The 71,204-nt window shown below is 46.6% G+C and overlaps 2 protein-coding genes and 1 long non-coding RNA gene across 7 annotated transcripts in view; 2 read left to right on the top strand and 1 right to left on the bottom strand.

The window, feature by feature from the left end:
* LOC117867445 overlaps positions 1–11,003 on the top strand; it is a 12,929-nt gene extending 1,926 nt beyond the window's left edge. The window contains exons 3-4 of one of the 2 annotated variants that reach the window (XR_004643412.1): positions 1,658–1,845; positions 9,864–11,003. This is a non-coding gene — a long non-coding RNA (uncharacterized LOC117867445). Of the gene's footprint in view, positions 1–1,657; positions 1,846–6,769; positions 7,091–9,863 lie in introns of those variants that run through there. The other variant, XR_004643413.1, reaches the window with a different exon arrangement.
* Positions 11,004–35,344: 24,341 nt separating this feature from the next.
* NUFIP2 (nuclear FMR1 interacting protein 2) lies at positions 35,345–64,393 on the top strand. Its single transcript, XM_034752274.1, has 4 exons — positions 35,345–35,993; positions 42,938–44,653; positions 54,062–54,094; positions 54,853–64,393. Exons 1-4 carry the CDS (start codon positions 35,777–35,779, stop codon positions 54,903–54,905), a joined length of 2,019 nt encoding a protein of 672 aa, XP_034608165.1. The 5' UTR covers positions 35,345–35,776; the 3' UTR covers positions 54,906–64,393.
* A 2,619-nt stretch (positions 64,394–67,012) lies between these two features.
* CRYBA1 (crystallin beta A1) overlaps positions 67,013–71,204 on the bottom strand; it is a 33,663-nt gene continuing 29,471 nt past the window's right edge. For all 4 annotated transcript variants that reach the window (XM_034752552.1, XM_034752554.1, XM_034752551.1 and 1 more), the window contains 3 exons: positions 70,372–70,513; positions 68,236–68,378; positions 67,013–67,348 (listed from right to left, as the gene is read on the bottom strand). In XM_034752552.1, the coding sequence (XP_034608443.1) occupies positions 67,201–67,348; positions 68,236–68,378; positions 70,372–70,513 (433 nt within the window). In that variant the 3' untranslated portion in view covers positions 67,013–67,200. The remainder of the gene's footprint in view (positions 67,349–68,235; positions 68,379–70,371; positions 70,514–71,204) is intronic.

Here is a 71,204-nt window from a genome sequence, read left to right as displayed (position 1 = left end):
CATTACAAACTGTGACTTTCTATGGCAGCTGTTAAACCAAACATGAAATAAATGTACACTTAGTCCCCTTTTGTTGAAGCCCTGTTAGGCTATTTGCTTGTGCTACCCTTTCAGATGGTCCTATCAGGCCATGTTACATTGGTTTAGTTTAATTTGGTAATTTACTGATGCAAGCTAATCTGATCTAAGAAAGAGTTAAACCAGTTTGTTTGCCTACATTAAGGACTTGTGCTAGTTTAACTAGATCAATTTAAAATCAATTTAGTTACACTAGTGTAACTTTTCTAGTATAGTCAAGGCCATTGAGAACACACATCAGCACTGCACAATTGTTTAGGACAGGAAGTAGAGAAGAATACCGTGTTCCAGGGAAAGGGTAGCGGGAATTTATTCAAGACACATTATAATGACCTGAAGTGGGAATTTGGCCAGGATATTGGTGTTTTGTAGCAGTGCCATAGGTTCTTTAGTGACTTCAAACCATCGTGAGCTTGCTTTTATGTCTGAGCACAAAGACAGCACCTCCAGCAGTACATCACCCCCTAGTGAACCACAGTGGGGCACTGATTCAGAACTGACTCAGGAGAAATGGGGCCTACATTCTATAGTAATTGGTGTTCTATAAATACTTGTGGTAGATTAGAGAGGTAAAATTAAGATTAGATTGAGTGCTGGCTGCTAGAGGCACAGCACTGCAGACTGCTAAATCTAGCTCTTCCTTGGAGGCCTCCCATCCAGGTACTATCTCAGTCTGACCCTTTGTAACAAATTAAATCAATACCAATATTAAAATACATCCAAAAGCATGAATCAAAGAAACTTAGCTATTATAAATTGCTGTTATGACCTGCCACTTTCACTGATTGTTTTAAGGGAAATTATCAGCATAAAAAACAGCACGCAGAGCAAAGGGCATAAACAATTAGCCAATAAAGTGCTGCTTCAAATCCTGTCAGGGGACTGACATTTTAAACTTTATTCTCTTATTTACTGTATATTGATTAGAAACTAACTTTCACCGGTTCATTATCTGTTAATAAAAGCGTCCCTGGAGGTGGGCACTTTTGTTTGCTTAGCCATGACCAACTGTGAAATGCAAGAGAATCAGGAATTGTTTGGCTTTTACTAGCCCATGAAACCTGCCATCATTCCCCACAATTCAGTTGAGGCCCTAATTACGGGTTACAAGGTTATACAGGAAAAACATGTTCTGGAGGGAGGTAGTCCAAGTGAACTGGCTTGTCACCTCTTTTGTATCAACAAGAGCAAAATACGTGAGTATAACTGACATGCCACCTGTTTATTAGCTGGAATAAAGGTGTCATGTCAGACCGTATCCCTGTGTCAATCAGGTATGCGGTAATTCCAAGAAATGAAGTGACACTTGACCCCATTACACATATACTTCCTGCATTAGCCACACCAATAACACTACTTTCCCTTTCCCTTGTGCCTTTCGTCCAATGGGTTTGTCTCACACACAATAATTACAAAAATTAGTTAAGCTCTGTGAGAGGGGAAGGTGGTATTATCCATGTCACAAAGAGGAAAACTGAGGCACAGAGAGGGAAAATGGCTTACACAGAGTCACACAGTAAGTCAGTGTCAGAGGGATGAATTGAACCCAGGCTTCCTGTCTTCCTGTTCTAACCACTAGGTTTACTGAACATTACTAAACAAAACTGGGAAAGAGATGGACGGTATGACTCAACAGCTTTCCCTTCCAGAGTGACTGCTCTGTTCTTGTGTAACTGCGAATCAGCCAATGTGCCATTGTAGCCTGTGGCAGCCAGGATCAATCAGGATCTCAGCAGAGAAGTGTGTTGCTTTGAGAGCTCTTCCCAGGTATGTTTTCTGAAATATTTTCAAAATTTGCCAAACTAAATGTTGGTTCTTGCCAATTTTGTATTTTTCCCGTATGACACACACCCTGCTTTCAGAGTAGCAGCCGTGTTAGTCTGTATCCGCAAAAAGAAGAACAGGAGTACTTGTGGCACCTTAGAGACTAACAAATTTATTAGAGCATAAGCTTTCGTGGACTACAGCCACTCCTGCTTTGGGGGCTGCCATTAGTCCACTTCCCAGGCTGTGTCTGCACTACAAACTTTTGCTGAACCAAGTTACATTGCATAAAGTCACCGCGGTGTGGCTCCTTGTGTCAGCACTCTGTGTACTCACTAGGAGTGCGTGTGTCGATGCACAGGGCGGCGCACCATGAGCAGATACCCCAGTGTGCAACCTCCCACTATCTAGCGCACTGAATTTTGGGAAGATTTGGCAATGCATGGTGGGTCAGAAATGAGTCATGCAGGAGTGACGGGGAGCAAGGATCAACTTCCTAGCATGCAAGTGTCTACATCCCGTAATGTAGTCTACATCCCATAATTTTCACGCCTTTTTAAAAAAATCCCATGAACCCGGGTATCCCTCCTCGATGTTTGCCATCTCTGACAGAAGCATGGAGCTTGCACAGCTCTGCACTGTTGTCATAAGCACTGCAAGCGCAGGATGCACAATACTTCAGTATTTGCAGAGCCACAAGAAGAATCAAATCAGCAGAGAACGTGATGATTTCTTGGAGGACAGATTGCTGTGGAACCTAGGGAGAACCACAATGCAGGCTTGGGATGATGAGCAGTGGCTGCAGAACTTTCGGATGCACAAGGCCACATCCCTGGATCTGTGTGCTGAGGTTGCCCTAGTCTTCCAGTGCAGGGACAACAGCTGCACTCACAGTGGAGAAGTGAGTGGTGATTGCACTATGGAAACTTCCAACACCAGATTGCTACTGGTCAGTGGAAAATCATTTTGAAGTTGGAAAATCCATTGTGGGATCATGCAAGTGTGCAGGGCCATGAATTGTCTCCTGCTACACAGGACTGTGTGACTATTGGCAATGTGCAGGACATAGTGGATGAATTTGCAGTAATGGGGTTCCCGAACTGTGCTGGAGCAATAGACAGCACGCATATCCCTATTTTGGCACAAAACCACCATGCTACAGAGTACATCAACAGAAAAGCCTGCTTTCCTATGGTTATGCAAGTGCTGGTGGATCATCGACATCAGCGCTGGCTGCTCAGGGAAGGTGCATGATGCTTGCATCTTTAAGAACACAGGACTGTTCAGAAAGCTACAAGCAGGGACTTTCTTTCCCAACTAGCGGATCACCATTGGTGACAGGGCTGGCTCCAGGCACCAGCTGAGCAAGCTCGTGCTTGGGGCGGCAGATTCTACAGGGCAGCATTCCGCCCAATCCTAGGGTGTCACAGCCGCTTTTTTTGTTTTTGTTTTGTTCGCCGATCCGGCTGCCTTGAAGGGGGCGGAGGAGGGGAGCGCCCTGCTGGGAGTGGGCTGTGCGCTCCGTCTGCCCCAGCCGGTGCCAGGTCTGCAGCAAGCCCGGCAGGGCAGTCCGCGTCCTTCCCTCCCCGCCAACCGGAGCGGCACGGAGCCCTCCCGGCAGGCGGCGTGGCGGTCAGGGCCACGAGGCGAGCACCCCGCTGAAGCCTTGGCCGGCCCCCTTCTCACTCCCCCCGCTCCCTCCCACCCACTCCCTCTCCCCCCGCTAGCCAGGGCACCACTGCAGCGCAGGGAGTCCCCCTGCACCCGCGCTCTGGACGTCCTGCAGGGGTTTTTTTTCTTTCCCTGCTTTGCTGCGCCGGCCGCGCCACAGGTTTTTTTTTTTTTTTTTTGCTTTGCAGTTCTGGCTGCCCCGTTTTTTGTTTTTGCTTGGGGCGGCAAAAAAGCCAGAGCTGGCCCTGATTGGTGACGTTGAATTGCCAGTCATGATCGTGGGGGACCCAGCCTACCCCTTGCTCCCCTGGTTCATGAAGCCATACACGGGCCACCTCGACAGCATCAAGGAAAGATTCAACTCCTGGCTCAGCAGGTGCAGAATGACAGTTGAATGTGCCTTTGGTAGATTGAAGGGACACTGCCGTTATTTACTCACAAGATTGGATCTTAGTGAAAAAAATCTCAGTGGTTATGGCTGTCTGCTGGGTACTACATAATATCTGTGAAGCAAAAGGGGAAAAGTAGCTGAGGTTCCTTCCCCTGCATTGAGCTTTCCTGTGCTCAACTGCTGGGAAGGACTGGACAGCGGTGCAGTCCCAAACAGGTCCCGGCTCATGGCATAGCTGGATCCCCCAGTCACATGTCCCGCATCCTCCTCCTCTTCCACCTCCATGCTCTTTCTATTCATGCTAAGGCCTGTGACTCGGGCTTCTCACAGGTATCCACAGTGGTGTGCAGGGTGGTGGTGGGGTTTCCACCAAGTATGCCATGCACCTCTGTATAAAAGCAGCAGGTCTGCAGCTTGGCACCAGATTGACTGTTCACCTCCCTGGCCTTTTGATAGGGCTGACGCAGTTCCTTCCCTTTCACGCAGCACTGCTGGTGGCCCATCATACCCCTGCTCCTGCATCCCCCATGCAATTTGCTTGTAGATGTCCACATTTCTACAGCTGAGCCATATCTGTGCCTGCACAGCCTCTTCTCCCCACAGACCCAGGAGATCGAATATTTCCTGTCAACTCCAAGCCAGGGCACAGGAGCATGCAGCCCTCATAGTCAGCTGGGCAATTGCACACAACAGTGGAGAGCTGCTAGGTGTGCTTGCCAAGCTGGACAGTCAGGAAAAGGCATTTCAAAAATTGTCAGGGCTTTCAAAGGGAAGGGACCTTCCCGTCTCTGTTACCTTAAGCAGTGAAGTTCACAACTGTGACCAGAGCAGTCAGTGCCAGGCATTGTGGGACAGCAGATGGAGGACAGTCAGGGTCAACATAAGTAATGCAATATCTACACTCGCATTGTATCTACCACAGTCCATCAACTGTGGCTCAACACTGCTCAGGGAGGTGATGTTACTGTGTCACTGTAAGGGGGTGCTAACATCCGTGGGAGACAAATTTAAGTGTAGACATGTGCACAACGAGGTTGACGCAAGGCAGCTTCTGTTGACCTAACTTTGCAGTGTAGACCAGGCATTGGTGATATTTTGAACATCATCTACTACTCTCTCTATGGGAGAACCACAATGGGTTGTAGTTTCTCAGAGATGTCTCTGCCCATATAGATTACGATATAGGTGCTGATTGGATTTCTCCCTGAGGTGATTCTTAGGCCCTGATCTTGCAAGCTGACCCAGGCAGATGGACTCCTGCCCCTGTGTGGAGCCTTGCATGGGTCTGCTCTGGATCAGAATGCACAATCAGGGCCTTTGATTGAGCACTCTGTGGTTCAAGGACTATCATCAGGAAAAACACAACTCAAAAAACAGCAAACAATGTATTCCTGATTTTCTCTCTTACTTTATCCAACTTGGTCTCCATGCAAGTCCCTGGTAAACCTCTACATAGCATGACTTTCTCCACGTCACCCTCCATTGTGATCAGTCTATTTCATTGTATTTATTCTCTTACATGGAACCTATGAAAATAGCTGAGTAAAACATTCACCATTTTTAGATCCATTCAATGCTGACTCAATTAACCATCATGTCTATACAAAGAGTATGGAAGTGAGTTACTGTCCAGACACAGTCACTCCTCTAGCGGTGAGTTCAGTGTCTGTGGTCCCTTGACTGTCAGTAATCCCCTGCTCAGGGCTGTTTGGCCTCCCCACCCCACACTCTCACTGTATGTATACTGTTTTCCTGGGATCTCCATAAATGTCCTAGCTGGCAGTTGTATGTTAGGATGTGCCATGCTGGGATGCACCACTCATGCCATATCACAGCCCTTCACGATGTGTTATGACAGATACAGACCAACAGTATATGTCACCCTGAGATAAATTAGATCAGATGTTAGATCATAGTCACAGCTCAGAGTATCCCTGAATCCTCTTTGAAAAACAAAAGAAAACATTTTAGACTGGGAGCAATCATGGTGAGAGGCCATCCAAATCTGTGTCCATTCAGACCTGTGATCAGTGCTGAAGGGGCACTCGCTGAGCTGGGATGGATGGGGAGGGACATTGCTGGAGAGGCCTTTACCCTGCAGCAGGGCTGAGAAGAGATGGAGCAGATGGTAAGAAGCAGCACAGAAGAAGTGTTTGCCCTGCATCAGGGAACCAGGCAGATGAGCTGGCTGGATAGATGGGTGGACAGGAGCTGTTCTCCAGAGGCCTTTGGCTGAGAAGGGCCAAAGGTGACTAATGCAATGATCCTGAGAGGATATGTTACTCGCTATAGTTATCCGACCGCCATGAGGTTTTCTTTCCCTTATAAGACAAGTCAGTAAGACAGCTTGCGTTAGCTGAGAACTAGTGGGAACGGCTGCCGGGGTGTGGAAGTGAGCGTTAGGAGGAATACATGGGCACAGAAACATTTCCTTGGCAAGTTGAACAGAACATCATTGCAAGGAGACTAAAACAGCCACTGGCAGTAATTTCTCGGAGCGCCTCCTTAACTCCCCTCTCTTCTGTACAGAACTCTTCCTAGCCATCATTTACCCTGAACACCCAAGGACTGCGTTTACTGACTGGTAGTTTAGGTAATAAAGAGGAAAAGCCCCTTGTACCCTCACTAACCCCTGCATCTCTGTTTTCAATCCAGGTCAGCTTTTCTGCCCCCACTTTCACTCCCTGATCTGCCAGACTGGAGCTACAATGAACAGCTCTCCCCAACAGCCCAATCCGGATCTCCCATTTTAATTTAATTAATGCAATGTCACCTGGTTTGAAACATGCCTCTAGGAGCTGAATCTCACTATGCTCTAGATAAACAAGCACCGGTACTGAAAATATGGCCCTTGCTCCTCCACAGCCCTGCACAACAAATCTGTGACACCTTGCGCTCTGCTCTTAAACGAGACCCCAGACCAGGAGTTAGACTGCATACTGATCAACAAACCTGTTGCTAGCAACCCTGGCTACTGCAGCATGACTCACCCATCAGTGCCTGTCAGTGCTTGCTGTGACCTTGCTGAAGGCTCCACCACCCACAGATCTGAGATGGGCTGTAGTGGAATGCAGAGACCCCAGACAGAAATGAAGGACCCGGGGAGCTGAGACTGGGGGAATGTTCATCACCAACACCCCACTGAATGTAGCAACTCCGTGTCTTCACCAGATACTGCACTGGAAAGGACAGTGTCCCAGATGTTTTCAGAATCTCTTAGTACTAAACTTCCCTCCCCCTTGCCTCCTATCTATTTGAAAGCATTTGTGATTACTGAAGCAGCAATACGACAGGCTAGAGGAGAGAGCACCCAGGCAGGGCAGGACAAGCTATAGAGGTTTGAGACCCCTTATTGTATAGGTGCAAGGAAAAGGGTGTTGGTTCCTTCTTTTAATGTAGCCCTCACTGGCTGAGCAAATCTTTGCCACCAATGTTTTTCCTGTTTGGGCAGGGGAGGTTTCTGGGATATCAGCTGAAGGGTGTATGGGAGCATAAGTAAGGACAAACTATGAGGAAAGGAGGGTGAGTGAGCTTGTGGCACAGTATCTGTGCATCTCAGATCAATAGGGTGGTCATGAGCCATCAGGTGAGAGGCAATAAGCGCTATAAATGACGTGGTGTTCTCTTCAGCTACTGCCGTTGAGGCAAACGTGCACAATTTACACGTAGGAGCTCCAACATCTTCCCAGTGGCTCCTGTGGATCACTAGACAGCAGTGACATCCTCAGACTAAAGGGAGCTAGCTTTGGCATTTCACCCCCACTGCCCACCATGCCTTGTGAAGCCTAAACTGCACAGCAGGGACCATAACACGGCTCCCTTGCTACGTGCACAAAGGGGACGCCTAGGCTCTAAAAGCAAAAGGCTATCTTTCTCCCACAGAGACCAGCTGCCACGTGGAAAGGGAAGCACACATGGGGTCACAAGTGGCAACCAATGGCCCCTGAACTGAGCATTGCTCTTCAGAGGGCTGGAACAATTTGCATAGTGTGGGAGCTGAGAGCTATTGGACGAGATTGTAAACCCCATGTATAATGGAAACCGCTTCAAGCCAGGGGGTGCAGCAGCACCCCCAGTTCTAGCACCGCTGCTGCTCTTTACAGATCTGCATGTGTGTTCCCGTTTTCATCTAGATGGTGTCTATCTGTGCAGTGCTCACCGTGCCAGACTTGCAGCTTCATCCATAGGCAGCAACAGTCTATTCCCTAGTAGCCTCCCAATTGCAGCCCTCCTTCAAAGATGCTCACTTCCCATTGGCTCTGGATGGCCCACCAATAACAATCCTGGTGCCTGTCTCCCTGTCTCCAGGAGAACAGGAAGCTTGAGCCATGAGCACATGAATGCCTGAGCATGCAACCAAAACATTCAAACTGCAGCAGCCTCTTGTGGAGTGTTCACTTGGGAAGATACTTGTGTCTGGGGCATGGCAAGAAGAGCCGGCCCACTTTGCTGCACGGCTACATCTGGAGCACCAGGGACATCAGCTGGGGAAGTGCAACATAGTCTCACTAGATAAAGAAGCCAAGAACCATTCCAGATCTGACTGACTCCTGGTCACTTTTCTACCCTCTGGGGTGAAGCATAGCACATACTGCTGAGATCTGTTCTTCCTTTTCTGATTGCACCTTTCCCCTTAGGCATAGGGTACTATTCTTTTCACCCCTCCTACATTTCTTCTGGAGGTTGGGAGCATCACCTTCCTCAGTGGAGACCCTCATCCCAAAGGATTAATTCCAAGACTTAATGCCTTTTCCAGGCAGGGCACAGGGCTAGGAGCTCAGGTCAGAGGTTTAAAGAGCTGGGAAGTGCTCAAGGGATTTGTAATGGGGGTGATATGCAGCCTTTCACCTCTGTGTCACTGGCTCCAGTGAGCAAAAGCTGTCAGGCATTCAGTGGACCCTGTGTGAAAGGAATTGGTGATCTCAGTCCAGTTCCTAGCAGCCAGGTGTCTATGTAGATACAAAACACACCACAAACACTGACAACATATACTGGTCCCCTTGTGGGCATTCTTGGCAGACAAACCAAGAACTGCATGGTCTCTGGAGACTGACCTCCCTTCACCCCAAGAGGTAATCCCTCCAAGACGGGATTGAGGTACACTGGCATGATGTGGTGGTGGGGAGGAGGTGGAAGGCTCACCCTGTGGGCTGCCCACCTTTAACTGCACTGGGGATCTGCTGATTCACTCATTTAACTTGATTTAGCACATGACGTGTACTCACGTGACTTACATCCTGATCTCAGTGCCTGAGAAGGGTTTTCTTTCATACTGCTAAAGAATGCATGGGGGTTCCAATGCCCTCCTGCCCCAAGCTGGTGCCCCAGTGCTGCTATCCAGGCACAGCTGAAAATAGGCAGACATCTTTACTGTCTGTTTGAATATCCTGAGTCACAGATTACCAGCTGGAGTTTGTGCTGCAGTTTTTATTTCTTCCTGTACAACTGCACTCTCTAGAGGTGACACAGGAGAATGGCAAGAAAAGCGTATTCTGTGCACTTGTCTGAGTCTCCACAGTTGATGGGAGGCTTATTGTTATTATTACTGTCGGTGAGGCAAGCTGCATGTGCTTCGTTACTGTATGTGCTGATGTCTTTCCATGCAGACAATTGTCCATATTGGGAGATTCCTTCTGAAAAACGAGCTCCATTGTATTATCTAGTAAAATGCCTGCAATGTGGGAGTGGAAATCTGATGTCTTACATAACTGTTGAAGACAAGTGATAACCTGATTTCAGTAGTGCTTTAATAGTGGGACTCAGATAACCGGTGCAATGATGGGTGAAGCATAAGGACCTAGAGATAGATAGATAGATAGATAGATAGAGGGGGTGTCTGGGGATAGATAGACAGATAAGATTAGTGCTAGTAATGTTCTATGTCTGTCAAGCCCTGCTATGAGGAAATGCTGATGCTTTACATGAACTGACAGGTTACCTGTTCTCTCTCTTTTGTTAGACATTCTCACTACAGTGTTTATTATCCTGTCTATGTGAAATCCCAAAGCAAGGCTGCTGAAGTGCGGGATGGAAAAAATGCAACAAAGAATGCTCGACTATTCAGTCTTAGTCAAGTATTTTCACCATACAATGCTTAGTACTGGTGCTGTGCACAGCTCCCTGTGGAAAGAAAGGGCCACTGGATCCAAAGACTCCTGGTCCTGACACAATGTTACTGGTGATATATCAGTGTCTCCAGTGCATTCACTGTCCCTGGCAGACCCACCCCAGTTCTGGTCCATTCTGTTACAAAAAAAGATACATTAAAACAAAAATATTATCCTAGCCATCACATCGTCTGGTTGGCATTAAAACAACCAACCAACAAAATGTTCCTCCTAACCTGATCTGACAGTCCTGAACAAGATACGCTCCAATGGCTAATCGATTTCACTAGCATGAAGGCTGCGCCCTATGTAACATAGATCAGGCCTGCGGAAAAGGGAGACCAGCTAAAGCAACCTCTGCAGCAAGCTGAAACACCCAACAAAATACAGCATCACTCAAAATAAAGAAAATCCCAGATAAGGGAATGAATCTGCCTCTAACAGGTTGGCAGTATTTGCCTGAAACAGTCTACTGCTCCTACTAGAAGCAGGTACATGGGTCCTGGAGACTCCCTGAAGCAGGCGGCTTGTTGTCCCAGCCAGAGAGAAAGGAGATGGGAGTGGCTGTCTTAGAAACAAGATCTCTAGGACATGGGCTGAGCATTCCTGAGGGAGGACCCCGCTGACCAACCCAAGTCTGGGCAGAAAGTTTGAGCTGAACTTTGTTACCTTATTGTTGATATCTGTGTTTATTCAAACAAACCTCCAGGCAGAGGGAGTCTGGGCTCTACAGGGCATGTGGAGTGGTATTTGAGAGCAGGACAGGAACAACACCGGCTCACCTTCCCTGGCTACCAAGAGGGTGATTCAATAGAAAACAGACCCAGTAAAACTGAGCATATTAAACCTTCCCAAGCCCAAAACTAAGTGATACCTGGGAAGATACTGGATCAAATTATTAAACAATCAGCTTGTAAGCACCTAGAGGATAATAGGTTTATAAGAAATAGCCACAAATCAGACATCAGGAATAGTAACATACAAAAGCCAGTAGGAGAACACTTCAATCTCCCTGGACACTCAATAACAGATTTAAAAGTAGCCATCCTTCAACAAAAAAACTTCAAAAACAGACTTCAAAGAGAAACTGCTGAACTACAATTCATTTGCAAACTTAACTCTGTTCATTTGGGTTTGAATAGGGACTGGGAGTGGCTGGCTCACTACAAAAGCAATTTTCCCTCTCTTGGTATTGACACCTCCTCATCAGTTATTGAGAGTAGACCACATCCACCCTGACTAAATTGGCCTTCAACACTGGTTCTCCATTTGAAAGGTAACTCCCTTCTCTTCATGTGCCAATATCTATTTATGCCTGTATCTGTAATTTTCACTTCATGCATCTGAAGAAGTGAGGTTTTTACCCACGAAAGCTTATGCCCAAATAAATCTGTTAGTCTTTAAGGTGCCACCGGACTCCCCGTTTTTATGATATTAGGAAAATACTTTCTAACTCTTAGGGGGCACAGGCTTCCAAGGGAGGTTGTGGAATCCCCATCACTGGAGGTGTTTAAGGGCAGGTTGGACAAACATGGGTCAGGGCTGGTCTAGGTTTACTTGGTCCTGCCTCAGCACAGGGGGCTGGACTAGCTGACCTCCCGAGGTCCCTTCCAGCCTGATGTTGCTGATTCTAGAGTTCAGGAGGAAGGTGCTGCTAATGGAATGAGCACCTGGCATGGGATTAGGGCTTTGGTGAGGACCAGCTTCTATCCACACCAGGATTTTTTCCGGAAATTTGCTTTATACCCAAAGGGCCCCTCGAGCCCCAGCCCCGACCTAGTGCCTAATGCCCACTGACATCACCCCCAGAGCTGTGTCAGATGCTGTGTTGCTTAGATGGGCCATGTCACAGTGCTGTGTGGAGCAAGCATGACATGGTGCCAGGAGAGTTGGCGGTACAGATGGGCAGAGCACATGAACCATTCTGGACAGCTGACAGGGTCCTGTTACTCACAACTCGCCCAGGCAATGTACCAGTGATGCTGTGCCGGAGTTTCTGACGCACAACACCGTGGAAATGCCGCTTGTGAGAAGCATGGGGTAGGGGCAACAGCAAGCTTTCGCGGGAAAGTCCAGAGGGCGGGAGCTCTGCAGGAGCAATCAGGTCAGGACAACAGGAGTCTGACCCACAACCAGAGCTGGAACGACTCCCCTTCGGGGCCTGCTTCCTCATGGGGCTTTTAGTCTGAGCCCTGCAGCGTACTTCACGGGGGGACAGGAGTGGATCAACAACTCCACATTGCTCTTGGTTGAGTCCCACTTTGAAGGGAAAGTCTCAGCCTTGTGGGTCCATTCAGCTCTCCCCAGCTTCCCAACAAGCCCTGTGGGTCCCATCTCACTTTAGATTCAGGAATAGGGCAGCAAGAGTTGGCAAGCAAACCCCCCACTGCAGCTGTAAATAGGACTAGGGCTAGGGGTGTTTCCTGATCCTTAACACCCTCTGCAGGCTCCCCGGCTGCTGGGCTAGAGAATAGAAGATGCTCCTGGCCTGAGCAGCTGCAGTGAGAGGGGAAGAGTTTTCCATGCTTCTGCTCCCCTCTGGGGTCTTCATTCTGTCCCCCAGAAATCCTAGTGGAGGGGGGCAGGGGACAGTCACCTAAACAGCCTTGTAGGTACAAGGCCCCTAGTCACCTTGAAGCTGCAGGGAGGGGGCTACCTAACCCCATATAAAGTGGAGTGGCTATAGGGTCCCCTGAAAACAGCAAAGGCAAGATGGGGCCCTCCTGGGCTTTTTGGAGGGGCAGCTGTTTGGGGTGACCCACACTACATGCCTCACTCTTCCTCCCCTCCCATCTGACTCACTCACTCTCACTGATTCAGGGGGTTCCTTTGCTCCCCGTTCAGCCAGCTCATGTCCCCTATCCTCCTGGCTTCTGGTTCTGCTGAACACAGTTCCACTTGCTTCTCCTCTCCCCCCCGACTCCCCCTCGGATTGCTCATGCTCCACATTTGCTGCACAGCCCCACCAGGCTTACTCCTCCAGAGAGAACAAGAGTTCAGGCCAGCTGCCCCTCTGCCCGGCGCACTCCCTGCTGGATCTCCCAGGCACCAGAGCTCCGTCAGACCAGCGTGAGCCTATGTGCAAGGCTCCCCTCTCCGATCCTGCACAGAGTTCCATGTAACACCCTTCTCTCGGCATGCACTCACCCACCCCGAACACCCGCTGGCCTGAGGCTGTGCAAATCCCTGCCCAATGCCTTGCCCACTTGTAAGCGGGCCTGTGCCCCACAGGCTGGCAAGTCAGGTGCATGCTGGGGCCAGTGGATCCGCGACACCCTCTGCAATCCCAGAAGCGGCGCAGGCCAGAGGACAGCACGGCAGGAGCCTCGGACAGCTTCCGTCATTCCCAAGCAGCGTGGTGCTCACTCCTGAAATGCCCATAAACCAGATCCTGGTGTGGAGAGCCTGCAGCCCTGGGCAGGGCAGACAAGCCCAGGTACAAGGTCACAATCCAGCCTTGTTCACAACTCAGGTGCTCGTTGCACATGATGGTGCAGAGCCTATCAGCAGCCTGCAGCTTCCAGTACAGAGATGGGATCAAAATAGCGCCACGATTTTACAGCACAGCTAAGAATAGCTCGCAGGTCAGCCTCCTTCTGAAAGGTAGCCGGGACAGCGGCTGGAGCGTGCGCGTTGGCATGGTCAGAGGAGCCGGGTAAACCCAGGGGAAAGGTCTGCATGTTAACCAGCTAAGCGGGATTTAGAAACGAGAAATGCTGAACCATGGCAGAGAGAGACAGGGAGAGTGCAGCAGGAGAGAGGGACACAGAAGGGCAAGATGGGGGCAGACCAAGCCCCCTCCCGGTTTGTGGCAAGAGCTAAGATGGAGTGTTTTCACGGCAAGCCTTTTCCTCTTGGGATTTTATTTCTGTGATGCTTTGACGGGCAGCACTTTACAGGCTCCCCTCTAGGGCAGCGGCCAGCATCAGCGCGCGTGGGTGGGGCAGCATGCAGGCCATCTGCCAAGGTAAAGCCCTTCATTCCCAGACAGCAAACACATCAGCTCTGGCCCCACCCTCGGCATGGTGTGGGGCTCTGGGCGACAGCATAGAGGGTGCAAGACGGAGCCAATCACAGAGTGGGGGTTGAACATACTTCCCGTAGGGGTCACATTCAGAAGGAGAAACAGCCATTTTTCAAAAGTATCCTATTTCCTGGCTATTTCATGCATTTCTTTCCCCAAACTAGCCTGTGGAACTGGGCTCCTTCAGGAGGGCTCGCTCACCAAGCACCGCGTGGTCAGCCAAGGCGCTTTTCACTAAGGGCCATAACTGGGGCAAGTGCTAGTTACTTTCACTTGAACGGCTTGTGAAAGGCCCTTGCAGGACCTGCAAAGAGCCATCCGCAGCTACGGCCAATACAGAATGGCTCCTACACCCTGCAGAAGGAGGTGACCCCAGCTGATCACAGCTCCAACTGCCTTGACAAACAGCAAGGGGCTTCCAGCCACGAGCAGCCCCCTAGAGCTTCTGCTAGCTTGGACCAGGGGGAGGCAGCTTCTAGCTGAGACCGGCCCCATGCAGACCCTAGCAGCCTAGCCAGGGAGATGACTGCAGACAAGAACTGTTCAAGGGAGCTCTTATCAGCTTGGTCCAGGAGAGAATTCCTGACTGGTTCACCTTGGGGAGCTGCTGACTCGAGGCCATCTGGGTCCTGGTTTGGGTCTTGGCTGCGGTGATATGCAAGGACCAGCCCACACCCAAAGCAAGTCTGGGCCCTGGATGTCAAAGATTCTGCTAATGAGTTAATTAAGTCCAGGCTGAGGGCCTGAAATAAATGGGTCCAACTCCCATGGAAGCTGATGCTCACTTATGCCCTACTGCGCAGCTGATCAGTTCAAACTGGTTTTTATTGTTTTAATCTGGTTCAAACTCTCCAGGGCCCTTTGAGCTGGGATCCAGCCCACTGAGCTTTACCCCGGAGCACACTGACCTGGCCACCTTTCCAAGCCCCTAGAGACGGGCCTGTGTGATGGGGGTGCTGATGTCCACAGCTCTGGACATTCTTACCTCACGCTGATGCTGTGAGGTGGTGGGTCTGCTTGGTGCGTTGGTCCCCCTGCTTCCCCTGCTGGTGGCTGTGGTGCATGGGCTTCAGTCTGCTGGCTGGTTCTGCTGTCCCAGGACCATTCCTATTGCAAAAATTCTTGAGTTGTTGGCTCCTCTGGACCCCAGCTGAAGGTAGGTTTGTACCAGTGGGAGCTGGGTCTCACCAGGCTTCCTTACCCATGGTCTGAAAGGAAGCAGAAAAGGCTCAGGCTGGTGTGTGAGACCAGCTCCGTGAAACCAATGTGCTTTCCCAGTAGAGCGTCACAAGCCCCTGGGAATGCCTGCTCTGGCCTGCACAACAAACCGGTCTCAGATGCAGTGGTGGAACCATTTCAGGGGCCATCTCCTCTGCTAACAATCTGGAAACAGCAGAAAAGCACATTACGTAACTGGCCATGGCTGTAAATTGCAGCACACTAGACTGTCTCCTGCATTCTCTGCAGGATGCTGGCATTAAAGAAATCCCCTTGCTTTTGAGCTCAGGAAGGTGAAAGGTCTTCTCTGTGCATGGGGGAATACATTGCCAGGCTGCCTGAACTGGCAGGAGGGGCCCAGTCCTGGTAGGCCTCTCCCACATCCTCCAGAGTGGCACAAACATCCCAAATTTAGGTCAAGTAGGGAGGAAATGCCTTTTTGCCCCACAGGAAATGCACCGTGCTTATATGGAGGGTTGATTGCCTGTATGACCACCCAGCAGGGTGGAACCCCTGCTAAAGTACATGGCAGTGGGATCTATGCATACAGTCTGTGTGCAGGACATCGCATGCGTACGTACAAACTTACAAGCTATCGCAATGCCCAGGGAGCAACTGGTTGCTCCCCTTATTCATTGGAAGAAAAGATGTTTCCTGGGCCTGGTGTACCCTGGTGCAAGCGAAACCAATGTACACAGGCTTTTCCTGATGTCAGAGCGTCTGCGCACAATGTTGCACTGCTTGAGCTCTTCCATAGCATGTGCCCATGGCTCCAGCAGCTTTAACAGTCAAACATTTGCCCATTCATAGTTTGTGCTCCCTGAGGCTCAGTGTATCTTCTTTAAACCGAACAGCCCTAGTAAAAGGAGGACACTGGGAGGAAGCGCGCAGCCATGCCAACACTTCGTTTAATAACAAAGGCCACTTCTCAATGATACTGTGCTACTCACTGTGCATGTGGCAGGACTTGACAGTTTCTTGATCATCAGTTCCCCCATCCCTGCATAGTTCCACCCAGTCTCTGCAGAACTTTCACCTCCCACCAGCAACATAGAATCATAGGACTGAAAGAGACCTTGAGAGGTCTTCTAGTCCAGTCCCCTGCACTCAAGGCAGGACGAAGTATTATCTAGACCATCCCTGACAGGTGTTTGTCTAACCCGCTCTTAAAAATCCCCAATGTTGGAGATTCCACAACCTCCCTAGGCAATTTATTCCAGTGCTTAATCACCCTGACAGTTAGGAAGTTTTTCCTAATGTCCAACCTAAACCTCCCTTGCTGCAATTTAAGCCCATTGCTTCTTGTCTTGTCCTCAGAGGTTAACAAGAACAATTTTCCTCCCTCCTCCTTGTAACAACCTTTTATGTACTTGGAAACTGTTATCATGTCCCCTTCTCAGTCTTCTCTTTTCCAGAATAAACAAACCCAATTTTTTCAATCTTCCCTCATAGCTCATGTTTTCTAGACCTTTAATCATTTTTGTTACTCTTCTCTGGACTTTCTCCAAACACTATCAATGCAGGTGCAAATATCCATGCATGCAGGTGTCCTGGTTGTGCGGAGACACTCAGCTGTTCTCTTGCACAGAGTTCTAAGTGCTTTACAGGAGGAAAGGCTGAGGCACAGGGAGGACGTGACTTACCCAAGGTCACCCAGCAGCTCAGGACCAGAACTGGGAAAGAACCCAGGTGTCCAGGCTCCAACACCTGTCCACTGGCCAACACCACCTCTTTATCTTTTATGCTGGGCCCTGTGGTCTGGGTTGGTGTGACATAGGAATGTCTCATGTGCAAAGCCCCAGAGGACACAGTCATTCCCTGTGTGTAGTGCCCTCTTCCAGATAGAAACTGGGACAGGGGCTTATGCCAGGATAGCTTTAGGGACACGGCCCAAGAGGTCACATGGTGAACCGAGCTCACAGGGCCCTCAGGGGGATCAGCTTTGCCAGGGTGAGCCCAATGTCTCACCCTTTTTCCTGGGGGCACCAGACGCTCCATGGGAGTGTGTGTTTACTCCATGCTGGTTGCACTGGGCACATGCTGTTGTCTGGGGTGCCCTGAAGGCACCTACGAACTCTCACTCAAACCACGTGATAGAAAGAAACTGCAGGTGTCCGGTGCCAGGCTTAGCAAGGGGAGAGCTGGGGGCCACCATTGCAGCCTGCCGTAGCAAGAAGCTCTCGGGAGTGCAAGTGCACGCAGGACAGGCAACTGGCTCTCTTGGAAGGGCTCATGTGAAGAGCTGTTTGCCACACAGCGAAGGAGACTTTGTTTTGTTTGCATGTTTTCGGACCCCGTTGGGAGCTAACGTACACAGCTTTAGCTCACTTCATCCAGAGAGCCTGGGAAGCTGAATGTTAGCAAGGCCAGTGAAGTGAACATGACAATACAGCTCTCCCCACGGCCCACTCCTCCTACTCAATGGGACTACTCCCCACCCACCCACCCACGCCTGCCACTCATCAGCCTCTGGTCCTTTCCAAAAGCTGTGTGGATAATGGAAGGCAGTAGCAACTCAGCAACCCACCTCCTTCCCCACCCCAGGCAGACGTAAAGCATCCCACTGCCTTCGGCCTCCTGGAGTCATTGACCCCTGGGCAGAGCAGATGTGAAATGCTGCTGTTCTCGTAAAGATGCTGCCTCATGAAATGGGGAGGCCATTTCCCACTGCCATGTGGTGGGCACCTCCCCTACCCTGCCAATGGGGTAGAATTCAGCAAAGGAAACTGGAGTCTGGGTAGCAGGCAAAGCTTCCTGACAGTGAAAGCTCTAGAGCCCGGCCTTCGTGGGCATTTGCCCCAACTCCAGCCACCTGCACCCACCCCTACCCCTGGTGCGGACCCCAGGACAGACAGAGGAAGCTGCTCTAAGCCACAATCTGCACCACTGCAGCTTACCTCCGTTTCACGCAGGGGAAGTTCCCGCTGGTGCAAACAGTGGCTTTGCCTTTTGGCATTGGTGCAGCTATGCTGATGGCACAAATCGGGGCTAATCCCAGGGTAGCCAAGACCGAGGTTATGGACTAGCCTCCCAAGGGATGGGGGGAGGGCACTGAAAAAGAGACTTGACAAGGTGTTAGAAACTGTACTGAAGAAAACAATGTTACCTGAGGCGGCCCCATTTGGAGATATTCCTATCTCATAGAACTGGAAAGGACCCCAAAAGGTCATTGAGTCCAGCCCCCTCCCTTCACTAGCAGGACCAAGTACTGATTTTGCCCCAGATCCCTAAGTGGTCCCCTCAAGGATTGAACTCACCACCCTGGGTTTAGCAGGCCAATGCTCAAACCACTGAGCTATCCCTTCCCCCCTCACCTCTGTCTCTCTGGTCCATGACTCATGGTTCACAAACACTAGGGGTCCCCCCTCTTGCATGAGTTACTAGCTGTCAGATAGGATTCCAGAAGCATTTGAGCTATCTGTAGGAAACAGGCACTTTGTCCCTGCCTCTCACAGGAAACGGAGCCCATTTTGGCTGCACCCGGCTAAGACGGGCACAGAACACCAGGACCTCACTGCTTTAATATGTAGCGCGTTTCCCACCACCTCTGCGCCCTGAGTCAGCAATAACCACTCACACCCCACAATACATTTGAGCCTAAGAGGCGCAATCTCTTTCCTAGCCAGGCACAGCTGGGAGAGATGTGACCCATTGTCTTCCTCCCCCAAAACGGCACAGACAGAAGCTGCAATGGATTCCCAAAGGGCCAGATTCTCATCCTCTTACATTGAATGGCACCTTCAGAGGGGCTATCCACTGGGCAAGATGCTCCTCGGGGTGAGTATGGGGACCAGAATCTGGGCAAAGAGAATCTAATCTCTATAATCCCTGATCTGATGGCACTTAAAATAACAGCACGTCTAAGCAAAGACACTGCAGATGTTGGGCACTGGTACAGCCTGCAGGAAAGGGGAATGCCCACCACAAAGCCAGCGTTGGCCCTCACCAAAGGTTCTGGAATCACTTGTGATTTTACTGATCAGAGACCAGAGAGAAAGGGGAGGTGATCCCCAGAACCCCACTGGTGACTGATCAAACCCTTAGAAAGCAATCCTAAGGTGACTGTGCAGGGCCAGGGGTATTTTGGGGTGCAGTGTTTGACCAATAGAATTGCCCTGGCCTTTTGGGGCAGATCCTTGCACATTTGTGTGCTCACAAAAGGTCTGTGTGGATCCAGTTGCAGGATCAGGGCCTAGGAGAGTAACAGTAGCTGAAACAATATGAATTAATCTGTTTGGCAGTCGTTTTGCAGAACTCTGGATATTAACCCTCTTTTCCAAAAAGGTATTTAGATTGAAAATTCCAGTTGCCATAGCAATGTAATGCTGCTCTTTACTGTCTCATTTTTCTCCTTCTATTAGTTCTATATCTTAGCAGCCATTAGATAAATTGCCAATGAGACAAACCTTGGGATTTTTTACAGTAAGAATGATTTTTGTGTGGGCTCCTTGTTGAGTTGGATCCAAGAGGTCAAGGATTGCATTGTGTACGCTTCCAGGACCAGGACAGTGTCCACCAGTCTAAAGATGCTCATTGATAATCACTCATATTAATATTTAATGGGACTCAGAGAAGTCCCATGATACGCTGATGATCAAAACCCAGTCTAATTACATTGCTTGTGCATGTTCACACAGTGCTCCTTCTGTCGGCGGAGCGTGTCCACATTGGTAGTCTAGAGAGCAGTGCCCTGGGGTTAGTTATCCCACTGTGTTCCTCACCCCTTGGGAAGGCGGAATGGATCGCAGCACATCATAGATTCATAGATTCTAGGACTGGAAGGGACCTCGAGAGGTCATCGAGTCCAGTCCCCTGCCCGCATGGCAGGACCAAATGTCCCATGGCTGTGGGCTCAATGTCCCATGATGCAGTTTTTTGGTCCCATCATTCCATGGGTTTCCAACTGCGTTTCGCGGCATTGTTCCACAGTCCCAGTTCACTATGCGCCCGCCATCTCCGTCTGAAAGCTTGGATCCTGCACTGCTCTTTACTGTTGCGGTCACTGGTATGAACATATCGCGGATGGTCATGCAATATATCATGAGCTCAGACTCTGAACAGGAATCAGAGTTGCCTGACCTGTTGTGTGCCACGGAAACATACACCACCAGATTACTTTTGGCATTCCCGGAGCAGCTGAACTTGGTGGACCATAGCTTTAAGGCTCTGGAAACAAGCACTGAGTGGGGGGATCGCATGGTTATGCAGGACTGGATGACGAGCAGTGGCTGCAGGACTTTTGGATGTGGAAAGCCACCTTCCAGGCACTGTGTGCAGAGCTCGCCCCAGCACTGCGGCAGCAGGGCACCAAAATGAGAGCTGTCTTCTTGATGGAGAAGTGCGTTGCAATCGCTGCGTGGAAGCTGGTGACTCCACACTGCTACCGGTCAATCGCAAATCAGTTTGGAGTTGCGAAGTCAACCGTGTGGCTGCATTAACACAAGTGTGCAAGGCTATTAATTGCATTCTGCTACAAAGGACTGTGACTCTTGGCAATGTGCGTGAAATATTGGATGGCTTTGCAGCAATGGGATTTCCTAACTGTGGCGGTGCCATAGATGGCACACATATTCCAAGTTTGGCCCTGGACCATCTTGTGATGGAGTCCATCAATAGAAAGGGGTACCTCTATGGTATTGCAGGCACTTGTGGATCACCATGGGCATTTCACCAACAATGTGGGATGGTCTGGAAAGGTACATGACACATGCATCTTCAGGAACACTGACCTGTACAGAAAGTTCCAAGTAGGGACTTTCTTTCCAGACCAGAAGATTCCAGTGGGGGATGTTAAAATACCCATAGTAATCCTGGGAGACCAGCGTACCCCTTACTCCCATGGCTTGTGAAGCCTTACATGGGAAACCTGGTATCAGAGGCGTAGCCGTGTTAGTCTGGATCTGTAAAAAGCAACAAAGAATCCTGTGGCACCTTATAGACTAACAGATGTATTGGAGCATAAGCTTTCTGTGGGTGAATACCCACTTCGTCAGACGTATGTAATGGAAATTTCCAGAGGCAGGTATAAATATGCAGGCAAGAATCAGTCTGGAGATAACGAGGTTAGTTCAATCAGAGAGGGTGAGGCCCTCTTCTAGCAGTTGAGGTGTGAACACCAAGGGAGGAGAAACTGCTTTTGTAGTTGGATAGCCATTCACAGTCTTTGTTTAATCCTGAGCTGATGGTGTCAAATTTGCAAATGAACTGAAGTTCAGCAGTTTCTCTTTGAAGTCTGGTCCTGAAGTTTTTTTGCTCTAGGATGGCTACCTTAAAATCTGCTATTGTGTGGCCAGGAAGGTTGAAGTGTTCTCCTACAGGTTTTTGTATATTGCCATTCCTAATATCTGACTTGTATCCATTTATCCTTTTATGTAGGGACTGTCCAGTTTGGCCGATGTACATAGCAGAGGGGCATTGCTGGCACATGATGGCGTATATAACATTGGTGGGCATGGAGGTGAATGAACCGGTGATGTTGTAGCTGATCTGGTTAGGTCCTGTGATGGTGTCACTGGTGTAGATATGTGGGCAGAGTTGGCATCGAGGTTTGTTGCATGGATTGGTTCCTGAGTTAGAGTTGTTATGGTACGTTGTGTGGTTGCTGGTGAGAATATGCTTAAGGTTGGCAGGTTGTCTGTGGGAGAGGACTGGCCTGCCTCCCAAGGTCTGTGAAAGCCAGGGATCATTGTCCAGGATGGGTTGTAGATCACTGATGATGCGTTGGAGAGGTTTAAGCTGAGGACTGTAGGTGTTAGCCAGTGGAGTTCTGTTGGTTTGTTTCTTGGGTTTGTCTTGCAGCAGGAGGCTTCTGGGTAACCTGGACAGCAGCAAAGAGTCCTTCAACAATAGGCTGAGCAGGTGCAGAATGACAGTAGAATCTGACTTTGGTAGATTAAAAGTGTGCTGGTGCTGCCTTTATGGCAGGTTAAACCTAAATGAGGAAAATATTCCTGTGGTCATAGCCTGCTGCATGCGCCATAAGATTTATGAGGCTAAAGGTGAAACGTTTCCCCCAGGGTGGATTGCAGAGGTGGATTGCCTTGCTGCTGAATTTGAGCCTCCAGACACCAGGGATATTAGAGGGGCACAATGGGGGGGCTATTCAAATCAGGGAGGCTTTGAAGCAACATTTTGACAATGAGAACCAGTAATGTGTTTTTTTATACAGTACTCTGTCATGCTTTGCTAACTTGCCACCTTGCATGACCATTGTGATGACTCCTGATCGGGATTTGTAGTCAGCTAGTCTTGTACAATCCCTTCACCTACTTCTAGAATATACAGAGCAAAGGATAGTTCTACCTCATATAACCGAGCAGCATCAACTCAAAAAAATCACTTACCACAGCTCTCCTCTCCTGCATCGTACACACTAGACGGACTGCTGGGACTGGCTAGACTCCTCCGGAGTGGAAAAGAGGTCCTGACTTGCCGCACCACTGGACGACCCTGCCGTGTGCTCCATATCATCCTTCAACTCGACCTCCTCATCCATGACTACGTCCTTGGGGTTGAATCCATTGTCCGCCACCTCCAGCCCTGATGTCCATGGGTCTCTTGGCAATGGAGATGGGGTTGCCACCAAGGATGGCGTCCAGCTCCTTACAGAAGTGGCAGGTCTTTGGTGCAGCACCACAGCTACCCTTGCCTTTTGCCGTTTGCCTCCCTTGCCTTCTGGTACACTTGCCTCAGCTCCTTTCTCTTCGCACAGCACTGATGTGTGTCCCGTTCGTAGCCCTTAACCAACATGCCATGAGAAATCTGACCATATGTATGGAAGTTCCTACAGCTGGAGTGAAGCTTAAACTGCACAGCCTCCGCTCCCTACAGTGCCAGCAGATCCAACAACTCAGCTGTGTTCCAAGTGGTGAGTGTTTGCTATGTGGAGCTGCCACAGTCAGCTGGGAAGATGCAACGAGAGCTCTCCACGGAGGGATAGCTCAGTGGTTTGAGCATTGGCCTGCTAAACCCAGGGTTGTGAGTTCAATCCTTGAGGGGGCCACTTGGGGATCTAGGGCAAAATCAGTACTTGGTCCTGCTAGTGACAGCAGGGGGCTGGACTCGATGACCTTTCAAGGTCCCTTCCAGTTCTAGGAGATGGGATATCTCCATTAATTTCAATTTCAAGCAAGCCAAGTGGAATATCAAAAATTCCCAGGCCTTTAAAAGGGAAGGGGTGGATGCCTGTGTAATTGGGTACAGGACAGCGGAGTTCAAACTGCTGACCAGAGCGGTCAGGATGGGCACTGTGGGATACTTTCTGGAGGCCATTTACAGCGACATAACGAAGCAGAAGAGTTTTGTTGGCAGAAGGAGCATTGCAGTGTGTACACCTCAACCGTTTTGTCAATGAAACCTGACTTTTGTCGACAAAACTGTGTAGTGTGGACAAGGCCTGTGCCAACATCCAGATCCCACCTAAAGACTCCCTTCTCCAGTTTTGCACACAAGCAATGAGTCATTTCCATAAAAGACACCCCAGGCTATTCATTCTCTGGACATCCCAGTGCCTCCTGTCTTTTCTGTGTCTGTCTTTTGGGCCCTAATCCTGCTATCAGATCCACATGGGTAGGGCCCCCCTGAAGCCAATAGGAGGCCATGTGCATGTGTCTGACTGCGTGGCTCTGATTCCAGGATAGGGCCTTAAAATTGTAAGCAACTTGGCAGGGATCAGCTTTAGTTTGTGTCTTGTACAATGCCGGTGCTTAAGAAATGCTAAACAATTCATACAATACAGGAATTGCAATATTGAATCGAATTCAGGGGTTCACCTAGTATCCCGTTTCCTACCATGGCCAGCATCTGATGCTTCAGAGGAAGGTGCAAGAACCCTGTAGTAGGTGTTTGTGGACAGCTGATATGCTATGACCACTGCTTAGCATGCTGTTCATAATTGTTTTATTGTTGCCTTATGCTTCCCTCCCCATCTGTCTGTCTGCTCCTATTGGTTCTTGTTTTACACTCTGATTAAAGCTCTTTGGACCAGACATGGTCTTTTTGTTACATGTGTCTAGTCCCTGGTACTGATCCCTGACTGGGTCCTCTGGCTCTACTGCAATACCAGTAACAGAACCCCCAGCAGTCAGAAGCTGGTTTATGCCTTGAAGTAGAAGAGTTTATCGCCCTGCCCACACCCTGGTTTATATATTAATATTTACTCTAATAACTCTGGATATTCTTGTTAGCCGCATAAACTGCCACCCTTTTTGGAATCATGCTACAGTCTTGCCCTCAATTATATCTTGTGGCGAGGAGTTCCACATAACAATTGTGCAATGTGTGAAAAATCATTAACTTTATCAGGTTTGAATTTCCTACTTTTAATTTCACTGAATGTGCCCTTGTTCTTGTGTTCTCCTAGCCTTGTAGACTTTAAGATCAGAAGGGACCATCGTGATCATCTAGTCTGACTTCCTGCACATCGCAGGCCACAGAACCTTACCCACCCACTCCTGTAATAGACTCCTAAACTCTGGCTGAGTTACTGAAGTCCTCAAATCATGGTTTAAAGTCCTCAAGTTACAAAAAATTCACCATTTACACTAGTTTAAGCCTGCAAGTTACCTGTGCCCCATGCTGCAGAGGAAGGCAAAAAATCTGCTAATCTGACACAGGAGAAGATTCCGTCCCAATCCCAAATCTGGCGATCAGTTAGACCCTGGGCATGTGAGCAAGACCCACCAGGCAGATACCTGGAAAAGAATTCTCTGTAGTAACTCAGAGCCCTCCCCCTCTAGTGTCCCACCTCTGGCCGTTGGGGATTTTTTATTCAAAGTTCTAATCTACTTTCTCTAGACCAGGAGTAGGCAACCTATGGCACGTGTGCCGAAGGCGGCACGCGAGCTGATTTTCAGTGGAACTCACGCTGCCTGGGTCCTGGCCACCGGTCCGGTGGGCTCTACATTTTAATTTAATTTGAAATGAAGCTTCTTAAACATTTTAAAAACCTTATTTACTTTACATACAACAATAGTTTAGTTATATATTATAGACTTATAGAAAGAGACCTTCTAAAAACGTTAAAATGTTAAAATGTATTACTGGCACGCGAAACCTTAAATTAGAGTGAATAAATGAAGACTCGGCACACCACTTCTGAAAGGTTGCTGACCCCTGCTCTAGACCATTCATAATCTTGTATACACCTCTACCCCGATATAATGCGACCCGATATAACACGAATTCGGATATAACACGGTAAAGCAGTGCTCTGGGGGGGGCGGAGCTGCGCACTCCAGTGGATCAAAGCAAGTTCAATATAACGCGGTTTCACCTATAATGCGGTAAGATTTTTTGACTCCCGAGGACAGCATTATATCGGGGTAGAGGTGTACCTTTATTCTGTCTCCTTACTCATCTTCTCTCTAAGGCAAACAGTTCCATTTATTTCAATCTCTCTTCAAATGAGAGCTTCCCTATGCCTCAGACATTCTAGTCAACCATCTCTGAGCCCCCTGGAATTCTGCTATATGAATAAAACAATAATAAAATAAAATAACTACAAAAATCAATGGTGTTATTGATATGTATTTGTATTGTGGTAGCACGGAGAGACCCCCAACCAGGGATTGTACCCTCCTGTGCTAAACACTGCTCTACACACACAAGTCCCTGCACCAAAGAAATGTGTCATGTCCAACTGTGAATGAAATGAAATGAAGCGGATGAATGAGTGACCTTATAACTGTTGTGTTGGAACAGACCCAGAGTGTTTGGTTTTCTAAAGTATTTGTCTTGTCTTCCAGAGATCAGAGTCCCCTGCAAGCGGCCACTGGTACGGGCCCTGCCCAGAGAGACAGCAAGCCTACCTTGGTTACTGCTGCTCTGGGGCCCTGCTGCAGTAGTTCTGTGGCATTGTCTGCAGCGTGGAGAGCGAGATTCATGCAGCGTATACCAGGTCCCTACATGAGCCAAAGCGGTGGGAGCCTGGGCGGAGATATAAATCCAAGTCTCTGTGAAATCCTGGACAAGTCACCACGGCAGAGGCTCAAAGGCAGGCTTGGCTAAGGCTGACCTGCCAGCCTGCCTCATGCATGGCTTCACTTTTGCATCCAAGAACCTGCCTCCAGCTTACTTGGTCACACTTTAGGAAACAAGTTTCAAGTTTCAGGCAGATACAGGGAGCAGATGTTACCCATTTCTGTGTGATCACAAGGATGTGTTTACAAGAAGGGACATTCCTCAGATCCAGTCCTACTAAAACATGGATCGAGCCACCAGAAACAAATGCCACCTAATGCCTACACAAAACACCTGGGTCTGATCCTGTTACATTAAGGCCCATTCACACCATTCTGGCCTGAGGCCTAGAAAAATCAGGTATTTCATACCGATACATCTCTGTGGAATGATGATTGGTGATTGATTGATTGATTGATTGACAGATTGATGATACTGTCATTATGTGTGAAAGAGGAAATGATTTCTAAGGTTTTTGAAGAACCCTCATTTAGGGATGAAAGTTAACGAGCTCTCCGGTAATGCAGTTTTTGATGTCGGAGTTGTTTTGGAGAGTAAATGAAGAATTGACAATACAGTGGCCATGAGGCTACATCTTGAATGTGGTTGACAAAAGATTTGATAAAGTACATACTGTTAAATGGGCACATTTAAACTGTTAGACAGGAGAGAAAAAGAAATATAAGTGCCCAACACGTCCATTTCTACCAGTCAAAAACAGCTCACGTTCTCTTTTACCTTTGTTGGACCTCTTTGGGGGAGTTCAGTCCCAGACTCCATACACAGGATCCTTCACATTGTCTTTCTTTGTGGCCATAAATAATGTATATAGTGTTAAGCGGAGTTCAATGATAGACTCCACTTTACCTAACATGGACAAGACTATTAAGAAATAGGACTCCAGGTTAGATGCAACATTACGTTCTCTTGTTAATGTACTAACTGAACCCAGTGAAAATATATGCACCCTTATCTTCAAGGTGAAAGGCTACAAGAACAATCTGGTCCCCATTGCATGACCGTGTCCTGGGCAGGTTATACCGGCCTCTGACAAGGATCTGAGTATTCCATGACTCTTGCATATTAACTGCAATTGTCCTGCCAATAAGGTATTTTTGGACTCAATTAAAATGTATTGAATTGAGTCAGATTGGCTGGATGGGACTTGAGGAGAAACAAGGAAGTGGTGAGCCCTTCAGGATGGGAGGAGACTGCAGGGGATGATGCTAGAGGCACCCACTGCAGGGGGTGTTTTGACATCTTAATTGAGGACCTGTCAATCCTGGCTGCAACCCTTAGGCCATGTCTACACTACCACTTCTGTTGACAAAACTTACGTTGCTCAGGGAGCTTCTCCCACCGACATAGCTACTGCTGTTCATTGGGGGTGGTTTAATTATATTGACAGGAGAGCTCTCTCCTGGCTACACAAGAGATCTTACAGCGGTACAGCTCTGTGCTGCGCAATGCTTCTCCACCTGCAGTACAATGCATTCGTCATCAAGGGATCAATCCTGCAAGGTGCTGAGCAGTCTGACCCTGATCCAGCAAACCGATGGGACTATGCACATGCTCAAACACATGCTTACGTGCTTTGTTGGGTTGGGGTCAAAGTGCTCACCGCTTTGCAGGTTCAAGATCTTGGCGAAATATTGATATCGAATTCAATTCTGGGCTAAGACCATGATCAATATTTAGACACACAGTAAGTCTGATGTTCTAAGTTTAAAAAATGTTAAACCAGAAACACACAAAATATTATAAAGCCAGTAAAAAAAAATTAAAATTGGTTAATTTTAAATGCTTCTAACTTGTAATTTAATCAATAAAATAATTTAAAATGTTCACAGAAATTTGTCTAGATGTTTCACAGAGTGGTGAGAGTTTGGAAAGAAATATTTTGTTCTTCTTAGAAAAAAATCCCTGGAATTAGTCTCCAACATTATTTAAAGCAAACTTCCACCATATGGAATCAAGGCCACCATCTCCATAATTAAACTTTGTTATATCCTTGATACCACTGGAAACAGCTGATTCAGTCCTTACTGATCTCAATTTGCACATTTTTGGACAGTGGATTCTCAGAGAAGCAGTGTATTTTAAAGACTTGTAAGCAGGAGCTAGCTCTGAATGGACGAGCTAGTAGCGACACTGACTGTGCCCAAGCTCTGTGCCTGGTGGTGGGATTATTTGTCACATGGAGTGGATGTGGAATTTGGGGAAGATGCCCTCTTCCCTGTGCATGAGGCCTAGCAGATTGGTCACACACAGAGTCAGCAGGAGCAGCTGCAAGATGGGAAAACATGGGAGAAGAGGGGGCGGAAGGAGCTGAACTTGCCATTTCCCTCCTGAGGAGCTTTGGAGAATGCAGTCCCTGTAGCTAAGTAAGTGTAACACATTGTCTAACAAGCACAACATTGTTCATGTTATTGATTTGGGGCTTAATCCAGCTTCAACGGAGTCAGTGGGAGCCTGGCCTGGCCCTTATTCCTGGGTCACAGACATTTTGCCAGACTGAGGGCTGAATGGGGAATTTGCCACGGACTGCAGGGAATGCCCCTGTAACACTGCATGCAGTGGCGGAGGGTGTGAGTGCCAACCTCAGGGCAGACTGTTACGAAGCTGGGCACAAACCTCAAATAGGTGGTGAGTTCGATACTTAGACTCCACCAACCAATTATCATGTGTAAACTCTTCAGACACTATAACAGACTTAACATGGAGTCACAGACAGTCCCCCCCCTTTGGGTACTTGCATCTATCTCGCACCCACGTGAGCCTGCCTTTGTGACAGATGGACCCTGACACCAAGGATCACAGCAATATTCAGGTTGCTCCCAGCCTCAAAGGACCAGTGACTTACCCCAGGCCAATTGCACCTCAGATCGCACACCAAAGACAACGTCTGTAGCCAATCCTATAATAAACTACCTACAGATTCAGTAAATAGGAAAGTTAAACCGGAGAGTTATTTACAAGGTTAAAGGAGGTAAACATAGATACACAAATGGGCTACAATCTTAAGCTTCTATACTCAACAAGCTCCATATGTCCTTTAGGGCGAACCCAGGCTAAGCAGCTGCGGATCTCTTGCATATGTCTACGAACACTTTGCCCCTCAGAGTCCAAGCAGCATAAAGATACCAAATTCTTTTTGTTTGGGGTTTTTATCTCCCTCCTGCCCTGTACTCTGAGCTGCAAACTCAGCTGGGGGGGGAGAGGAGATGGAGAGAGTCCACTTGCATGACTCATCTTCATGGGGCGGAGAGCTGAACAACGGAAGTCTTTTGTCCTGTTTCTGACAATATGTAAGGAGATTCCAGTTGCAATGTCCCACAATACTCAGTCTGGTATCAATGGATCTTTCCTTTTGGAAAGGGTGTAACACTTTCTGTTGAAGAGCAGCCCTTCACACTAATTGGTCTCTTATCTGGTGATTTACACAATCACAAAGGCTCAGAACACAACAGCTCAGATATTACCTGGGATACAGACATTACAAGTGAGATTAATGCAGGCAGCAGCTCACAAACATTCAATAAAGTCTAAACATTAAACACATTCTTATCATTCTAACATCTATTTTAACAACACTAACACACAGGTGAGCCAGCCTGATTCCAGCTCTGTATTTGTATTCTGTATTCAACTGAGACATGGGGACCTTGGCATGAGCTGGCCATGATCTGCTGGTGTCACAGCCCCTAAAAAGAACAAATTGCAACTACCTTTAATATGGACAGACAGTCCACAGAAACTACAGATCAAAACAAAACAAAAAAAAACTTCAAAACCTTTTTTTTTTCAAACCAAGTGTTAAGCTGCTGTGTACCTTGTAATGTGTTAAAAGAAACTCAGATAGTGTGGAGGTTTAGCAAAGATCTCATTATGTTTCAGATTCCTCAAATCTCTAACAAGAAAAAATGTAGGTGTGGGAGTTAGAATTATGGTGGGAGAAGCTTTACCACCTACACAACAAAAATGCCCCCTGCTGTTTGATTTGTAAACTGCCAACTACACTTTGTATAAATAAAATTTGTAATCTGTAAACTCTGTGGGGCAGGGACTATCTTTGAACAGCGCCCACCACAATGGGGCCCTGATTCTGATCAGGATCTCCGGGTACTACTGAATTATAACCATTACAATTATGCATATTAAGGTTGCAAAGTCAAGCTCTCAAAAGTTAGGTAATGTCAGTTTTACGGTTGTCTGTGAAAGGTTAATTCAGCCCCCTTGTGTGTAGGCTTTATGATTAAGGCTGCGATTTAGTCATAGAAGTCGCGGAATCCATGACTTCAAAAGACCTCCGTGACTTCAGCCAGCACCGCCACCGCTCCCAGCCACCATGGGCGGCAGGGGGTATCTACTGCTCCCAGCCACTGTGGATAGCAAGGGGGACCCCCACTGCTTCCGGCCGCTGTGGGTGGCAAGAAGGACCCCTGCTGCTCCCTGCCCATGCGGGGGTCGGAGGGACCCGGCGTCTGGTGCAGGGCCCAGGACATAAGTGCAGAATTTCTAATCTGCCAGGGGGTGCTCCCCTCCACCTCTGCCCAGGCCCTGCCCCCACTCCATCCCTTCCCCCAAGGCCCCACCCCGCCCTGCTTCTTCCTACCCCCCACTCCACCCCCGCCCCACCTCTTCCCTGCCGAATTCCACCCCCTCTCCCAAGTGTGCTGCGCCCTTGCTCCTCTCCCCTCCCCCCAGCCCCTCCTGATGCCACGAAACAGCTGATCCACGGCAGGCGGTAGGTGCTGAGAAGGAGGGGGAGGCACTGATCGGCGGGGCCTGCCGGCGGGCAGGAGGTGCTGGGGGGAAGGGGAGTTTCTGGTAGGTGGGCTGCCGGTGGCCGCCGCTCGCCTCCTCACCCTTCCCCCGCCCACCGCTCTCCTCCTTGCTGTCTATCCACCTGCCTGCCTCCTCACCCCCCTCCCACCTGCCGCTCACCTCCCCGCTCGCCTTCTCACCCCGCTCGCCTCCCGCCTCACCTCCCCACAATTTTGTCAAAGCATGCCGCCCAGGGCGGTTGCCCTGATTTGCCATACCCCAGGGACAGCTCTGCCTGCCCCCATAATGGAAATAAGGCATAAATTTTTAACAGCGAGAGTAATTAACAATTGGAACAATTTATCAAGAGTCAGGGTGGATTCTCCATCACTGATGATTTTTAAATCACGATTGGATATTTTTCTAAAAGATCTACCCTAGGAATTATTTGAGGGAAATTCTCTGGCCTGTGTTATACAGGAGGTCAGACTAGATGATCACAGCGGTCTCTTCTGGGCTTGGAATCTATGACAAACCCCATCCTGCCTTATATCTCCCTTTGTTCCTGTCCTTCCCCACCCTGCTCCTGTCTCTGCTCCTCACCCCTCTGCATTCAAGTTAAGGTGCTTCTTCCTTCTTCTCCGTGCTGCCTGTACACCACCAGGGAGCATTTTAAGAGAAAAGGAAAGACATTCTCCCTGCTCTAAGTTCTAGTACCAAGCACCACAGTGGCTCCTGAGGCCCAGGAATAGCAGTTGCAGGGAAAGTAGTGCTAAGCCCTGGAGCCCTGAGCTGGAGCACTCTCAGTAGAGATGCAATGTTTGGAGAATGTAGCTGCTAAACTCTAACAAACCTCTTCTGAGCATGTGCACGTGGTGATTTCCAGAGAGTTACAAATGTTGGTGGGTTTCACAATGCAGCAAAAAGCAGCTTTCTAACTCCAGAATGACACCTCCGCTCCAGTCAAAGTTCAAAGTCCCCGCTGCAAAGATTGGCTACAATTTTTCAACAAAACCACTGTAATAATTTTTTAACCTTGGCAAAACAACCTATTTTCCTCTAACTGTGTTCTCAGAAATGACAGAATCATTTTTGCTGAAGCTTTCCAGAAAAATTTAGCCCGAGGCAGACACCAGCATGGAAAATGTCAGCCCAAACAGTTAAAATTTGGCAAAATATAAGGAAATTAAAACAGTGTCTTTCTTACAGCAGAAAGTGTTAGGCAACCTTAATTATAGGTGTTGCTGCCTGCTTCCCGTGTAATACTAATAATTTTCGGATTAGATCCTAAAAGGCACTAACACAAATACAATACTGGAATTATAAGAATTCACAATTTCAATATCAAACACATTTGAAAGTATATTTTAATGACAACCTAAAAATATAAAGAACATATGCATATTACTGGTTTTACACTTGAGGGTTGAAGAGTCTCTTATTTAAGAAGCTCTGTCATCTAAAAATACCCCTGCAGCAACATTTTACTAATATAATTTCAAAAATGGTAAAGAATAATTCTGAGTAAGATATATTTTTTGTACTTCACATTTTTAGTTAATTTTAGTGCTGGTGAAAAATGCTGACTAATAGCCATGAGGACTGAAGGCCTCAATTTCTCCACAGAACAGGTTCTAGGTGCCAATGAAACCATTCAGGTAAAGTTCTGATTAAAAGCAACACAAAAGTTGGCATGACAGACAAGTGTAATCTGGAACAGCATGTGCATTCACTGACAGAGCTCTGAGCGTAAACTTGTCAGTGTTGTTCTGCTTCTAGGCAAAACTATAGGCTTCCAACTTGTCTGGGTATCAAATTCAGCCCAAATACTTTGTACAGAGTAGTCAACATAACATATGGCATGAATGGCATTAGAACACTTTTTATTTTGGAAGGCTGTCCCTAAAATAGGCTATTTAAGGGTGAAAAGAGAATAGTGACAGGGGTGACAGGTTTGTATATAATTTTTGGTGGTGCCCAGAACGGGTCCAAGTCCTACCCCCCCCCCCCACCCCACACCTGCCTAAGACTCTGGGAGGGAGTTTGGTGCGGGAGGGGTGTGGGCTCTGGGAGGGAGTTGCGGTGCAGGAGGGGGTTTGGGCTCTGGGACGGAGTTGGGTGCGGGTTGCAGGCTCTGGGCTGGGGCAGGGGGTAAGACAGGAGGTAATTGTCCTGATCTGTTCAGCACGGGAGAGGCCTCAGCTGGAGTACTGTGTCCAGTTCTGGGTGCCAAACATTGGGAGTGATGTAGACAAATTGGAATGTTCGAGGAGAGCAACAAAAATGATAAAAGGTTCAGAAACCCTGACCTACAAGGAAAGGGTTAAAAAATGGGTATGCTTAGTCTTGGAAAAAGGAGTCTGAGACATGCCCTGATAACAGTCTTCAAATATGATAAGGACTTTTATAAGAAGAATGGTGATCAATTATTCTCCTATCCACTGAAGGTAGGACAAGAAGTAATGGGGTTAATCTGCAGGAAGGGAGATTTAGGTTAGATATTAGGGAAAACTTTCTAACTCTAAGGATAGTTAAGCTCTGGAACAGGCTTCCAATGGAGGCTGTGGAATCCCCAACGCTGGAGGATTTAAAGAACAGGTTAGACAATATATGTAGACCATCCCTACCAGGGATGGTCTACATATATTAGCCCTGCCTCAGCGCAGGGGGCTGGACTAGATGACCTCTTGAGGTCCCTTCCACCCCTACATTTCTAGGATTCTATGTCAACAAAATAATTCTAAGACAAATAGTGCATAAATAACACTTATTTCCTTCCTTAGTAGTATTGGTAATAACAAGGGATAGATGTTTCCTACTATGCGGAAACTTTTCTCACTAAAGACACTCACCTTGTAGTTATTTTCCTACTTTGTTTTGCCAATCTGGTGTTGTACATGACTGAAGAGTTGTACAGGTACTTAAGTGATGAGATCCAGATAACGGGTCTCTGAGCGTTTGAGCGATGTGTTATTGATACCTTGTTGTGAATGGTGCAAAGCAAGGATACAACATCCTGCAAAGGTCATGGAGAATCTTGTCTGTCCCACATGTAACCATGTATGTGGTTCTTGAAATGGTCTGACCTAGCAGGTTCACTTACAGTGTTTGCTGAATCCTTGTATATGGACATCAGTGTGAGACTCCATCATTTTTATTTTGTATTTTGTTTAATTGGTTGAGTGTGCTTTCATCTGATAATCTGCTACTGGAGTTCTAGAATAGGACCCTATGTTCCAGCTCTCTCAGCCTACTTGTGCAGTTGAATTAATTTTTTTTTCTGAAGAAGTTGTGACTCTGACCAGGGGTGCTGGAGAGCCATTGAACCAAACTGTAAACCCTGCATACAATGGAAACCTCATCAAGCCAAGGGGGTGTGGCAGCACCCACAGCACCCCTAGGTCCAGCACCTATGACTCTGACATCTTAAATAAGGGTTAATGCAAATACAATAATTTATAATTTGCTAATTTAAATCCCTGGCCCAATCAATTTCAGTTTGCTCATTTTAAAAGTTATTTAAATTAAATTCTGCTTAAAACATACACCCATGCAACCTCAGTGATTTAAATAGGGTTGCCTGGAAAGTGATGGCAGGATTTGACTCATTTATGTTTAAATGAGTATTTTGCTTCTTCCCAACCTTCTTCTAATTTGATCCTGCAGTGAAGTCAGAATCTGAATTAGGACGTGACATTCATTTCCAGGATGTGAGATTGTGGAGTTGCAAAACAGAATTACGACAGACTTTTCTGCAGAATCAAGATGGAAAAAGCTTTTATTCAACCCTTAAACGCTGAAATAATAGCAATTGGAATACAAAAAATGACTGGCCAAATACACTGGTTTTGAATGAGTTCTTTCCCCCCCTAATTTAACTATTATTAGAAAAAAACATGGTAAAATATCCCCCACCCCCTTTCATTTAAACTAGTCCTAAATCAGAACTTTCTCTTAGCAGCAAAACTGATCTTACCTGCCCTGTTTCATTTCCTTTTGGAAACTTTAAATGTTGATTCTTCCCTGTACAAAGGAAAAATTGGTTAAAACTGCACCGTGCCCTTTTAGAAAATTACACAGACCCTGCCCTGTGGAGCTTTATAATCCCTCCATGGAAATGAAGAGATTAGCATCTGAATGCAATGCAAAATGAATCCAGAATACAAAATGATTTGCAGGCTTCTTTCAAACGTTTGCATTATTTATTTATTTGTCGGAATGACTGTTCAGTTGGGTTGGTGGCATTTTCCTCGGGCTTCCGCTCCCCTCCTTCGTTAGAAAAATAAAAGAACGAGAGAAGGTGCGGTTTGCAAAAGGGGCCGGGGGGAGGGGAGGAAACAGAGTCGCTGCGGAGGGAAATCGAAGTAAAAGGACGAAGCGGCTCGCTCCCGACATGGAATCTGCTCAGCTGCCCCGAACCCCGCTCGCTCGCAGGGCGTGTGGAAAGTGCCGTTTGCAGAAAGCCGAGTGAAGGAGACGGGCAGACAGAGCCCATAGTGCTGACGTTGGAGGCCCAACCCTTGTGAGGTTGCAGAGGGTAAATGGTCCGGCGCTGGCTGGCGCTGGCGCTGGCGCTGGCGGGGGGAGCCGGGCCGTGGGCGGGGAAAGCGGCGCTGGAAGCGCGCTGATTGCCGGAGAGACGCCGCCCGTCGGCTCGGCTCCCCCCGTCACGCAGAGCGCTCGTGGGAGAGCCACACTTCTCGTCTGCCCCGGCCGGAGTGTGAGCCGTGTGTGCCCGGCCAGCAGCCCCACGCCCGGACGGTGCCGCGCCAGCCAGGGAGCCGCCCGCCCCTTTCGATGGAGGAGCAGCCCGGCCAGCACCACCACCACCCCCCGCACCACCACCACCACCACTACTACTACTACAACCACAACCACCACCACCACCTCCAGCAGAGCCCCTACCTGCCGCCGGCGGCCGAGCCCGGCCCCAAGGCCCCGCCCAAGCCGCTGCCGAAGCATGAGCACAAGCACGCGGGCCCGCAGCACCAGGACACGCCGAAGCGGAAAACAGGTGCGGGAGGCCGGGGCGCGGGGCCGCGAGAACCGGGGCGGGGGTCGGGCCGGGGCGGGGGTCCCGGGCAGCCCCGGCGGGCGGCAGTGCCGGGGGAGGAGGGGAGCGGCCCCTGCCGTGTCGTGTCACCGCCTCCCCCGGGAGCGGCCGGGCCGGCGTGACCTTCCCGGCGGCGGGGCGGGGCGGCCCGGCTCCCCCTGGCCCTGCGCCGAGGCCTCGGGCGGGGGTTCGGCCGCGGCCCCGGCCCCCTCCCCCGGCCCGGCTGGAACATTCTCCGCGGCTCTCGGGCCGCTTCCTGTCCGCCATGTTGGGAGCCGGGCCCGGCGCGGGGAGCCGCCGGCCGGCCGGGCCTAGGGGCTGGGACCCACCCGCGGCGGCCCCACCCGGGCCCGCCCCCCGCCGCAGCGGCCCCTGGGTGGGCCTGGGCTTGGGCCTGGGCGGGGGCGGCCCTGTGGGGGCAGCGTCTCGGCGCGGCCTGCGCGGGGCTCGGCTCAGCGGGCACGTTTCCCGCTCCCCGGCTGGGGGAGGGGGGCCGCGGCCTGGCGGGGGAGGGAGCTGAGGGGGCGGCGGGGGCCGGGGGTTGGGCGGGGCCGGGCCGGGGGCTCTGGCGAAGGAGGCGGCGGGGGGAGCCGAGGGGCAGCGCGCGGGGCCTGGGAGCTCGGCGGCGGGTGGGCAGGGCCGCGTGGGGCGCTGGCGGGGCTAGGCCTGGCGCTCTGGGTGGGACGGGCGGGGGCTGCGGGGAGGCCGGGCCGCCCCCTGGGAGTAGCAGCACATGGCCCGGGGGGGGGGGGGCACGTTGGGGTGAACCCCGCTCAGCCCGGCTGCAGGGCCCAGCGCCTGGGCTTGAAACACTTGGGCGGCCCGGCCAGCTGCCTGTCCCCGGCCTTAAGCAGTGGGGGGCCCGGGGCAGTGGAGATTTTATTCTTAATGGAGGTGCTCATTTGTGCAGCAAAGATGGCTATGTATAGCCTTCTCCCCCAGGTCCTTTGTGTGAGCGGAGTATAAACTGGCCCCTTTCCTCTCCCATACGTGTCTGGTTTTATGTTGGAGGGCGTGGGAAGGGGAGATTTACAGGCTTTACCTTGGGTTTGTTTAATGTAAATGTTGCCCCAAAGCTCCCCACTGTAAGTGAAGACAAACACTGGGTTGTAGGTTAGAGAGATTTGAGAGAAGTGCCTAGCTTCTCTGGAGTCAGACTTCAGTAAGCAGGATTAAGCTTAAATTGATTTTATTAGGGCTCCATGTTTGTGACAGTTTCTAGAACATCACATTGAAATATAAAATTTCAGTGCAGTGTGCATTCAGACACCACTCCTCAGGAAACCTTTTGTGCCCTTCAAATGCAGGCAATGGCAGCTTTGCCTCGATGTCTGGAGAAACTGGGGAATTCTTTACTCTCTGAGAAAACTTAGCTGGTGTTCTGGATTTGCTGAAGGATCAAAAAGAAATTACTCTGCTAATAACATAATGGCAATAGATTTCTAAGGCCCTGATTCTGTGAGTGGAATCTTAGACTCATTTGGATTTTCATCACAATTAATGGGACTCCACATGGGGATACCGGCCGGCCTGCCTGCTCAAATCTGGTTGCAGGATTAGGACCTGAGAAATAAAATTTCCTGTACAATATGGGGTCTTTCAGTCTCACAGATCCTCAAGTGCTTTTTGGGTATATTGAGGGATTGTTTTATCTACCACTAAAAAGCAGCAACCTTTTGGGTGCATAGTTGTTTAACAAATAACACAGAAACCCTACATAATGGTTTAAGGCTGCAAAGTCAAGAATCTCATATCCATTTGAAACTATGGGTGAGACCTTAGACACATTTGAATTTGGCCATGACACGCTGTACATTCTTCACTTGGGCTAGGGCATCATTAATAACATAAGGGGTCAGGACTTTAGGTTTTCATCTTATGCCATAGGTGGCAATTCCAGCCAATGCAGTGCATCTCTCACCTCCCAGCATTATCCTGTCATGTGCTGAATTAACACCTCTGCTGCTGAATGGCTTATTCAGTCATAGCACCTTAGAAGTAGGGTATGCGCCTGCCACTACAGACCAAATGCCGTCATTCCTTGGCCTGGTCTGCACCTAAAATTTAGGTCAGCCTACCTACATCACTCAGGACTGTGAAAAATTTCACAGCTGTGCAACATAGGTGGACGTAACCCTCACTGTAGGTGCAGCTATGTTGATGAAATAATTTCTGTGGACCTAGCTACCACCTCTTGAGAGGGTAGATTTACTACAGAAACCAAAAACACCCTTCCATTGATGTGGCAAGTGTTACACTACAGTGATGTAGATGCAGGTGTGCCTCTGTAGCACTTGTAGTGTGGACATACCCTTGGTTTGTGGGAGTACAGGCTGAGGTAGTATAGTTGTACTACTAAAAAACCTAGTAACACTGTTGGCTGGTATTGTGATATGACTGTGTGCACAGAGGAATTTTTTTCTTGTTGTAGAATTAAAACTAAATGAACTGTAAATTCCCACAATGGTCCTATAATATGTAAGAAAAATGTTCACTCTGAACAGTTCAAGCATGGATTAGAATGTGTTCTCATGAGAACTAATTCTGCTCTTATCCCCAGCACAAGAGTGGTTAATAACCTTCACTTCTGCCTTCAGGATGTGAGCTTTCAGCATGGAAAGACAGGCATTGATATTACATCTGACAGTGGTAGGGGCCTGCCACCATGATACCAGCACTGATCTTGGTACATGGGTATAAATGGTAGTGCCAAGTGCTGGCAGATCTCTCCCCTGTCCTGGCATTATTTTGTCTAGCTAGTGTATTTAAAAATAAAATGTATTAGTGCTTGTCCATAACAAAAACAATTGGTCAAATTATAAAATGTGATATAAGACAACAAATAATACACACATTCATTAATTCTCCACACAATTCAGCATCAGCATTTTAAACTCCATAAAGCTTCCTGGGAGAGTGACCGCACATTGTCTCGTTGTGATTAGAAAATATCTTCCTTTCAATACCCAGGTAAAATCCTAGCTTTTGTATTAGTGGAAGAAAGGCTGTATTCAAAAGTAGAGATCCCAGCCATTTCTCTGGGAGCTTGATTCTGCTTCCAAGGAAGCCCTTGGAAAAACTCTCATTGCCTTCCATGCTGTGAGACTGGTCTTTAAGTGATTTTATAACTGGCAGTCCAGAGGGTCCTTCAGAGAATTCATTCCAAATACCTCACTTTCATTCATTGAAAACTAAATTGTGGGTAAGGATCTGATCCTAAATCCATTGAAGTCACTCTGGAGTTTTTTTTTTTTTTTATTGACTTCATTAGACTCTGCATGGGGCTGGGATTCCTAAATGCTATTCTCAAGGAGCTGAAGGGAAGAATCTCCAAACATTTCTCTGGCCCACATCCAGTTTAATGACAGAAAAATAAAAACATCCTAAAACTTGCCGATTTTCCGGTTAAGGTTATTTGTATGTTGGGTGAATAAGACCATCAGCACAGGAATTTGGAATTGTGTTAGCATCTTTCTACCAAGACCGGTATTCTCCAGAAAAGTGGTAGCTAAAGCAGACTGATTCCTCCTCCTTCCCTCTCTCCCCCCTCCTCCCCCCCCCCCCAGATCACACTGCAGGATCGGGGCCATGGTTTCAAATCTCAGTGTGGCCAGGTCTTTGTTTTTACAACTTATATTACTGATGCCTGTGTGTGTACTTAATGGTACGTTGTAGTCAAGTTCAGAAAGCTGTTGGAATGCCATGTGCATTTAGTCTTTTAAAATGTTCTTTTGCTGGCTACCCAAAAGGCAATTAGGGACCTGAACTGTATCAAAAATAGATGTCAAGGTGCCCCAAACCTGCATGCTAATGAGTCTTGCACAATCATCTGCAGGTGAGTGTAATAGGGGACTGACTAAGTATATGCTGAAACAAGTTATTAAGCAAAATAACTGAATAAAAATAATATCCAAGTTTACCGCCTTTGGATATATTGGGAAGTTGTGTGCCTTTCGACTAATGCCTGTCAAATTCCAGTTTAAAAATGTCCTTCTGAGGTCTTTTTTGGGGTCTCATGGCCAAACAAAACATCTGGAAACACACTTCTGTGTTTCTAAAACTTGACAGTGGCAGAATAAGCTTCTCTATTTGAAGTGCACTTTTACAGCTGTCAAGCCAACACCTTGTATTCCAGGCATTAGCTTGGAGAAAATTTACGCAGTTCATGTAAATGACTGGAACTTGAAACTGTTGACACTCTTAATGAAGTCAAAAGCAAAATCCATTAATTTCTCTCACTCCTGATGCATAGTGGTCTTATGATCATTCTCTTTATCTTGTTTTATTAAATAGTGATGTCAGAAATCTGATTCACAAAAGGCCTTATACAGTATCTTATCCTTGAGAAGACTTGCTCTCTGCATGTCATCCAAAACTAATTTTCAATCCTTGGCTCATCCATTAGAATTCCATCAATCTGTGCTTCGTTGGGTTGAAGTATTTATGGTCAACAATATTAACACCATTACATTATTGGAAAACTTATAGCAGTTGCTGAGAGTTACACACTGTCTTACCTTGTTTAACCTCCCTCTACAAGCTGAGCAATAGGGTTCTTGCAGGAATCTCCCTGGTTCAGAGTCCCACAAGATATGACCACTTACCCTCAGATGCCTGGCAGCTGAATGTCTGCACTATAAGTACTTCAGCAACCCAGCTGCAGCTACGCCGCTGTAGTGTAGACCCTACAGCAATAAAAGGGGTTTTTCTGTAGCAGTAGTAAATCCACTGACCTAGCTGTGTCTGCATTGTGGGTTAAGTTGACCTATCTGTGTTGTACAGAGCCTGAACTTTTTCACAGCCCTGAGCAATGTAGCTAAGTTGACCTTAGTTTTAGTTGTAGACTAGGCAGGAGTGTTTAGGATGCAAGATCCCTTAATTTTGAGAGTGACAGTTTTTAGCATAGCAGTTGAAGAAGAAGAAAATTTCTGCTTGGTAAATATTCATTCTGAACTTGCTAGACCAGGTGACACCTGCATTACACCATTTTTACAACAGTGTAATGAATCGGGCCCAACATGTTTTCTGTTGCGGAGAACACGAGAGTTTTCTTGCATCTGAAAAGTTTGACACAGTCAAGCCATATTAAGATAATTTTGAGGCCCCAGAGATGCCAGACACCTGCCCTTGAAGTGGCAGTAGTGATCACTCCCCCCTCAACCCATTTCCCCCCCCCCCAAAAAATAAAAAAGGTTAGGGGCAACACCCTGGATCTCCTTTCTTGTCCCAAGAGCTCCAGCAGGGCCCTCCCCCTCCAAAGGGGTAGCAGCAGGAAACTCCATTATTTACTTGTTTATGGTGGGTGGACTGAGCCCACCGCATTCTTCCCCTGTCACAAATATAGTTCCCTGTTGATGTAGTGATGGTGGGGCCCTCCAGAGCTGTAGGTCTTGTGCGCCATTCATGTGCATGGGACAGTTCATGCTTTTCTGCAGACATCAATGCATCAGTTACACCTGGTCATATTTTTTAATTTCTCTTCGCAACCACGAGGGCTAGAAACCTACTTTTTCTTTTGAGGGAAGCTGAGATTCTGATGTTATCGCATGATTCAATGAGGTGGGGATCTAGGTAAGGGCCTGTGTTTCCTGTACCTAAATCCAGATCTGCCAATACTTCCATTTTCCCCAGGGTGCCCTTGTAATACTGTAGTTTTTCAATGGCTTGGCCTCACACTGATGGAAAAGTTCACCTAAAGAATAGAAGATTTTTTCTTTACAGTTGTTATCTTTTTAAAGCTAATAACTCATGCAGGGAAGTGGTGGGCCTCCTATCACTTTTAACACTATTTTCAAATGACATGAGGGAATGTTACAATGGGAAATTTTCTAAAAGCATTTCCAAAGCTGATGAGCACTGGAAAATGTAGCTCACAGATAGTACTTAGGGATAGGATGAAGTGAGAGTTGGGGCTATTTGTCTCTCACTGACCTGGGTGCAAAAAGCTGTGTTTGAGAAACAATGACAAGGTGGAAACGTAATCAGTGTATGAATTGGATGAAGTCCTGATGATCAACAGGGACTTTGAAGTAGCTTGTATAGCAATGTCCTAAGCATTCTTAAACTTACCAGAATCAAACCATATTATCATATGCATAATATGCATCCGAAGAAGTGGGCTGCAGTCCACGAAAGCTTATGCTCTAATAAATTTGTTAGTCTCTAAGGTGCCATAAGTACTCCTGTTCTTTTTCCATATTATCATGTATCTTTAAGTGAATAAGAATTTTACTAGGAAAATAGCATAATTTCTTCATCTTCACACCAAAAATACAGTCACATAACAAAGAGGTGGAATTTGGTCATGGTTAACTGTCACTGACATTTGTGCACTTGAGCTTTGCATGGCAGTCAGTTCTAAATAATATTGCAGACCTTAAAGATGGCAGGAGCTTATAAAAATTGGCCCTCTATTCATAATCTGCTGTGTTTTAAGAAATTGACTTAGCAAAGGTGGAAGATCCAGCTGTCCAGTTGTAGCTTCTTGGGAGTGAATTTTCCCCTTCCTTGATCTGAAAATCCAAAATAACGTTTCAGTTCTCTTCAGCATTGAGAGTAGCCTGATTGCTTTCTGTATGCAAAGGGATATATTCTTTAAAAAATTAAGAGCCCAGAGGCCTGCCAAATGCTCTATTGCATGTTAGAGTCCATAGAGAAGTGTTTCCTTCTAGTGGATTTATGTGCTTAACTCGCATCATTGAGGTGAGACCATACCCTTTACTTTGACGTTAAGTGGTAAGGACCTGCTTTCACATATCAAAGGGTGGACACTTTTTACTCTTTTAAAAAGCCTCTTTGAAGAAGCTGGTTATGCTTAGAGGTTTAATTATAGCTTTTTTTCAATCAGAAGTTTAACATTTCACATTTTAATTCTTGCCTTTTTGTTGTTTTTTGCCTGTTTGTAGGTTATGGAGAGCTAAATGGTAACGCAGGAGAAAGAGAAGTATCATTAAAGGGCCTGTGTGCTGATGAAACAACCAACCCATCTTCCAGGGTACCGAATGGCAGCCAGCAACTTGTAGACACTAATGTAAACCCAAAGCAGACTGTTAAGGCCAGCACCTTTGGGAAAGCTGGAATCAAACCCAAGAACTTCATTCAGAAAAACAGTATGGACAAAAAGAATGAAAAAATTTATGAGAATAAACTTAGAGAAAATCAATCCTCAGACAAGCCAGAGGCAGTATCTATTCCAAATGGTGTTGTAACAAATAGTTCTGCTTATATCACTAATGGCTATGTAGGCAAAGGGGCAGATAATGATGGTAGTGGGTCTGAGAGTGGCTATACCACACCTAAGAAACGGAAAGGCAGGCGTAACAGTGCCAAGGGTTGTGAGAACTTGAATCTAGTGCAGGACAAAATAATGCAACAGGAGGTCAATGCCCCATCCTTAAAACAGGAACTTGAGAGTTTCAAGACTGATTATAGTGAACAAAAGGGAAACCGAGTTGACAATACTAAGCCTGTTTGGAAGTATGAAACTGGGCCTGGAGGAGCAGGCCGTGGGAAAACTGGGGTTGGGGAGGTACAACGAAAAAACTCTGATGCCAAACCTGGGATTAGCAGCAAAAAGTTTGATGACCGGCCCAAGGGGAAGCATGCATCAGCAGCTGCATCAAAAGAGGACTCGTGGACCCTGTTTAAACCACCCCCAGTTTTTCCAGTGGACAACAGCAGTGCTAAAATAGTTCCTAAAATAAGTTATGCAAGCAAAGTTAAAGAAAACCTCAACAAAGCAGCTCAAAACCCATCTTCGTCTCTGTCTTCTTCATCGTCATCTTCATCTACTGGAGAAACGCAGGTCCAGATGCCGAGTCGACTCTCCCAAGTCCCCATGTCTGCTATGAAGTCTGTTACTTCTGCTAGCTTTTCGAATGGGCCCATTTTAGCAGGGTCTGATGGAAATGTATATTCTCCAGGGACCCAGCCACTGCTCACAACTGCTGCTAGTACTTTAACATCAACCTCGTCTGAGTCCGTACACCAGGACATAAGTACAACTTCAACAGCCGTTGAACAAAAGAAGTCTAGCCTTTTTATCTACCCTTCAAATATGCAATCTGTGCTTTTGGGCACAGCACAGGTAGATCTGCCGTCTCAGACAAATCAGCAGAACCTGGGGGATATCTTCCAGAACCAGTGGGGTTTATCATTTATAAACGAGCCCAGTGCTGGGCCTGAGACTGTTCTGGGGAAATCAGTGGATAATAAAATAATGGAAGTGACATTTCAAGGGGAATATCCTGCCACTTTGGTTTCACAGGGTGCTGAAATCATTCCCTCAGGAACTGAACAACCTGTGTTTCCTAAGGCTTATGAGCTGGAAAAACGGACTAGCCCTCAAATACTTAGTGCTATTATAAAGCCTGGGACTGCTAGTGAGATTGGAGTCTTGTCTTTGGAGCCACATCACATAGGTGACCTGCAAATGGCAGACACCAGTAGCCAAGGTGCTTTAATATTCCTCTCAAAGGACTATGAACTAGAGAATCCCTTGGCCTCTCCTACGAACAATTTGTTAGCCTCCGCCAAAGATCAGAGGTACCAGAGAGGCCTAGAAAGGAAAGATAGCTGGGGTTCTTTTGACCTGAGGGCTGCTATTGTATATCACACTAAAGGTAATGGTTCAATTTGTTTCCTAATGGAGCTCTCTCTTAATTGGTTTGGGAAAATCCAATCCGGTAAAGTTTGCATGCCTTGATCTTAAGAACGGCCCTGGTGCTCCCAGTCTCTGATGGCCAGCAGTATAAGAATTTTTGTTTTTAAAATGCTCTAGCAGTCACTTGATATCATTCAAGCTATGTTAAAGGTGCTCACGTCTCTATTCATGTGGGTAAGTGAGAAAGATTTGGTAGAGGTAATAGTTAGTTAGCAGCTGTTTTACCTTTGGTGCCTGTTTGTCTGTTTTAAATTCATGTATGGTGAGTAGATCTTCCAAAACTTCCTGACGTTGAAGAGGGTGAAAACTCAGCACTGGTTCACCTGGTCTGTTCCTCTTGTTTTAAGGCTGTCTGTCACAGACAAGGCTTCAGGGTGTGGGGTGTTTTTTAAGAGCTGGGTGTTCAAGATGTGACGTGGATATTTCCAGCTAGGAGCCAATAGAATAAAATAACTCAAATTACCCCTGGTTCTTGTTTGGCTCAGAAGCTTTTGAATGTTCACAAGCTCTCTGCCTCTTCTTGCCAGCTCTGCAGTTCAGTTAGCTAGGTCGGGGTGGGCAAATTTTTTGGCCTGAGGGCCACATCGGGTTTCCAAAATTGTGTGGAGGGCTGGTTGGAGAGGCTGTGCTTCCGCAAACAGCCAGGCGTGGCCTGACCCCTATCCGACTACTCCCTGTCCCCTGATTGCCCCCTGCTGCCCCATCCAACCCCTCCTCTCATTCCTGACTGTCATCCCGTGTTTCCCCCCCCCCCCGCCCATCCAACCACCCCTTCTCCCTGTCCCTGACTGCCCCCTGCTGACCCATCCAACCCCTCCCTCATTCCTGATTTCCCCCACCCCCCGGGGACCACTGCCCCATCCAACCACCCCTTCTCCATGTCCCCTGACTTCCCCTGGGACCTCTGCCCCCCTCCCCCCAACCACCACCCTGAACTCCCCTGCCCTCTATCCAACCCCCGCTCCCTGCCCCCTTACCACTCCATCGGTGCTACAACTGCGCCACCTGGCTGGAGACAGCCGCGCCACCGTGCCGCACAGAGCGCTGGGTCAGGCCGGGCTCTGCAGCTGCGCTGCCCCAGGAGCTCGCCGCCCAGAGCATTGTGCCAGCAGCGCAGAGAGCTGAGGCTGCGGGGGAGGGGGAGGGGGAACAGCAGGGGGGGGGCTGGGGGCTAGCCTCACGAGTCAGGGGCTGGGCAGGAGCGGGCCATAGTTTGCCCACCTCTGAGCTAGGTGCTCCTTTGACTTGCTGTTGCTTATCTACCTTTTGGGCAGTTCCCTTTTATTTTATTTTTTGCTATCTCTTCTCCCCTCCTCCTTCCCCCCACCCCCACCAAAAAGAAAGGGGGGGAAGATGCTCCAGGCAGTCTTACATGAAGTATTCCTTTCAGGGGAGAGCTGAATGATAGCTGCTCAGAAGTGGGGGACAAGATTTCTTTAATGACCTAAGTGGAAATTTAATGCATTATGACCCATTGCCGAGAGAGAGTGCAAAATTACCTCTCCAAGGCCTTCATAGTTCATTCAGGTAAAGCATAGAAATCTTGGTGGCTTTGTTTGCTATTAAGCAACTCAAAAATTATTCCAGGTCATCACACTGTAACTTCGTAACCCTTTATGCACTAGTATTCTCATTGGGAATAACAACCTAGTGTTCATCAATTTATTTTTATCTACACTTCAGGATTTCTTTTCGTTTCTTTTAGTCACGAAGCAGAGCTTTAGAATTTTGTGTTCCTTGCACCTGTTGAGTCTTGAATCTCAGCCAGCCTTTCAGAGAAAACCAGGGACACTGGGAAATAAAGTTCCAGACAAGCCTCATCCTTCCATGTCTGGAGACTAATGCAACAGTTGCAAATTTGGATTTTTATTTTGGTTTTGCTCAGCGTAAATTTATTTTTTAAAGAAACTCAGTAGCCATTCTGTTACCCCTGTTCTTTAGATTTCTTCCCTTCTTCGGTCAGCTGGGCAAGACTGTCTCCACCTAAATAGTAGTAGCTACATTGGAGGTGATTAACAACCCCCCTCCCATGCTCTATGAAGGAGCTAATCATTGTCAATGGCAGAAATATACACTTAATGGGAATGAAAGCACTTCTAAACTAATTGTGCAGCTCTTCCCTTTCCTTTGCCAGCAGCCCCCTCTGCCCACACCTGTACACACTTTTTTTATTTTGGCCCATCCAGAGCAGTAACTCCAGTCATACTATGATTCTGGGATATGTTTGGGGTGAGCTGGAGTTCTTTGCCCCAACATCCTTCTCAGGTGCCTTCTTTATTTCTCAACTTGCCTTCTCCTATACCAATTTCCAGATGATTTCTAGGCTGAAGCTAAGATATCGATATTGGGTGGATGTCTCTTGTAATCAATGCCATACAAATCATGTGACATGGGTTGCTGGGAAGAACCTGAGCATGCATCATACGAGTCAGTGCTCATTAGATGCCTCTCCTGGTTTGGGGAGTGGAAACCAAAGTCCAAATTTGAGTGTCTTCCCATTTTTCTGCTTTCTGGTTCATCTGTATGTTTGCATTTGTTCTGAAAGGATTCCAGCATGATTTGGAGCATATTTTCTGAAGTACCACTTTTTTGGATCTGTGGTGTGAGACCTACTGCTCTTCCTCACAGACAGCTACAAAAAGTAATTACTCGTTAAGGCCATGATCCTGCAATCAAATCCTGGTGGGTGACCAGGCAGAGCCCAATTGAAATTGGTGAGCTCCACGCTGGTGCAAGGGTCTGTCTGCCCACATCCAGTTACAGGATATGGGCCGTTGTCCGTGATCTGTATGTGTGGGTGAAAATACCAGCACCATTTTCTGCTTATGTTCTGTTGGCCTACAGTCAGACCACAGCACAGAGCAGGGGGTTGGACTAGATGACCTCCTGAGGTCCCTTCCAACTGATATTCTATGATTCTACATCATGAACAAGCTCTAATAAAATGTCTAACAAAGCTTCAGAATATGTAGAACAGCAAAATAATGGTAAGTTCTCCACGGTTCTGCCACTGCTTGTCTTGTGCAGTTTCCCAGTGTCCCTGATAAATAACTGCCATGTTCCTTTGAAGTAAGTCTGCTAAATCGTTCTGTGCTATCTGCAATGGTGAGAAGCTGAAAGCCTGACTTGTGTTTTAGCTGTTGTAGTTTGGGGGAGATTTGTGCAGACTGAACAGTTAGTGTGTTTGGATTTCATTGGGGAATAGCTCCTCTAAAGCAAATAATAAACCTGGAAAGAGAGGTGTTGATGGCTCGCTTCTCAGATCTGTCTTCCATATTAATCTGGTAACGCTCATAGTTGAGTCCTCGCAAACTAAAACACAGGATGGTTCTGTTGATAATTTCTGTACATGTATTTTCCATCCACGAGTTGAAAGTGCTTTATACAATGTGAGTAACAGTCTCAGCTTCCCATTGAAAGGTGTTGCTGCCCTTTTACTGATGGGGAGGGGGAAACTGAGGCACCCGGCAGTACAATCACAGAGGCAGCTGGGAATAGCATTTGAGTCCTAGTCCTGTGCTTTAGGCATTGGACAGCGTTGTCTTTTCAGACAGGGTACGATTTGCTATAAGGTCTATTGCTGGATATGGGAATTCTTGGAGTGGAATGTTTGTACATGTGAAGACGTGTACCCAGTGTGCTTTTGCCCTCATCAGTTTGCTGGGCACATGGTTGTCAGGCACTGGAATTATGCTGAAGGTCTGGCAGTGCTTGCTTGTGCACCTTTTTATTTTTTGGATGCTCTGAAAGTTAGTTTCACATCAGTCTTTCTCCCTGCTTTGCCTCCAGGGTTCCATTGAAAAGGGACTATTATGGTCATCTAGTCTGACCTCCTGCATAACACTGGTCCATTTCAACTAGTAATTTCTGTAACAAACCCATAACTTCTGGGTGAGCTAAACATTGCTTCTCGTTCTATCCTTAGAGGCTAAGGTGAACAAATTTTCTCCCTCCTCCTTATGACACCCTTTTAGATACCTGAAAACTGCTCTCTCGGGCGTCTCTTTTCCAAACTAAACAAACCCAATTCTTTCAGCCTTCCTTCATAGGTCATGTTCTCTAGACCTTTAATCATTCTTGTTGCTCTTCTCTGGACCCTTTCCAATTTCTCCACATCTTTCTGGAAATGCAGTGCCCAGAACTGGACACAATACTCCAGCCAAGGCCTAACCAGAGCAGAGTAGAGCGGAAGAATGTTTTAGCCTTGTGCATTGTTTCCTATACCAAACCAGAACAGAATATAAATCCCTCCGACCAGCAAGTAGGGACACAAATCAAACCATGGGGAAGCTGATATTAAAAAGCCTCCCTCTCTCTAGCTTCCTTTCTAGTTTTCTGTTTTGAGCAGGATATTTACAGTTGACATAGTAAATTGAAATCATCAAACATCTAGTCCACGGCACTACTGAAATATGTAACCTGTTGGCCACTAGCAGGCTCCCTGGAGGGAGAGATTTTACGGAAGTTAAGTATCCATCTTTATATAGAATCATAGCCAGGCTTCTGTTTCCCATTAGGTTAGGCCCCTCTTGTATTGTCAGAGCCATATGTGTGGGACTGGGAAACCCCATTGAATCCATAGGGCTCCGTGCAGCTGTCTCCACACAGGTCCCATTGTAGGATTGAGGCCTTGGATAACAGGATTCTTGATTTCCTAGATAAGTAGTAATTCCATAATCTCAAGCCGTATGACTGGACACTGCTGGAACGCCCTGTCCCAGACATCTCCTGAGATCACCAGGAAGATGGAGCTCCTGCCTGCCAGAGCTGAGCCCTGGTCCAGTGGAATTTAAGAGCTTCATAGAGCATGGACCTGGAGAGCCCAGGGTTTGGGATACCTCACGGGAAGGGTACCAGACCCATTGAATCTCATCCCTATTCTCTTGGAAGGGTTTGCTAGTAAAATCTTTCAGGGTTTGCAGGTCTCTGGAGCGAAGATGCACTGTTTAACTTGTCATTGCTCCTGAAAATCTAGCGCATCTTCTTCTCCCACCCCCCCCACCCCTGCACATTTCACTGATGCTTGAGGCTTTGCAGTCTGAGCTGAGGTCCTGGAGCAGGAACATACTGTGTATCTTTTTTTTTTTTTTTTTTTTTTTTTTTTTGGGGGGGGAGGGGTGGCAGCGCTGCTCTTGCTTTTTAAGGAATGGGTTATTCGATTCCTGGTTAAGTTCTCCTTTGTATTTCTGGGGGTTATGTAAGCCTCCTCTAGGGAAGGGCAATTGTGGAAATAAAAGGATCTTCTTGGTGCTGTCTCACTGCTGTAAATCCTGTGGGGAGCGTGGAGAAGTTGCAGCTCATATTATTGTGCCTGAAAAAAGAGGGAGGCTAGGAGCGTCAAACTTCACCAGCATCAGTATGTAAAAACCAATCCCAAAACAGAGAATGGGAAGCTGGGAAATCTGCTCATAGATCGAAGGGACTTAGCCTACAATTCTAAACAGTCTTCTACTAATCGTTCCAAATTACGCAACTTTCCTTTTTCTCTGTCCTTCACCCCCGGTCATTGTCCTGATGAATTTAAAGGGGTTTTCTGCCATGGTCAATTTGTTGAGCTGCCAGATATGAATGGCCAATGAGTGAGGCACCAAGATAATCCAGAACTACGGGGAAAACTCAGATTAATTCTAGGAAAAGCGTATTGAACGAAGAATCCAACATTAAGATTGATGGAAGTATTAAGCTCATTAGTTCTCTGTTGTAATTGGCTCGAGAGAGCCAATGGGGAGAGAAGTATTTTTCCTTCATGAAAAAGTTTCAGCAGGTAAATAATATGTTCAGATAGTATGGGGTGACTGCATTTCAGTGTTACAGGTCAGTCAGAGGAGAGGGAGGAACATGTATTTGTTCTTATTTAGCATTTAAACCCATTCCTTATTAGAATAGTTAATTCAAGGTTTATGGCAGTCTGTCTCAGACTAATGTGATGAGCTCATAAATTATGTTAATTCTTCAGGATTTGTCAGACTGTACGCTTTGATAACCATCACTTCAAGATAGCCAGGAATTACAGGACCCTGCTCCAATCGCCCTCGTCCCTTCTACCTGTCCTCCTTGGGAGAAAAAGGAAGATCACATTTGGAGGCTAAAGGCTAGTCTACCCCAAGTTACATCGGAACAGCTCTGTCCCTTGGGTGTGAAATCCACATCCTTGAGAGGCCAAGTTAAGCCAATGTAACCCCTTGTGTTGGCAGTGCTAGGTTGATGGAAGAATTCTTCTGTCAACCTAACCTTCACCTCTCAGGAAGGTGGACTACTCAGTGACAGGAGAACCCCTCCCCTGAATATAGAAGGGGTGTACACTGACGCGCTGCAGCATTTTGAGACGTAGCTTAAGGAAGCTGCGTTCCTTTTACGTTTTTTCCTTTTCGGGCATGTCTGTACCACAGAATTACATCAACCTAAGTTCTATTCCGTGTGTCAGCGATGTGTCTCCTCATTAGGAGTGCTTGTACTGATTGTACCGTCAGTGTGAGACATTGTGGGATTGCTTCTTAAAGACCATAACAGTCAATGTAAGCAACTCCATGTTTGCACTGACACTACATTGACCTTGACACTCTGCTGCTTGTGGAGGGGGAGTTAAGTCAGTGGCACGCGGTAGCTACGTTGACAGGAGCAAAATTATGGTGTAGACACTTCCATAGTTAGGTTGACACAAGCTACCTTGCATTGACCAAACCCTGTAGTATAGACCAGGCCTTAGATTACAAACATCAGACAACTTTTTGCCTTTCTCATTTTAGTGCTGTATGAGTTTGTCTTTCGGTGTCGGACATGCTCTGATGTAATACAGCTTTCACACTTGTGGCATCTGATGCAGTGAGGACCAAACGAAAGCACAGAAGCCAAGAACTTTTCCTGTTTTTTTTCCATGAGTGGTGGTGGGTGGAAGGAGTTTGAACTCTTCCTCATCTTTATTCTAATATAACTGATTTGAATCATTACAGTGTTTGATAGTAACTTGTTAATTGTTCTGTAGCTAGCAAGAGGGCTCATGGTTTCCAGTTGTCTTTTTTCCTTTTTCCTTTCCCACCCAGTTGGACAAGACTGTTCGTAACAGTGATCTTCTTTAGCAGCTAGGAAATGGTGCATGCACTGTGTCATTTTGAATGGGCAAGTGTAATGCCGCTTTGCACTTCCAATAAATGCTTCATTTCACCTCCTAGAAGGCTGCATTGCACTGATGAGTAGTGGTCACTTATGGCCCGGACCTCTCTCAGGCTGTTGTGAGGCTTAGTTAATGTTTTGTAAAGCACTTTGTGTCATCTGATGAGCGCAGAGTATTATTGTTATCATGACATGAAAATAACAGGCCCAATAAAATTTTGTGACTGGCTTTGTAACAAAGGCCTAAATGTTATCAGAGTTCTCGCTGCATGTATCAATATGCAACTTCTTGCCCACAGAGCTTGCCATATAAGCAAACAAAACACAGGTGGGTGATGGGGAAACCACCGTACAAACAGTTGAGGTGGCATTTGGCATGTACCAGGTTAAATCTGTTAATTTTGTAGGTATTTTCCTTTTGCCCCTTGCCCTTTCCATGCTGCCTAACTTCCTTATTGCCTAGTTCCAGTGTTTGTAGGCCCCCACTCCCATTCTTGGTAATAGTATTGCTGTTCTCCCACAGCTATTCTCTGTTCCTGCCCTCTTCCCATCCACATCCTGCTTAGCACAGTTACTGGCTTTGCTCTCAGAAAGAACAGGAGTACTTGTGGCACCTTTAGACTAACAAATTTATTTGAGCATAAGCTTTCATGAGCTACAGCCCACTTCATCAGATGTATGCTGTAGCCCACGAAAGCTTATGCTCAAATAAATTTGTTAGTGTGGACCAGGACTGAGAGACTAACCCCCCCACTTCAAACTAAGGTACGAAACGTAGCTGAATTCGAAGTACCTTAGTCCGAACTTACCGCGGGTCCAGACGCGGCAGGCAGGCTCCCCCGTTGATGCCGCGTACTCCTCTCGCCGAGCTGGATTAGCGGTGTCGACGGCGAGCACTTCCGGGATCGATTTATCGTGTCTAGACAAGACGCAATAAATCGATCCCAGAAGATCAATTGCTTACAGCCGGACCAGGAAGTAAATGTAGACCTGCCCTCGGGTGCCACAAGTACTCCTGTTCTTTTTGCGGATACAGACTAACACGGCTGGTACTCTGAAAGCTCTCAGAAAGGAATTCTTAAAGCTGATTCATTTTTGCAGCATTTCTGCTCCTTCCCCACAAATATAAGCCATACAGTAAAGACCTGTTACGTGAATAACCCTGTTTCTTTTCAAGAGGACTCAAGATCTGTTACGAAATAGAGTTTGGCTTCCTTAGAGAAGTCACATTTTGTGTTGTATCTTCCTGTGGGTACCCTGCATGTGAATTTGAGTAGGGTAGACGTATTTAAAAGTGCCATCACTGTATGTCTTTGTTGGGGTAAGGTAAATAGAAAATGTGTGTTCTGTTAGTGAGCATTTGTTTAAATTGGCTCCAGGATGCTTTTATAACGAAAGCTGTATGTTGAGCAAGTAGCTTGGCAATCTCTTGATATTTCTGTGCATACTTTTGTGTCTCAGGCCTGGTCTACACTAGAAAATGAAGGCATCTTAACTACATTGTTTAGAGGTGTGGAAAAAGCCACACCACTGAGTAGCATAGTTAAACCAACCTAGCCCCCAGTGTGGACAGTGCTAGGTCAACAGAAGAGTTCTTCCAGCCACCTAGCTACCACTTCTCAGGGAGGTGGGTTTCCTATGTAGACGGGAGATAGTGTCCACATGGTGCAGCTGTAACATTTTCAAGTGTAGACATGTCCTCGTTCCTCTGATATGTTGGCAGAAATGCTTCTTACTGGTTTCATGGTGATCTTCGTCAAATACCATTCTGTATGCCATGCTTCAGCAGGTCTGTGCTGTGAGCCAGGAGGCCTTACTTTTTCTGGCAGTTTTAATTTCACATGCTATAACTGTCTACTCATAAAAATCAGCACTTCAGGCTACTTGTAGAAGTTGAAATAGTTGCTTCTAAGGGGTATTCCAGTCAGGATAGTAAATCGTGAGCTGGGTAGCGATTTGTAAGACCTGGAAAGTGGCAAGTGACGCATCTCGTTTCTGATACGAAGTTGGCTGTCTAACTTCTGAGGCTGTATTGGCCTCTGATTACCACATCGTTCAGGCCTGATTCCCCTCTGCACCAGAGCAACCTCGTGCACTTCAGTGTTACTGCGGACAGAAATTGGCCTTTTATCTGATAAATTCAGTGCAGCAGTTCTAGTAGAGTGCTAAGCCTGAAAAGGAGATCCTGTCCTGAAGCTTCGCTGACTGTCCAGTAGTGCTGCAGAACACTAACTCTCTCTCTCTTTTGCCTTCACAGAAATGGAATCTATTTGGAATTTGCAAAAGCAAGGTAAGAGTTTTAAAAAATGAAACGGTGACACTAGTAACAATGAGATGTTACATTAAACCAAGACAGCTTAAGAGCTGAGCATGGTGGAGCAGTGTCCTGAACAAAAGCAGGCAGTGGGTGAGATGTCTGGGGCTTGGCTTCTAAAGGTGCTGACCACTGTCCGCTCCCCGTGATGCTAGCTGAAGCTGTGGGTGCTCAGAAGTGGTGACCATCAGGACTGCAAGCCCCATCGTGAAATGTAAAAAAAAAAAAAAAAAAAAATTAGGCTAGGTCTGATTACGCCTGTAATTTTGTAATTGCTGGTGTCAGACTTCACCCAAATATCAACCTTGAACTTTCCTGGGTATCCAGATTTCAGCTGTGAAAATGAAGTTTCTTTTCACTTGTGGGAAGAACGCTAAATGAAGACCTTTGTACTTTTTGCTGTATTACTGCACTGATCTAATGTTGGGAGCGAGCACTCATCTGTGTGGAGTCAATTAGGCTCTTGAATACATTGGCTGGAGGTGTTGTTGCTGGGAGTCCACTGGAACGCTGCACAGCTCTTTTGTATAGAGGAAGTAGATCACTGACCTGTCAGCAAAGAGGAAACTGCCTTTTAAATTGTGGCAGTTCAGTGAGGGGAAAAAGGAGGGTTTTAACAATTAGTTAAGTGTTTTGCTGGTTTGTGGGTCTCCGGCCCATGAATATTTTCTGCTTCAGAACCTGAACACTGTTTGTTTAATTTGTTTAAAGCTGAATTTAATTTTTCTTTTCAGATCCCAAAAGGATAATCACTTACGATGAAGCCATGGAATGTCCAGATCAATGAAGGTAGCAGGACAAGACTGCCTGTTATAACCTTTCTGCAGCGTGAGGCTGTTCACAGGGGACAAAAGGCTTTTATGCGCCTTCTAAATCTTCAGTGCAGCAGAGGAACCATAACTAGAATCACAGGATAATATATACAAATTATATATAGTTATTTAAAAAATGGCGACTGAAAGTAATTAGACTTCTTAAGGAATCTGAAAATTTATTTCAACAGACTTCACACGTGATTATTTAATCTCCGGTACTGAATAGGTTTTTTTAGTTTTGTTTTTGTTTAAAGAGCGAATGCAAATGATTAATGAATACAGACTCAATTCACAAGCCTGGTTCTAAAGTTCCTGCTGTCATCAACATGGGCAACAGTGACCGTTGGAGAGGCATTTCCACTTTACAAGGTTTCTGTTTCTTGTTCTGTGACTGTAGTGATACACTAATCACAGGGAAATCGGGATGTTTCACCATCCTTCATCTCCCCTTCCCCTCCACCTCCTTTTTGTTTTACTTTGAACCCTGTGTGAATGCTGGAGAAACGCCTTGAAGTTTGCAGGGTTTCCTTTTTTCCAGAGAATATAATCTGCATGTCTTGCCAGGAGTCAAACAGCCCATCAGGTGCTGAGAAAATTGTCTTAAAGCATCATTCTTCTGGGGGGAAAGATTGTAATTCTGCAGTTCTGGGATACACATTGGTTTTACAGAGTTGACAAAACTCCGGTTACATTTTGGACTATTACAACTGAAGAGCTCTTTCATGAGTGTCATTTTAAAAGACAACATGCAAAACAAGCAATTGGTTTAGGCATTTAATATGGAAAAAACCCTGTTCCCACACTTTTATGCCATTGTATCACTGGGAGCAAAAAAAATATATATATGCATATATATATATATATATCTCCTGCTATCAAATGTAGGTGCTTCATATTTGCTCTGTCTGTCTCTTAACACTAAATGTGCTTTTTTCCTGTTTTCACTGAAAACCTGAAGAGAAGTTGTTTGTGTTCTGCTAACTTTCATCCTTCTTCAATTATTTTTTCTCTTTAGAAATAAGTTCTAAAAAAAGAAGGAAAAAAAAAAAAAAAGGAAAAAAAAAAAAAAGAAAAAGGAAAAAAGAGAAAAAACCTATGGGAATCGTAACCCTTTCCCATTTGTCCCTGAAAGCAATGGGTGAGGGAATACTGTCCCGGCCATTGGAAATATTCTTTTATATTTTAATGCAGTCTGTGTATTTCTGAGCTCTTTTGCTGCTTCTCATGATATCTCTATTAAAATATATTTTATTACAAGAGCAAAATGGGGGGGGGTAGGAATGAAAAGTTAAAAAAAATCAAAACAAAGGAAAGCTTTCTGGCAATAGCAAAGAAGGCGGAAGAGTGCAGGCTCCAATTGTGTAATCCATACTGTTGCGCTGCAGCTTGTGTGTAGCATGTTAAAAATGTGTTGGGTTTTTGTTTTGTTTTGTTTTGTTTTTTTTTTAGTTTGTTTTTGGTATTTTTGTTTTTTTTTAAGGTGCAAAATTCCTGGGGTCCAATGTAAGACTGATCAGTTAATCATTAGTGAAACAAAACAAGTTTTCTGCCCTGTCCAAATTCCATACAGACACAACTCTTAAATATTCTTGTGTGTTCACAGCTGAGTGCTGGCTAAAATATTTGGGCATTTAGATTGACAGGAGTTAGCATCTGGTAAAATCAGACTGGATCCCATGGGGTATTAGGGGACGGAAATAACCCCATTACTTTTGCCCACTCTTTGTGCTTAGATGTATCTACTCTTTTTTAAAAAGAAAATAATTAGGTATGTAGCATGCGTGTTTTTTGTTTTAATTGTTTCATGCTTTTATTGAGGTTGTTCCTGAATGAAACTCTCAGGTTCATAGTGGGACAAAGAAACTTTAATTTTTCCTCTACCTTTTTAAAATTGTTCGCTTTCTGCCATGCTTAGTTTTAAAAGTATAACTGTGGATTGCCTACTCCATTTTATGTATTATAACACTATATATATATATATATATATATATATATTTATATATATAGTGTTATATATAAATAACTTACTGTATCAGTCCAGGTTCAGAAACTTGTGGTTGGCCAGTTGCGGAATAGTTCTATTTCACCTATAAACTGTATCACCTTTACAGGTGTTTGTAACTTTCAAATGTACAATATGTTTACAGATGTGCCCTGCATCTAGTCCTCCCACGTTCCTATTTTTTAATTCTGTTAAGTCTCCTGACTGCTTGCCAAAAGATGGAATCGCTGTTGGTTCCTCTGTGAAAGAGAACTGATGCGTTCTTGAGCTTTAAAGTATTGAACAAACTGGAAAATATGACTTAAAAGAATGAGGCGAAAAATGTTTGGTTTTTTATTTTTTTTTTTTAATCTTTCAGGTCAATAGCAAAGTCTCTAGTTTGTTTTACAGGCTTTAAAGTTCCGCTGTATATTTATTTGCCTTGTGTAATCACTTGCCGCCTTAAGAGCTGGATTCCATATAAAAAAGCCCTGTTTTGCTTGCGTGGGGTATAAAGCTGTGCTCCCCACAACATCTGCTTTTGGGGCTGGTGTGATGCAGGAGCGGAACAGCAATATCTTTTAAATGGAATCTGACCCTTAGAGTTTAGAAATGTGTCTTAGTCTTGCTGAGTATTGAGGAAACTCACCTTAGCCAATCCAGTGCATCTTTCAAATAACGAAATAAGTTCTCAAAAGAAACAGAATAAAATAATCTCTAAATGTTTGTTCCTCCTGCTTTTACTCACACCTTGCCCCTTCCCTAGGCGCATTGGTATTTGATGCAGAAACACCTTCTACAGTTCTCTCCATTGTGTTTTTGAGCATCTCATCTCTTAAAATATTTCACCGTCTGCCTCTTCCACTCGAAAGCTCCATTGGTTGTACCATTGGCTTAAAGCAGTTAGGAAATTCTCTTTCTGGGAGCCCTGTAGTTCCAGCTTGCTAACAAAGGCAGTATTTCTGGGCAACAGAAACTTTGGATAAACTTTATTGCCTAGGGACAGGCAGGACCATGGAATAAACTTCCTTTGTGCTGTTTTGTAACACTTAACCCTCTCTGTGTCTGCAGTCTTTCTCCTTAAGTCCTCACACAATTCTTTACTGAGCACTTATTAAAAAAATCTTAAGAGTTAATCTGTTTTCTGATTATTTTTGTGTAAATTTATAAAAACAAATTCAGCTGTGACTAACTTAGTCCATTTAAACAATGCTATTGTGTTACTGAATTGTCCTTGGGCTCAGAGTATTAGTACTGTAGCATAAACCAAATACAGCCTAGAAAAGGTGCCACCTTCTCCCATCTGGGGACTGAACATGGTGTGAGGGTGCATGAAGGGAGGTGGGATGTGAAGACTAGGAACTGAATGAATGTGTGTGCAAGCGTTTTATTCCTGTTTGGAGAACGAACTTTGTATTTATTTTGTGCCATTTGTTTTTATTATACTGAGTAAAATACGTTTAAAACAAAACCCTAAAGTACATGTAGTATTGGAAAGTGGCACTAAGAATGAAATCATGATCTATTTTTTTAATAGCTATGAAGATACTAATTCAGGTTAAAGGCTTCTTTTAACTTTCTCTTTTGATTGTAGGCCCTATGAGTCAACCTACTCCTTACCCCTCCCCCTTCCCTTACCAAGTGAAGTTTTATATTTATTTGACTATTCCAGCACAAGAGGGGGTGTGTGTGCACACGCGTGTACGTGTCCTCTTCCTTCCTCCTAAGTAAAATCTGAACCCCCCCACCTCTCTCCTTTCCTCATCCCTCTAGTGGCAGGTTTCATTGGGGTATTAGCTGTAATGTGTCTTGCACAAATGAAACCTGAATGTGTACCAAAATAAACACGTGGCTATTTCTCTTTGGTGGACTGAGGTGTGTTTTTGTCCACTCCAAGGAATGGCTTAACAGTTGCCCTGTGTTTTCCCCCTTCCCTCCTATGATGGAGATGTCTGTCCTTGCATTCAGACAGCATTGGCCTCTGCTCTCCTCATTTGGTATCCCATCAGACTGACAGGGCTGCGGTTACTTTCAAGTATTTGATTTAAAAAAAAAAAAATCCCAGCTCAGTTATTTGGGTACCCTGATTACAGCTGCAGAGGCCAGTTGCCTAGCAGATCTGGTGTGCACCTTTGAGAGCTACCTATGTAGTGTAGATGGCTTCTGGTTTGGCAAGGCCAGGCCGAGTTCTTGTCACTAACCCATTTTGAACCATAAATCTGACTGTTTGCCTTCTTTGATTGCTGCAAACTTCTTTTCAATATGGAAAAGCCATTTTGCGGTTAAATTGGTAACTATGTCATGTATTCAATGGCTGGGGGAGGGGACTAGAGAGAGCAGGCTATTTCAATCAAAATGAAAATCACTTTCTGCTTTGATAAAATAACCTCAGAGAGATGGAAATTGTCCTCTCTAACTTTCGTAGGCAATTAGTGTTTTTCTACCACTCCTTTCAAAGACCAGGATTTTGATGCAAATGCACCTTCTTCATAAACAGCTGCTAAAAGGTGGTGGTGGTAGTAGGAACATTTCTTGATGGTAGCATGGCAGAAAGTTGTTACATGCATAATTATTGCAGGACAACTTGTACGTGGCTAATAGTGTCTGTGTGTTAAGGTCTTGCTCTTTCTGGTAATAGCATTTTCAATAACTTGCTCCAGTGTCTGGTGCTTTCAGTAATCCTATCACTCGGATGTTTTTGTACATGTTTAGTGTTCGTTTTCATTATCGAGGCTGTTTGCAAGGGAGGAGGTGAGCGGGGTTAGGAGAGGAGAGAGCAAGGCTAAATATTCAAGCTGCTACAAGAGTTTTTTGCAGGTGCACAAGGCAAGATTCACTTGGTGGTTGCAAGATCTTTGCTAGCCAAGTGTGGTGTGGCTGAAGCAGGGAATGGTGGAGGAGGGGATAGAAGTCCTGGCTTTTGGCACAGTAGGGGTAATGGAATTGTGCCTACCCATGTGAAAAAGTGAAACCAGTTGAGAACCATGAATCTGAACTGATGCAAAGGATTGGAAGATCTCCGGCTCCTCTACAGACACACTGCATTACAGAGCTTCAAAAATGTACCCAATTTGTATTACATCACAGGGTAAAGCTGGCTTCCTTATATCCCGTCTAAAGTCCTCAAAGTTGTATAACTTAGCACCATGACACTAGAGTAGTGGATGTCTGAGGCAGCGCAGGAGTGTTGTATTGTGTGACCTTGTGTTCAGAGTGTAATAATTCCTCAGTGATACGCTGCTAGGAATGTTGGGTTGCTGTTGTGAAATGGAAATCTCATTAAAGGAACAGAAGTCATAGCTTCGCTTTCACTGGGGGATACTGAGTTGTATTTATCGTAGACTGTTAATCAGAAAACTTCACTTGTGTCCAGAGTTCTAAAGCCATTTTGTAACATAGCAGTATCCCTTTTCTACAGCCTTATTGAGTTTAGTAGCTTCTTTAAAAAACAAAACAAAACAAAAACAAAAAAACAAAACCATTTTTCTTTCTGTGGTATGAACATTGTATACTGCGAACATATGAACGTTCAGCAAATGTCAAACTTGCAGTTTTTTCTTAAAAACTGTCTGCTTTCCATACAGTCTTTCCTCAGGTGCTAAATAAGGGTTCCAAAAAAACGGATACTGCTTTAGGAGTTTCTGCTTTATTCCTAAAATACATATTTTTTTTTTGCTTAGGTGTTATAAAGATTCAGTATTTTAACAAGAATGTTTTTGTTTTAATATGTAAATAAGAATATGCTTCTTTAGTTTGGTTTTATCCTTTTTGGGCCTATGTTAGTCTCATTTATCCTTTCGAGAAGGACTTTCTTGTGACCTTGAAGACATTTCATTAAGTGTTGCGTTTAAGAATGAATCTACAATTGTTCACGTCTTGGATTAATGCTACTGCTGCTATCAGTAACTCTGAAAATCAAGAATGTGATGCACTTTTTACATGACCATATAGTTCTTCTAAGGACGGTTTGACCCCTCCTGTAACACAGCCACGAATTCTGAGGCTAACCTAGAAACTTTGGTGCTGAACCATCTATGAGAATTACTATGCAATGCAAGCAAAGGAACACTGTGTATCCTCTCTCCCTCAGACTGCTATTGGAAAGGTGGGGCAGATGCCTGAGATGTCCCTTTCTCTTCCTTTTGGCTGGAACAGGGAATACAGCTAAGAGTAACCTTAGGTCAAAGAAATGTAGTTGAAGCATATTCTGGTTTTTAGCCATGTAGATCTTCGGAAGGAAAATGCTGATCGCTGCAAAATCATCTTTTTAATGCTTAATCTCAATGTGAAATTTATGGTGAGGATTAACCAGCAGTATTAAAAATCAGCCAATTGTAGCTCGGCTTTTCCAAAGTTGTGAAACACTCTCGTTGTTTTTGCCTGGTGTCTTCTCCGGCTGCTCTCAGGCTGATGGGGGAGCCCAGCTGGCATCTGAGGTTCGCTGTCTTTTCCCATGTTCCACTAGTGCAGAGAGACCTTGAGGTTGGTCTCTCTGCTTTGTTTAGCTACAGAACAAAAATGTGAATGATTACAAATAAATGAAGGCATACGGGTTAGTGAGAAGGGGAGTGTCTCTGGTATCATGGCACTGGCTCATTTGACGTAGAAGCACCAGAGCTATTCACCTTTGTAGTTCTCAGCCAGATCACTCACAAGCCATGCACTCCTGTTCCACAGGAGAGCCTGCGTGCCGTTAAGTGAGAGATTGCTGGAGGAACAAAAGGGAATTTACTTGATCTTTCTGTTGTAGAAAACTTTTTTTTTAAAGTGGGTAGAAATTTTTGTAGGGTGAGGGAAGAATTGAGGGGTCTGAAATTGCATGTGATCATGCTTCTGAAACATAAGTCAAACTGCAATATGGTAGGTAAATATAGAGCAGAGTCTTCTGCCTTCATTAGCTTGTCAGCACTCTATTTTTTGTTGACCGGTGTTTGCTTTTTAATATAACGTGCCTTGCATGCCTGTTTAATTAAAAAAAATATATATATATTTCAAATTGTCAAACTCACCAGTGATTCGTTGTGGAGCTTTGCATTGGTAATTCTGGACTTCTCACCCCCTTGTATGGCATAATGAATTCCCCCTTCTGCAATCTGGGATTGGCTATAGTTCTCAGTAACCAGCTGGATCAGCTGTCAAACGAGGGCATAATCTTAAATTGACTCTGAATAGTGGCTGTTTTACAGGCTTGGGGGGGGGAATTCCAATCCTATGATATGGCACCTTTCCTATCTGAACGTGACCCATATTTGTGTGTGTTTAAAGGAATCTGGCTCACTGTTCTTCCCCTATTCACAAAATAAGGTGTTGTAATGCTTTGTCTGCAGAACTGTGGAAGGTCTGGAATCAACTACACTCTGGAATTCAGGTTTTCTGCAGAGGTTGAAAATTCCATTTACTGGGCTGGATTTTCCTCCTGTTCTTCTCTCCCCCCAACCCCCCTTAAGTTTTGTAAAGGAAAAAAGAAAATGCACCTTGCTTAAAATAAAAAGAAATGCTTGTTTGCAACCATTGACTATATTAAACTGTGCAATTCTTGTTTTCTCCATTTCTGCATCTCTCTAAATTCAGTCTCCCCAAAGTGATTTTTTTCTGTTTTAAGCCTCTGTATTTCTGCCACTGTAAATGTGAAAGCTTGCTTGCATTACTTTTTAGAAATGCATTTTGCACACTCGGGTTTCGCTGAAGCTCCGTGAAAAGGTTAGTCCTAAGCAGATGAATAAAGCTATGCACATGTTTTGAAAGTTTAATTTGTGTCTCATTACCAGAAGTGACTTACCTGTTCTTGTTTGCATTCCTGTGCTATCATTGCATATGTTAGCTTTACCATCTCTCTGAGGGTGTGACATAAGATGGCAGTTCTGTGCTGTCAGTCCACTAGCAGAAAACTGGTGCTTCTTTTAGTAGCCCGAGGGTTTGGTTTTGGTTTTGATTAGTTTAAAAGCCTAATTTAGAGATTTAAGTTGGAGGGAGAAGGGTGTGGTGTGTCAGTTTGCTGGATATATCCCTTGATATCCTTGAGTGACTGTGTCCTTTCTGTTAAGGACATGAGGAGGTGTTGCCTTCAGACTAGCTGAGAAGCTGCAGTGTGGGGGAAGACTGATCAGTTTACACTTGCTGCTTTTCAATCCCATTTGAGAGGACAGCCCTGATTATGGGATGTTAATTTGAAACTAGTTTAACCCATTTGCTCAGAGGAGTGTGGGGTGGACTGTGTAGAGGGAAAACAATTTTAAAAAAAACCATTTAGTCTTTGCCCATAGTGCAAGGCAAGAGACAGGCTCCGCTGTATTAATTGCTGCAGTATGCGTGCAGTAAATGGGTGACACATTGGCCACATTGAAGCTGATGGCAAAAATCCCTTTGATCTCCAGGAAGCCAAGATTTTTGCCCTGTGTCTTTACTGTTGTTTATGCAGATGTGTGGCTGTGCTACATTGGTTTGATTGAACCATCCTTGAAAACTCTTCTGTGATCTAGCCCAGGCCCTTGGTGTGTAGGAGTGGCTGGATTTCATGTTAGAGACTGTATCCCAAACAGCTTTCTTCCGTGTGCTCCCTTAGTTGTGGCTGAAATTTGTACTCATGTTACAGGAGCTTTTTCTGTACAGAACAGGGCTGCTTTTCTATCTGTCACACATGGACTTCCTTCCTTCAGTGGCTCAGGCACCAAGTGGCTTGGAGGCTCTCAACATGTTTACTTAGGGGAAAATAAAACCACAGTCCCTCCTGACTATTTCAGTGTTAATGGCACTTTGAAACTGAACTGCATACTACAGACCCAGAAAGTTGGGCTCATACGTGTGGTCTCTCATGGCAGGAACTGCAGGAGCACAGCAGGCAGTGTCTTGCATGGATAACAGCCTGTGCTCGTATATCTGCCAATAGTTCTCATTTCTTTTCAGGTTACTGGTATGTATTTTAAAATCACAGCAGATCCTGTCTTACCAGTTCAGGAGCTGAATTACCTCTTCATGTCTAAGAGGGATAGCCCCTCTCTGTTACCGGTGGGGTAGCTATGTACTACCACACACAATGTTAAAGGTAGTTGTTTTCTTGTCCCCTTCCCAATAATTTGAAATAGGCAAAAATATTGTGTACCCAGTTACAAACAGACATTTTCCAGGTTGTGGGAGGGGTGGGCTAGAGCATTTAGTGTAATACGTAAATACCTGCTATAGCTGTATCTAGTGCAGGCAGTTGCAGCCTCGTATGTTAGAGTGATGTCACGGAACGTAAGGGTAGAGACTATCCATGAGCTGTAATGGCAGAATAGATCTTTACTGAAGATGTCGTACTTCACACTTTAAATGTTTAAAAAGTTACCTTAATTTCATTTATTCTATATTGCACCAACTGGTCTTCAAAGGTTACCCAAATTCACTACTTTATCAGGAAGAAAACAGAAAATTGTGTAGCTCAAATACATTGACAGACAATAAGTGATGATGTAAATTGTTGAATAAAAAATTTAAAATTTACAGGTGTCGGCGTGTTTTTCTCATTCTCTCTTACGGGGTCCTTTTAAAAAAAAAAAAATTCTGGGGCTGATTACTTGAGTTTTACTCGTGCATTATCAGGCAATGACATTGCACAAATGTTGATACACTTTATTAGCGAGCCCTCAACATGAAGAGAAGTGGGTCTGTGGAGCACAGAACCGAGTATAGAGTTGTCCATTACAGAGCTGCCCTGGTGGCTTAGTGCAGGTGTATCCAACTGCTAGCCAAAATAACATTGATTCATAGATTCCAAGGCCAGAAGGGACCACTGTGCTCAGTCCGTTTGCCTTCCTGTACAGCACAAGCCAGAGAACATCCCCATCATAATTCCTAGGGCAGAGCTTTTAGAAAAACCTCCAACCTTGACTTAAAAATTGTCAGGGATGGAGAATCTACCACGACTCTTGGTAAATTGTTCCAATGGTTAATTCCTCGTTGTTAAAAATCTTCACCTTATTTCCAGTCTGAATTTCTTGCTTCAACTTCCAGCCATTGGATCATGTTCTCCTTCTCTTGGCTAGATTGCAAAGCGCAGTATCAATTATTTGTTCCCCATGTCAGGACTTGTAGACTGGGATTAAGTCACCCTGAACCTTCTCTTTAAGCTAAATAGCTTGAGCTCTTTGAGTCTTGCTCTAAGGCAGGTTTTCTAATCCTTTTAATCATTCTCACGGCTCCTCTCTGAACCCCCTGCCCTCTTCTGGATGGTGGACACCAGAACAGGGCAAAGGATCCCAGTAGTGGCGGCATCTGTGCCAGAGGTGGCGGCATCTGTGCTCCTACGCCATTTCCTCATTTATGCATCCAAGGATCGCATTAGCTCTTTTGGCCACAGCATCACACTTGGGAGCTTATGCTCAGCTGCTGCCCAGGATCGAGTTCCCCATGCTGTCAGTACGGCCTGCCTTCTCTGTTCCTAGATGTGCACGTTTAGCTGTATTAAAGCACACGCTCTGTGCTTATGCCCAGTTTACCAGTTGATCCAGCTCACTCTCTGGGAATGACCTGTCCTCTTCATTGTGTACCACTCCCCTCATTTTTGTGTCCTGTCTTCTTCAAGGTCATTAATAAAGTGCTGAATAGTGTAGTGCTAAGAGCCAATCCCTGCAGGATCCCACTGGGAACACGCCCCCCTGATATGCAGTGCTGGTCTGAGCTAGGGTGCCATGCTGGTCAGTAATGCCTAATGGCCAGCTACTGCAGCACTGGTAACAAGTCAAGGAGGCAGGTGGACTCAGCTCAACCTCCTTCACTGTGATGCTGTGTGTTTTTTTTTTGTTTTTTTTTTTATTTTTTTTTTTTTTGCAGTGCAAGGGAAGGAGGACAGGGCTCTGGGGTCTATCACTTCAGGGGAGTGGGGCGGAGAAAAAGAAGTTGAACATTTTGTAGCTGTAGGGCAGCGATGAGTGAATCTGCCCATCTTGAAGAGAACTGCTAAAAACTGGGGGGAGAACATCCCGTCTGCAGGTCAGTGGCCAGGAGACCATATCTGCTCCACGTGGTTTGAACACGGAAGGCTTCTGCTGATTGCTACATCACACTTGGATTTTAACTATTGTGACAGACCCAGACCAGTGGGGTACAGCCGTCTGGTAGAGGGCAAATATACTGGTCACTGGAGGAGTAGTTTTCTGTTCCCTGAGTGACCAGAGCAGGGGATGCACTAGAGTAATCAGGAACCTGCTAGAACCAGTTAAGGCAGGCAGGCTAATTAGGACACCTGGAGCCAATTAAGAAGAAGCTGCTAGGATCAATTAAGGCAGGCTAATCAGGGCACTTGGGTTTTAAAAGGAGCTCACTTCAGTTTGTGGTGTGAGTGTGAGGAGCTGGGAGCAAGAGGCGCAAGGAGCTGAGAGTGAGAGGGTGTGCTGCTGGAGAACTGAGGAGCACAAGCGTTATCAGACACCAGGAGGAAGGTCCTGTGGTGAGAATAAGGAAGGTGGTTGGAGGAGGCCATGGGGAAGTAGCCCAGGGAGTTGTAGCTTTCATGTAGCTGTTACAGGAGGCACTAGAGACAGCTGCAGTCCACAGGGCCCTGGGCTGGAACCCGGGGTAGAGGGTGGGCTCGGGTTCCCCCCCAAACCTCCCAATTGACCTGGACTGTGGGTTCTTCCAGAGGGGAAGGTTTCTGGGCTGTTCCCAACCCACATGGTGAATCTCTGAGGCAAGAAAATCTGCCAATAAGTGCAGGACCCACCAAGATAGAGGAGGAACTTTGTCACACTATGTTGTCTCCCTGTTTTCACTGCAGCCCTTTTCCACCATAGACCTATATTAAGTTGGTTTTGCAAGGAGCTAGGTGTGCTGACGACCTGCCCACTGACAGACTAATGGCTGCAGTACCGTGCTTGTGAGAAGATTGCCTCATTCTGAACTCACTGGTGTAAATCTCAAGCCACTCCACTGAAGTCAATGGACTTACCTATGTGTAAAGTCGTTGAAAGGAAGGAGAATTGGGCCCAATGTCTTGGCTAGTTGTGATGTGAATTTGAGACGACCTAGTGCACGTTTCAATACCCTTTGTTAATTCTGAACACTGGAGTGACGGAGTCCAAACTGTCCAGCCAGGAAAGCTGCAAACAAACATCATGGTAGCACTTTCTTTCAGTGACATTTATTGGTAATTGCAGCAATTAGTACCATGAAGAAGTGATGTCCTAACAGCAGTCACAGTACAAGAAAGGAATCTGTTTTGTAAGGGGAAGTGCTAGCACCATAGGGATCAGTGTGCTTTAGAAATCCAGTGAAGACGCTCTTGAAGAAGGAGAGCCTGTGAACACAAACATCTATTGTTGGACACGCCGAATAGACTGGACCTGGAAGGTCTGGGCGTGTGAGCCCCACTCTCTCCAGTGCTTGTAATCTCCACCGTGATGGTCACTCTCCAAAATGTACTGGTAGCCACGGTAACCAGGATACTGGTAGCAAACCCAGCTGGAACAAACAGAGTCAGAAAGCTGTTGGACTTGGAAAGGGGAGAAATCCCCTAGCCTACAAATCTAGAACTGTCCTAGGTGTATCTTGGTGAATTGCTCACCCAAACCCCTGCCTCTAAACTGCTCCTATAAAACAGGGAGAGGAAAAGACCCTATATGGCACTAAAGAAGAAAGTACTCTTTTTTTTTTTCTTGTCAAACTGGAGTTAGTGTCCCAGCTTTATTGTGGGTAAGCTATTTGCAAACCATCATGAATTTGTCATTGTTCTCAGATGTGAACCCATGTGCTGCTGTGTCCAACAGGACTGCAGATTGTGGTGCATTCTGGAGTGCGACCAGCCCTCTGGGCTGCTGCAGAATTCCTGCTGTCTTTTAAGGTTGCATTCCTCTGAGCCCTAGCCCAGGTAGCGCTGTCTTCACCTGAAAGCCCTGGGCTGCCCATGCCTACGTGCTGAGGTTCTGATGTGCTTGAGCAGTGCCACAGATGAGGGACTAAGGAAAGGGTAGAACTGCATTGTGGCCTGTAGGATGAATTCTGCATGTTCCATTTCAACAATGGAGATGGCCCTTGCTTGGATAGCCTTGGCCCTGCCTACATTAAGGAAATGTGCAAGTTGATGGAGTTAAACTAGAGCAAGCCCCTAATGCAGATGTGGCACTGGCAGAAAAACAGGGTGTCCCTAGCCCAGTACCATACCCAAGTTATCTACACCTGCTGCGCTCCGGTCAGAACATCTCCAGCAGGGGTTGTGCCAATGGTGGAGCTATGCACTCCCCCAGCAGGGCAGGTGGGTCCCTTTAGGGGACCCTGCTGCGACGGGGAATCCTACAGCCAGCCTCCTGCTCTCAGGCCTCGGGTGCGCTAGGCCTGCGTGTCTCACTTACGCGCCACACTGCACCTTCATGGAGCCCACTTCGTTGTTTCCCCAGCCCATTGCCTGCAGGGAGGGGTAGTCGTCCGATAGTTCCCACTGGCGTCCCATGAAGTTCTCCTTCTCAAAGACTGTCATCTTGGATTCCTTGTGATTCTGGGCCACAGGAATAGAGCAGACATGAGAGGGAAGCCAGCAGCATCTTTCAAACAGATTGTGTGGTGGAAAACCGGCAGCTCCTAGTGCTGGGCCCCTCGCTCCAGACACTCACCCTGGGTTCTGACCCCCAGTGACCGGCTGTCTCACATCTATTAACCAGGATAAGAGATCCACGTCTGAAGCAGAAGGTATGAAAATGTTACGCTAAAGAAAGGGAGGTGCGGCCATCTACGTCCCCTGCCCTATTGCTCAGGGGCTCGGATACTGCAGTGATGGACAGCCAATGGTTCTGCACTTCCAGACTTTAGCAGCCCCTGGCTGTAGCTTGCCTTACAACTCTACAAAAACGACCCAGCTAATCGTAGATCCAAGGGGGAGGGGGAATCTGAGTGCATCTGAACCCCCCTCGGAGGTGCCTTACTTGCCCCTGAACAGCCAGGAGAACTGTTCCATTGAACCTCCATGCTTTACCCTGAGCTTACAGCCCCTCGTCAGCTTAGCCCTGCTGCCAGCGGTGGTGCTGCACACACGCCTGAGAGCTGGGCCATGGGCTCATCCAGCACCACACTTCCATGTGTTCTACACAGCACAGAGAGGACACGTCGAAAGTCTGCGGGCGATACCAAACTGGGAGGGGTTGCAAGTGCTTTGGAGGACAGAATTAGAATTCAAAATGCTCTGGACAAACTGGAGAAATGGTCTGAAGTAAATAGGATTAAATTCCCCAAGGACAAATGCAAAGTACTCCACTTAGGAAGGAACAGTCTGTTGCACACACACAAAATGGGAAATGACGGCCTAGGAAAGAGTCCTGCGGCGAGGGAGCTAGGGGCTATCATGGATCACAAGCTAAGTATGAGTCAACAGTGTAACTCTGTTGCCAAAAAAAAAAAAAAAGAAGCAAATATCATTCTGGGATGTATTAGCAGGAGTGTTGTAAGCAAGACATAAGGAGTAATTCTTCTGCTCTACTCTGCTGATTAGGCCTCAACTGGAGTATTTGTGTCCTGTTCTGGGTGCCACATTTCAGGAAAACTGTGGACAAATTGGAGACAGTCTGGAAGAGAGCACCAAAAATGATTAAAAAGAACAGGAGTACTTGTGGCACCTTAGAGACTAAGGTGCCACAAGTACTCCTGTTCTTTTTATGGATACAGACTAACACAGCTGCTACTCTGAAACCAAAAATGATTCAAGGTCTAGAAAACATGACTTCTGAGGGAAGAGGGGGGGGGGGGGAGAAATTGGTTCCGTCTGGAGAAGAGAAGACGGAGGGGCGACATGAGAACAGTTTTCATGTACTGTACATAAAAAGTTAGGAGGAGGGAGAAGAATTGTTGTTCTTAACCTCTGAGGACAGGACAAGAAGCAATGGGCTTAAATTGCAGCAAGGGAGGTCTAGGTTGGACATTAGGAAAAAGTTCCTAACTGTCAGGGTGGCTAAGCACTGGAATAAATTGCCTAGGGAGGTTGTGGAAGCTCCATCATTGGAGATCTTTAAGAGCAGGTTAGACAAACACCTGTCGGGGATGGTCTAGATAATACTTAGTCCTGCCATGAGTGCAGGGGACTGGACTAGATGACCTCTCGAGGTCCCTTCCAGTCCTACCATTCTACTTAGCTGCAGTGACCATTTTTAATCAGAGTGGTTGTATTTGCTCACTTACTCTCCAGCTGCCATTAGTAATCTGACTCTTTAATACCAGTGTGATGGTTTCCCTGCCTCTAGTCCAGGCCTCCCAGCAGCATCCATCAAAGGGAAGAGTAGGTGACCGTCAGGCTGATTTGCAGCAGCTGGTAAAAGTTTTAGGCTACTTCGTTCCAAAAAAAGATGTGAGCCCTTCCCCTCCCCCAGCCCTGAGCCCAGGAGGCACCTTTCTGGAGGAGTGCTTTCTGCATAACTACACTTAGCAGGAAGGCAGCAGGGGGCTGGGCACCTTTGCTGCTGGGAAATGCGACAGGGTTGAAGAGGCCGGGGAATTGCACTTACAGCACAGCAGATGGGGCGGAAGGACATCAGGCGCTCGGTGTGGTAGGCGTTGCTCCCACTCCAGGCATCCCACCGTGGGTATTCGCCCCTTTCCAAGATGAACTGCTGCCCACAGAAGCTGGTGTGCTCATAACCGATCCAGCTGCAACGACAGAGCAGAGCTCCATAGCTCCTCCGGGGGCAGCTCCAGGCCTGGAGGCTGGGCCCCAGACATGCAGTGGGGGAAGCAGGCAGGCCTGCCCTGGCCGCCTCCACCATCGTCTGTGTCACTCGGAAAAGGGTCCAGAAAATCCCCGTGGGCTCCCTCGCTGCAAGAAGAGAGAGGAGACCAGGCGTGGCCCCAGCCACCTCCAGCTGTGCTGTCAGGGCTGGCTGGCTGCAAGCTGCCGCTTCTCCTGGGCGGGCTGCCCGAGGGGAATGGAGCGCGCATGGCACCCAGGGCTGCTAGCTGTGCCCAGGGTTAGGACAGGCCCTGCTCTGATAGTCACCTGAGCTGGAGGCAGTATGGCACCAAGCTGCGTGCGTTCGTGCCAAGGGCCTGCACGGCTATGCCAGGCCTGCCCCGTGTAAGTGACTGAAAGTTGGGCCAGGGATTGGCCAGGCTCATTACACATGCCTGGGTGTCTTCATCATGCGGGCTACAGCGTTCGCCAAGACGGAGCAGGGGGAGGCTCCAGGGAATGGACTCCCCAGCTGGAGCCCCCACGTCCCCTGGGTTACAGGTGCCCTGCACCGGCTCTGACAGCTCCACCCTCCTTCGCTGGGCTGAAAGGGAGATTTTCTTCAGCTGTTTTTTACTGTGGAAATATGGGGACTGTCACATGCTGCTGCTC

Source organism: Trachemys scripta, chromosome 18 (genome assembly GCF_013100865.1).
Source record: "Trachemys scripta elegans isolate TJP31775 chromosome 18, CAS_Tse_1.0, whole genome shotgun sequence".
Classification (NCBI taxonomy): domain Eukaryota; kingdom Metazoa; phylum Chordata; order Testudines; family Emydidae; genus Trachemys; species Trachemys scripta.
This window is presented reverse-complemented; position numbering and strand designations above follow the sequence as displayed.

Excerpts from the sequence above, each read along its gene's own strand:
- NUFIP2 (XM_034752274.1), top strand. The coding sequence starts at position 35,777 with ATGGAGGAGCAGCCCGGCCAGCACCACCACCACCCCCCGCACCACCAC. Across the intron at positions 35,994-42,937 it reads CACGCCGAAGCGGAAAACAG|GTTATGGAGAGCTAAATGGT; the intron begins GTGCGGGAGGCC and ends GCCTGTTTGTAG. Across the intron at positions 44,654-54,061 it reads TATTGTATATCACACTAAAG|AAATGGAATCTATTTGGAAT; the intron begins GTAATGGTTCAA and ends TTGCCTTCACAG.